The sequence below is a fragment of the Ostrea edulis genome, chromosome 6 (genome assembly GCF_947568905.1).
Source record: "Ostrea edulis chromosome 6, xbOstEdul1.1, whole genome shotgun sequence".
NCBI classification, from domain to species: Eukaryota; Metazoa; Mollusca; class Bivalvia; order Ostreida; family Ostreidae; genus Ostrea; species Ostrea edulis.
Genome location: NC_079169.1, coordinates 47991406 through 48063494, shown reverse-complemented (window position 1 = coordinate 48063494; position 72089 = coordinate 47991406). Strand labels below are relative to the sequence as shown.

The window sequence follows — 72089 nt, the reverse complement described above, 5'->3', positions numbered from 1 at the left end:
ATTTGGATAAAGTCGCAGGGTTGAGGTGTTCATTGATTTTAAGAGCAAAATATGACTGTTGTCCTTTTCTGCATGCATTGGCAATCCTATCACTGGGATCCATTTTTGCATCAAGAAGAATACCAAGATGAGTGTAAGCTTTTGAGAGTTGAATAGTATTCTGGCCAAGTCGCCATGAGGTGGAGTTAATGCCTGTATCTGAGGGAGAGAAGCGCAAAACACTAGATTTATTTGCGTTGAAGGTAAATCTCCACCGTATTGAGTAGCTGTAGGCTGTGTCTAGAAGAACTTGGAGTGACCGTGGAGACAAGGCAACACAGGAAATATCATCTGCTAAAGCTGGATTTGAAGATTTTATACTGTAGATTCCGGTATTTGTGCAATTGTTTTGCAGTTCCTGTAGAAGGTCATTAATAAACACTAAATAAAGAAAGGTTGAAAGGACACCACCTTGCCTTACTCCTTGAGAAATGGGAAACCAGTCAGAATTCGTCTGGTTCACGGCAACTGAACAGAGAGTATCCGTGTGGCAATCATCAATGAGAGTCCATAAAGGTCCTGTCACACCGAGATGACGTAATTTGAGCATGAGACCATGCCTCCAGACTGTATCGAAAGCTTTTTGCGTGTCCAGAAAGGCAACATAGACAGGACTACCATGTTCTAAGTTGTGGAATATAGTTTCTTGGAGATTGAATGAGGCTGTAATGGATCCTAGTCTTGGTTGGAAGCCTTGTTGTTGTGGGTTTGGAAATAGGATGGATGGTAGTATGTGATGGCGAATCCTTAGCATCAGTATTTTCTCAAATAATTTCATAAGACATGGAAGAAGAGCGATTGGTCGGTAGCTGTCGGGAGATTTTTTGGGCTTGTTATTTCCCTTGTAGATAGGTACTATGAGATCCTTTTTCCAAATAGTTGGGATTTTACCAATCTTGATTATTGCGTTGAAGAGGTGTGAGATACATCTGGAAAGTGAGGGTCCTCCATATATAAGATGTTCATTTTGAATACGGTCCAGTCCAGGTGCCTTCCTGCGTTTAAGTTCCTTGATAAGGTTAGAGACCTCAGTTGAGGATACTTCTCCTCCCGGAATCGTAGAATATTGTTGATAACAAGTTGATTTCTTGATCGAAGTGTACAAGTTTTCAACAAGGGTAAAGAACTCTGAGTCAAAGTTTTTGCAGTCAGTTGGGTTGTAGACCCTTTCAAAGTAATTGGCAAAACAGTTTGCAATACAATCAGGCTTGTCGAACAGTTTTCCGTCAAGTTCAATTTCTGGATATGATTTCGTTTTTTTGGGACGCTGACGTTTAACGAGTTTCCAGAATAACCTCACATCACATTCAGAGGCTTCATCAATGTCATGGAACACCGATGCCATGTATCTTTCATGTTCAGCATCTAACTCGTTTCGAAAGTCTCGTTTAGCTCGTTTGTAGTTCTTATAAGATTCGTGTACCATACCTCGAGGACGGCCTTGACTTAACCAGACATTCCGTAAGTGGCGTTCTCGGTTGTGCAGACTTTTAACTTTAGGCGTCCATTCTGGTCTTAAGTGAGGTTTAAATTTAGCTAAAGGAATAAAAAGGGATGCAGCAGTGTATAACATATGGTACAAATCAGTGCAAAAAGAATCGATGTCATCAACAGAGCTAAGATTTTTATCGAACAAAACACTTGATTCATTGTTGATATACAATTCATAATCTTGTAGTTTGCTTACATCTGCTTTGTGCCATGCTGGAAGAGAGTTATATGGTTTACATGAAACATAATTCTTTACGTTTAAGACAATATCCATAAAAACCGGAAGGTGGTCAGACGTGGAACTGAAGGTACCTTCTTCAAAAATTTGATACTTGTATACATTGCTAACAAGAGTTTTGCTACACAAAATAAAGTATAATGTGGTCTTAGTTTGTAAAAAGGTATAACTAGACCCTACAACAGGAAAATCAATCCTCGGACGACATATATCGTTTCGAGAAATAAATTCTTTGAGTGCTTTAGACTTGTATGAATTAACATGGGGCAGATCAATTTCATAAATACTGGCATTCAGATCACCTCCTATTACCACATCACCTAGAGTGCAAAAATGATTGAATAATGCATCTAACAGGTTTAATTCAGTGTTGTATGATTGAATATTACTATCTGATGGTAAATACGCTCCAAGTATATATAACGAGTGTTGATGTTGGCGTTTAACCTCAATACCAATGATGCGAGAAGAATCTATATCTGGTATTTTCGAAACTGTAAACTGCAAGTCTTTCTTATACATAATCCCCACCCCTCCTTTGCCTATAAAGCTTGAGTAAAGATTGTCAGAGTTTTGACCATGACCTGGTTCTATATGAACGTAACCTACATATTTGGAACTAATCGTGTCTAAGTATTGCACACTGGTTGGTTTAAGCTTGTGTTCACATATAATGGCAATATCACAATTGACATTGTCCAGAATATTTGATAAACTTATGGACGATGACATAATGCCACGTACATTCCATGTTAGAATATTGAGAAATGCTGACATAAAAACATTGCAGTTGATCAAATGAATATAAACAGTTGCAAACAACAAAATACATGTATATGACAATTTAATCAACATCATTGTCCTCTGGTTGCACCCGGTTATCATTTTCCGCAAATCCATTGTCCTGCTTTTCTTCACACGCGATTTTGATTTCCCACTGTCTGTTACTTAACCATCGGCGACAGGAAATACCATTAGGCCAAAATTGTGGCGATTCGATCGTTTGCACATCACGTAGTGATACGTTGATCTTCGCGTTGCGTCTTGCGCCTGGGTGTTTTTGTTTAAAAAATACACAGTGTGATACAGAGACGCCTCTGCTTTTAAGAAAATTCACCAAACCGGTCTTCGTGGACCTAGGTCCAATTCCTGCGATGTAATACCTAGCATTTCGCTTGTATGAAACGCCCTCGAATATATCATCATCAACGTTAATAGTTAATGATGTTCCATCTTTAGTAGGTTTGAGCGCATGGTGGATATCATCAGACTTACGGACGTTAGACTGATGACCGAGGTTTCCCAGTTTCTCGGTAAACCTTTGTGTGCGTTGAATTGGCTCAGATTGATCACGTACCGTTGCATTGTTTCATGGATAATCTCGTGTCGCATCGGTCCCTAACTTTCCCCCGTTAAATGTAACGGTAGATGTCTTCTGTTGGTGTTCGTCCATGTGTGACGGTCCTTTACAGTCATTTACTGGAATCTCGGGGGCTATAGAGGGGGAGTACGTTTTGTCATGTTTTTCCCCCGGTGAATCAGCTTGGCTGAAGTTGATGATGGCAGTATCATCTACAGTAGTGTTACATGGTGGTGGAGTATCAGACTCATTGACAAGTGGTTGGTTGTTTTGTTTAGAGGACAAGTTACATGGTTTTTGTCCTACAGTTTGGAATTCGCTTGCAACGCTTGCATACGATTTCACAGGGCTGCGTGTGATCGACTGTATTTGCTTTTGGATGTTTTGAGTAACTTTAGACAATCTTTTCAATTCGTCATTTGTTCTAAGGTTTTTCTTGTAGTTGTGGAATTCCTGGATGTCAAGTTCAGCTTGTTTGAGTCTTTCGTTTGCAAGTTTGAGAAATGAGTCATATTTTGTGAACCTAGAAGTGGCCTCTGCTTCCATACAATCATATTTAGATTTTAATGCCTCGTGATCTGATCGTAAAGATTTAATTTCCTTAACATAGTAGGATAACGAATTTTCTAATTCTGAGACGCGTTGCAGTAAGGTTTGCAGCACTACTTTTGTTTCTATGCGCTTAACTTTTGATGCATCCGTGGAGCAACTGTTGTTTTTGTGTTTGTCGAAAACGTGTTCAATGCCTCGTTTTTCACCATTGATAAACATATACAATGTATAACAGTCTCTTGCGTATCTTTCAGCACAAGAACTTGATTTTGTACTTTTCCTATTCATTAGATTTCCCGTTGGACAGTCGCTATTGTTTCTTGCACGTGTGCATAGTGTGTTTCTGTATCGTGAAATCATAGACTCGTCACTCGAACACAACTCTAACAGTTTGGAAATATACAAATCTTTTGGTAAATTCTGCAGATTTGCATCTAGATTTTCAGTTTCGGAGTGATTTAAAACTGTATCATTGAAGTCATTGCTATCTGGTAGTTGTGTGGCGACAAGATTCGCACTAATGCGATCTGAACGATTAGTACTCACAAGAGCGTCCGAGGTGAATAGATAAACAAAATCATCATTTTCTACAAGGTTGTCACAGTTTAACAAATCTGTTAGTAGTCCATCAGATCCAGCATTTTTACTTACAATATCTGTGACGTTTTGGTGTCCATCACTTATAGTTTCCGCTGTAAATTCATTCAAAACAATACCAGTCGTAGAAGAACAGCCACCACTATCGGCCGCCATTTTTTTTTTTTTTTTTTTTTTTTTCTGCCGAAGTTTACCGAATGTTTTCAGCTTATGATGAGCAAATCACGTGACTCACAAGCGAGCTTCACTCGGTATATGCAATGCCCATGGTTTTGATCAGGTTCAATTTAAACCAAATTTTACCAAATACTACGCTTATGAATTAAAGCTGAATCAGCCTATTTTAATTAGCCATCTCCCATGGGTTTTTTGTCAGATCATGAACAATATTAAAGTCTTGTAATGGGTTTTCGCTAGATTTAGATCACGTTAAAATACACGACAATTAATTACAATCATACATGTATACATGAATGCGGTTGAAAGATTTATATGCTAATTTACTTTAATTATATATGTTGCCTTCACTGTGACTTGCTTAACATTTGACGACTAAATTGTTCTGACCCGTGCATCTCTAGATTGTCTCTAATTTCCTTATTTCTGCTGTCAATCTTTCAAAGTCACTAATCATGTGAAAAAATGTCCTTCAAGTCTTAATTGTCACAAACATTTCAAGTTTGTAAACCTGTGGGAACAGCAATGTCTGTGAGTATAAAACCCATTTCAATACATTGGTAATTCAAATACTTTTCAATTATGCATTCATATGGCACGCCGTTTTTACATTTATTCCTCTTTAAAGATATCTCATAAATTTTATGAGAGATATCCTTAATAAGATATCTTGTTAAAGATATGAGATATCTTGCATCTTATTTCTTTATAAGATATCTTCTAAAACATAAGATATGAAATATAAGATTTTACATGTTTTATAGCATATCATATATAACATATAAGTTAAAGATATCTTATATGTTTTAGAAGATATGTCATAAACTTCATAAGATGTCTTATATGTTTTATAAGATGTATCATAAATTAATGAATTTTCATAAGATATCTCATAACTTTTATAAGATATCTTATAACTATTTTAAGATATCTTATAACTATTTTAAGATATCTTATAACTATTTTAAGATATCTTACAAAAGAAAGTTTATAAGATATCTCATATTTTATATCTTGTTTAATATGCAAGATATTTTATATAGTTTATAAGATAACTTGTATATCTTATAAATTGTAAATTACATGAGATATCTTATAAGATATATGAGATATCTTATAAACTTTCTTTTATAAGATATATTATAGAATATAGAAGATATCTTATAAAGTTTATGAAATATCTTATAAAACATATAAGATATATTATATGTTTTATAAGATATCTTGTAAAAATAAGATATAAGATATTTCATAAACTTTTATAAGATATCTTGTTTAATATATGAGATATCTTATAAACTGTATGAGATATCTTATGTAGTTAATAAGATATCTTATATATTTTATGAAATATCTTGTAAACTGTAAATTATATGAGATATCTTATAAAATTCATTAGATATCTTATTGGAAATAGAATTAAATGGTTGATTGCATCATGTTTAACGTCCCTCTCGAGAATTTTTCACTCATATGGAGACGTCACCAATACCGGTGAAGGGCTTTAAGCCTATGCTCGGCGCTCACGACCATTGAGCAGTGATCGAGGGTTCTTTAGCGTGCCACACCTACTGTGACACGGGCCATCCGTTTTTAAGGTCATCTCCGATGACCCGTGACATTCACATCTGATGCCAAGCGTTTTATTTGGCGATGGAACTGTCACTACCCGTTTTAACCGTTTTAACGATTCAGTTAGGTATGTCGCGGCAAGGATTTGAACCCCGACCTTCCGCATCAATCTATACCCAGAGTTGTAGTACCTTGCTCTCACATACATGTACTGGTTAAAGAGATATCTCCCTAGCGTAAAAAGATAACTCTCTAACTTACAGAGATATCTCCACAACCAATAGACATATCTCTCCGGCTAGTGTAAAGAGATATCTCTCTTATAAAGAGATATCTTATTTTACGAATAAATAGTAAAAGAGCTTGCCATACACCTGCTTATAAATCGTAGGTTTCGTGATACACGGATAAGACCAAATCAAGTTCAGTGTGTTAAAAAGCGAGTTACGCGTTATATAAATTCTCGAAATGTTTTTCGTTATAACGCGAATTTTTTTTTTTTTTTTTTTTTTTTTTTTTTAGCTACGAAAATGAGCTCAATGGGCTTTCGTAAGATGCTGATCAAAAGGACGTGATTTGATTTTTTTTTTTTTTTTTTTAAGATCAACAAAATATATGAAAAATTGCTCATTGCAGATATCGGAACCTCCCCTTAAATTTATTATAATGCATATCATATAGGAATATTATTTTTTGAAAATTCAGAATATTGAACTAAAAATCGCGTTAAAGCAATACAAGCTGTAACTGACAGCAAATAAATTGAAATATGAAAGAACAAATGTTTAAAGCTGTATGACCCGATGTTCATGTATTATTTTTGTACATAATTACTTTAAAGCAGATTAATTACTTTATAAAGTTATTAACTTTCCCTTAATTACATGCTTGAAAACATTTGCATGTAAAAGAAAACAGTGCTAATATTATTTAGAAAGTAAATATAGTGGCTACATATTTAAATCATCCCATAATAGACGTCTATAAATAGACCCACGCGCGTCAGGGGAATCCCAACGTGATGTATTAACTCATACGCAAATGTCTAGTTTTAAGGCTGAATGAGCGTAAAACAACGAATTACTAAGAGGTATTTGATATTTTTATTTCTATTAAACTTATGGTATGGTACTGTTATAACAAAATACACAGCTTTACACAGATAAGACCACCGATGATCTGAAAGTTTGAACTGGTCACTTGACTGTCACTTGAAATGGCAGAGTGACGCGGTTATTTGTAAACATCGATTTAAATTCAAATTATTTGGGTTAAAACAGGTGAAATTTGGGTTCATCCACCACCATCCACAACCACCCAGGCGGTTGTTTTAATTTATACTTCTTTTAATTGTGCCATATGTAAATGTTTGCAAATTTGCATATGTAATTTAACGGAATAAACCAAAATTAAAGAGCAGATAACTCTTCCTAAAGGAAAAATAACTCTTACATTTTATCGCGGTGCAGATAACGGTATTATGCCAAAAATACAGCTTTAACATATTTACTGAGTTAAAATAGCAAGGATTTGATAATCGACACATTAAAGTTAAACTAATGTTTGTTAAACCAATCACCTTGTATGTATATTATGTAAAATATGATATTTATCGCAAAAAAATAAAAAGAACATATATAAATAACTTTATCAAAGCTTTGTTTTACAAAATAGTATATATCAGATCAATCATGACATTTTCTGGTACATCTGCGTGCCGCAACCGGAAGTCACGATTTTGGACATGACTAATTGACCTGATCTGTGCTGGTATTTTCTTCTTTTTTTTTAAACAATAATTTGTCATGTTTTTAGCAAAACCATGTGTGTGACCGATCAATCAAAATATATTTTTTAAAAAGTTAGACAGCATATCGAAAGTACAATTCACTCTGTAGTGACAAGCCCTGTTTTGAGGGAGTGTTAATCTCATTACATTTTCTTGCGTAATATTTTAATAACATGTAAATATTGACATTTTTGTAATTGCATGATTTTATTTTATTTTTGTCATTAGTTGTAGAATATCATTTTAATGAGTATAATTAAGAATTCGTGAATATTGTTCACCATAGTTGAATATTTAGAACAATATGTTATCAGTTACCAACTCTCCAGTTGCTCATAATACATGTATTTCCATGCACGTGCCTTGAAATTTGATGAAATAAGTAAGTGCCAAGATCTTTAAACATATTATTTAAACTGCAAAACTATATTTGATTATATAAGCACCATGAAATTGTTGTATGGAAAGTTAAGGGTTCCAAATTCATTGAAATTTGTAATAATGTATACAATGTAAAATACCGTGGAGCCTCGGTAATCCGGACGCCATTAATCCGGAGGCTACACCTTCCGGACGATTTTTCTAGGGAACGGAATTTTTATATGTTATTTTGCATCATTAATCTGAAAATTCGTGCCCTGGATCTGGACGGTCATTTTTTACTACAAAACTTTAAAATGCATTGAAAATTGTATTGTTAATCCGGATGGTAATTTTTTTAAGGGAAGGGTCTGTGTCGGACAATTTTAGCAAGGCGTAAATTATAAAGAAAACAAGCCAAACTGTCTAATTGAAGCGATTACCGGTACCCTGTCAACACCTCCCTTTAATTAGGTGGTGTGTGAGGATGTGTCAGTTAGATAGCACATGTTGATCGAGACACTAGCTGTATTGCCAATTTTTGCACACAAGATCTGTAGTGTTGAATTTTGTAAATAAATCTGTATATGTAGCATATTATTTTATAGTCTTGATCAATGGTCTAATAGTATTTTAAAGAAATTAACATCATGCCATAATAATATTTTATTTTTGAACTGCTATACACATATCAGTAAATTGTACTGATTCGTAAATTGATATCAGCTTATTCAAATCTAAGGAGTGTAGATTATATTTCTAGATTCTGGATTTTATACTGTTGATTGGCGTGAAATATATGTAATATGTACATGCACACGAATATGTAGTAAGTTTTCACTGTGTAGAATGTCACGCATGTAGAATGTACCTGTGTATGATTGATTCTTGTTATGTTGTTGTAGAGCTTTACTGCTTTCGAATTTTTAAACTCTGAGTAGAAGTGAGAAAATTACCATTTTAAGGAAAATGACAATTAAATTTTGCATGTACCCGAAATATTGGTTTCACTCGAGTTTTATTCTGTTATTATCACATCTTGAAAATAATAGGTACGCGTGGTTAGATCAAAGCAGTAGTAGGTCTTAATATTACGAGCTTTAATGATTTTGTTCCCCCGATATTAGCTTGGATAATTTTAGAATAAGAAATATAAACTCTGGCAGATGGAATTTTGGTTAAAGAATGTTGTCAACTGACATGATAAACACGAAATTCTTAAATCAACTTTCGACGATGAAGATTGTTTTAACAGACCACCGAACCCGTTAATCGTGACAGATGGAAATGACAAACCTCCTTAAGAAGTAAAATTGTGATGAAATGTTTGAAGTGTAAATGATTTATTTATCTATAGTTACATGTAGCGCTTCATTATTTGTTTTAGTGTATATGGTACAGAGTTTTGTATATTTATTTGTAGTGCTAATATACATGTACAATATAAGCATAGGCAAATACACTGCACACGTATACATCAGGGGTCGAAATTAACTTTTTCTACCACAGGCGAATTTTAGCCTGTGGGTAAAAAATCCACAGGCTAAAATGAAAACCTACAAGCTAAAATAAAAATAATGAAGCAGTGCTCTTTTTTCATGTTTTTTAAATCAATGGTTTTCCCCATCATTACTGAGCCTAGTGGGTCAACAGGCATCGTTTGGACAAGACACTAAGTTACGTAAGTAATATGGTGCAATGATCAGGTCTCTTGATTATCGCACCTCTAATCCACAACCTATTTACCGCAGGTCTAGATCCAATCTTTCAATTTTATGCCACATCAGGGTTGTCACTAGTGATTTTTCAAAGCGAATCCCGGACTCGTGGTTTTATAAGCAGCACGATCATGAGCCCCATGAACTTTTTAAATAATAGTCTACGCGGTGAGCATTGCACAACCCGACCTCAATATGACAATAAATTAATTTAGATAGGACATTCTCATGATTCTGTTAAAAATAACTACCGGAAGACTTGGTAAAACATAGACTCCAATTTTTTAAAAGATAAATGAATAACAAAAACCTCATACTTGGAATTTAATTTAATCACCCCTATAATTAAACAGGACTCGTGGCACATGTCTCTATTTTCCATCATAATGCGATGCGCGATGTCCGACCACTAAAGCATTTGTTTGACTCTGATTTTCTTTAAAAAATCATAAAAGAAAAATCCAGATAGAAATGGTTGTTGAAATCGGTCGTTCATGTAAGCGTTTGTATGATTCAGAGTGCAAGTTTAAGAAGAGCGAATAGCGCATCACCGTATAAAACGGATACGATACGATCATAGTTTGTAAATCCCAACTCGCTAAGATTTTCGAGTGTCCACTATTTTTACTCGCTATTTTTCAAATGTACTCGCATTTTGCGAGTATTTCTCGCTAATTTCGAGCCCTGATACATGTATTTCAATCTTAGCTCTTTGAAGTGCGTGTAAATGTTAACATCATTATAATTCATTTACTAAATGCAAATGGTTAATCCAATGACAGAATGTGTTTAATACACCACCCATCAATAAAGTAAGCATATTGGTTACTTATGTAAAGATAGGAGATATGTGATTCAGTTATCCAGACGATTTTGCTGGGAACCAAAGTGTCCGGATTAACGAGGCTCCACTGTATATAACAATCATCAATCCATCAGAAACTTGTAAAACGAAATCAGTACATGCATACCCTGTATTGATATAATTTGAAATGCATGTGTGTACGTTTAATAGGGCTATGAATAATTAATGGGTTCATGTATATTCATGAGCCAAGTATGACGGTCAGATGGGTTTGACTTCCAAGCTAGATAGCCCGGGCATTTCGTAGAGCAACTGTCTAGAGATTCAGGGATGCAGGTTTGGTCTGTTGCATTTTTCCCTTCTTGTTACATTTGTTACCCTGACTGTTACCAGTCCCGGGAACTGACAGGTGAGAATGCCTGTCAGAGAATAAAGATCCTGGGTTGATGTCTAAAATTCAAGCCGGTGGCGAGATAGCTCAATTTGGTAGAGCACACCTGACTAGACATTCAGGGGTCTAACTCCTAGTATGGTACATTGCATTTTCTCTTTTCCTGTTACATTTTTGAAAATTTCTGCCAGGGGATAAAGTTTCTGGGTTGATGTCTTCAATGTATAAGGAAATTTAAGGAGGGATAAAAGACAAACTATAAGCATATTAAATTATTTGAAATAAGCCCCCTACCCACCCAATCAAAGCTAATTTTGCCCCCCCCCCCCCCCCCCACCCCCTCCAAATCTAGGATTTGTAACCAACTTGGTGGGTTAATTACTGAAAAAAAAATCCTTTTAAGTATCTAAATGTATGACAAAAATTTAGAAACTGATTGTCTCGTGTGTGTGGAGCTCCCATTTTATTAAAGGATATCTCACAAGTAAGACCATGCAGAGTCAATTATCTAGTTTTCTTTTAATTAAAGAGAGGATACAAACCAAGGTGGGGGGGGGGGGGGGGGGGGTCATGTGGTTGCTTTGAGGCCCACATTGTGTCCAAAATCAAGTGGAGCATAGATCCATATGTCCATGTTGAGTCATCAAAGTTTACTTTGCAATAATAGCAGAATTGATTTTGAGTGCAATAGGTGTGTAAAAGCAGATCGCACACAATACCCCAAAAGAAGATTGCACACTATGCCACAAAAGCAGATCGCACACAATGCCCCAAAAGCAGATTGCACACAATGCCCCTCCCCCTTTTCTACAAGAAATAGAGAAAGTTGAGTAGAAAATCATTCACAAGTAGAGTCTTAGTTATAAGGTTCTTTGCAAAATGGGCCCCCTGGCTTCTGGGTTGAACATCAAAATTTTGAATGTACAATTCTAAATTGTTATTATGATGCACTTAGTCTAGTACATATATCTTTAAAATGTGTAACCATGGCAACTCTGCCATTAAGTTTGAAAGGGAAAAAATTAATTGTTAAATGATGCATGATGCTTTTTATGTGACCATAAAGTCCATGGGCCTCTTGTTAGATATTAGAATACACATGAGTATTATAATTAATTTTCAGTTAGATGGAACACAAAAGAATGGACTAAAAATGTTTGAAAATATTGAAATCCATGCTGAGGAGTTTGAATCCAAAGAAAAATGCCAAAAGACGAGGAAAAAAATAAAAGCCGATTCAAAAGACAAACTAACTTTTCCTCCCTGCAAAGTCTGCTCTGGAATTGCTACAGGAATTCATTATGGGATCTACACATGTGAACCATGCAAGGTATAGCTTGATTAGAATACAATCTGATTAAAACCAGATCCTGAGATCCGCTCACTTAGATCGCTACACTAGGATCTGACGTAACCCAATAGGGGGTCATGTCCGCATGACCTTTCGCTTGGAATATTCATGAGAACTATCAGCCAGTCAGATTGCGCCATACAGACAATGATGGCTATTTAGGCGGTTCCTGGCAATTCGTAAACAAATTGCTGTAATCTTTCTCCCACGAAGTTTATTCCACACTGTAAAGTTGTATATTCTCGCATAACGAATTTTAAACTTTCGCAATAATGCCTAATCTATTCCGTTCATTCAAACAACAAAACGTACGATATGAAATATACCCAAATTAAATTAATTGTGAATTCAGATTTATGTATGAATAGGGACGGGTACAAATTGAATAGTTTTCAAGATGGTTTACTTAAGTAACGCGAGGAATATAACGCCAGTCGACGTAAACGGTGCATTGTGACGTCGCATCTAGCTGCGATATGTTTTCTTTCAAACCAAACAATTGCAGCCATTTTCCTTGAACTCCACGGGATTTTTTAGCGTTTGAATGAAAGAAAACCCGCAGAGAATACAGTTGTTTAAATCGCATGTTTTGACAGGTGTGCAGTCGTCTGTCAAACGCGCAGCCTTTTTTTTTTTTTTTTTTTTTTTTGCATCTCTAACGTAAATAATGACGCAAAGGTTCATGGGAGAAAAATTATTGTTGGTATAAATCGACAGGGTCAATTTGATTGGCTTAACGAAAGGACATGCGGACGTGACCCTATATGGGGTTACGTCAGATCCTAGTGTAGCGATCTAAGTGAGCGAATCTCAGGATCTGGTTTTAATCAGATTGATTAGAATAAAGAGTGCATGGTGGGGTATCAATATCAGAAAAATAGAGGTTAATAAATGTGGTGCATCTGTATATTACAGATCTTTTGAAATCAATTACATATGCACTGAGATCCTTCAATACTGATAATTTATGCATACCGTTATTGTTAAAGCATGTTTTATTCCTGAAAGTTCATTTGAGAAAGTGTTGCAGTCCATGTCTTGTATTTTCAAAAAGGAAATATATTTTTTATATTTGTATTCTACTTTCATTTCTGTCCAAATTCCCAGCCATTAGAATAGACGTACTATATTTATCAAGATTCATATGTACATTATTCACAACTGCATCGCATTCATGAGGAAATGACTATCATGACAATTTGTAGAGATATCAAAGGCAAAACAGAGGAAATGTAAGCATTCATGTAAGAAAGTGATGTTTACGGATATTTATTTCATGTAAATAAAGGTTGGTTTACAGCAATAATATCGGTATGCAATCCTGGTATTGTAAGTTCTACTGACACTTGCGTGCTTAATGTCACTTCTTTCATCAATACCCCCTTTTAAGGTTTATCAATGATTATGTAGCTACTAGGCATACACACACAGTCATGGTAGCTCGGTGGTGGAACGTTCACTTCGTAACCAGAAGAGTCATGAGTTCGAGCCCCGCTAGTGCCATGATCACGTCAAACCTAAGCCGTAAACATAAGTAGTGATTTCTCCATCAAACACTCGGCAAAGTGAGTTAGAGTGAGAGTCACAGGTATTTCAAATATGACCATGAAAATGGACGTTCCATATCATGACAGACATTGGCATGGTAGAGAACCCTCACTACTACAGCCTTGAGTGCTAAGCATAGGTCTAAATTTGTAGTACTTCACCTACAACTCACTGGTGATGTCTCATTATGAGCCAAACATTAATACTCGACTGGACGAAAAACAAACAAACAATCAATCAGAAAAATCATCTGAAATTGCAAACTACCATATTGCGGGGTCTAAAATTTGGTGATTTGCTGGCTCAAAGGTATGCTGATAATTTTAGCAGAAAAAATTTTGGCTGACAAGGAAGAGTTATCTCTCTTGCAAATACTGAAGTTGCAGTTGGGTGCATATTTGGCGAGTGAAATTTTGTCAGAAAGCTATATAACTGCTAAATTAAGCAAAATTTATCACCCTATGGAAAAAAAAACCTGCTATACGGTAATGCAAAGTTATGAAAAAGATTTCTGAAAAGAAAGTGACAATGTGGATACATGTGAATTTATTATGTTTTCAGGCCTTCTTTAGAAGAGCTGTAACAGATAAAAATAAGTATGCTTGTCTGAAGGACAACAACTGTTCTATAACTGCACAAAAGAGAGGAAATTGCTCGGCATGTCGACTCCAAAAATGCTTTGACCTGGGAATGTCAAAGGGTGGTAAGTTTGAAAGAAGTCTCTTTTTATATAGAGTATCAAATGAAAGGGAAATTATTAGACATCAGCTCAAATTTACCACATCAATCTCTATCACAAAATCACTAGATAAGTTTTTGTGGATATTGATGAGAAAAATGCATTTCCTTTTTGTAATGTGTATATTTCATCTGTCTTCAGTACAATTTGCCTATGAATTACTGTAATGTTACCTATATATATATATACATGTATTATAGAAAGTGATATCACATACATGTGCTTTTCATTGAAGTTTATTTTTATTTCATGAAAGCGGTCAGACAGGGACGTTACACAATTGAGCTGAGGACAAACACTATTTTAGAAGTTAAGAGACTAGCCAATAAGACAGCAATAGAGGTATCTATTGACAACTGCAAAGATAAATCAAACAGGGAAACTTCTTCTGACTCTTCTACCAACTGTGGGTCATGTGACAGTGAAACAAGCCAATCAGACTCTGTGAATTCAGTGTGCAACCAATCACATTCTGTCAGTGAAGAGACAGACTGTGCAGAATTGGTTGATTTGTCTCTGTCGCCCACCTCATCTGAATGCATTAGGAACTCACCAGACTGTAAGTATCTAGTTCTGATTGTGAATGTATGCCTTGCTTGCATATATTGTGTAGTAAAGGGTCTTCATGTATGTATTTTTGTCTTACAGTGTGAAGTTGTATTTTTTCACATTTAACATTTTACATAATAGGTAATCTCCCTCCAAAGAAGAAAGTTCGGCTCAGAGACTCGATGGGTATTGTTGAGAAATGTATGGTGACCCACGTGTCATCAGAGAGAGTAGCCCAGGTCAGCTGTGACTCGACAATAGAGTCTGAGACTGTGACTCTTTCAGAAAGACAAATTCAGTGCTTTATACAGACATTAGTGAAAGCTCACGATACAATTTATCCTAGCTTTAAGAAATACTTTGAAAAGGAACATCAAGAGTACCTAGGAGAAAAATTTCTTGTAAGTACCATTAGTTTTTGTACTTAACTAAAAACCATGAAAGTGTCAACAAGCTACGAGTATGTACTCAGATAATATTCACATACAGACACAGACAGACACATATGCTGAACTGTATATCATCCAATCTCATCCAATCTGGCCTGAAAGCATATTACGTTTTTCGTGATTTTGTTAATATTGCAGTTTATGAATATGAAACATTGTGATCAAATGATGTATTATAAAACTGTTATATAATAAAACATTTTATATATACACAGTCACTGGTACATATAGATAAATAATTACAAGTAGACATTAATGATTACAGGTGCTTGCTACCTGCATGTTAGTTGGGGAATAATAAGCTTTTGAAACTGTTGTAGGTTAAATAGTTGCATGTTGAAGCTGTTGTAGGTAATTTTTTATCTGTGGAAACTGTGATGTGTATAAATAAAATTATTCTAGGTAAAAAATATATGGAATTTGTTCTATATAATGTAAGAGATATGTGGAATTTGGTAGGTAAATTGATATCTACTTGACAATGTATGTAAACAGTTTTAGTAAATAATCACCTGTGAAAATTGTTGTAGGTGAATAATAATATATGGAAATTGTTACAGGCTAGCAAAAAACTACAGGAAGATGTGTTTGGAATTAAAAGTCTGCTTGATAAGGATGAGTTTGAAAAGGTGTACCGTGCCACAGGGATAGACGTGGATGGTCGGCTGGAGTTTATGAAAAAGATGTATGGTCATAGAGAGAGGTCGCTGATGAAATTCATCACTTTTGTCAAGTGTATTGATGGCTTTAATGATCTAAGCATGAATGACAAAATCAACCTTTTCAAATGTAAGTAGAACATGGGGTATATTGTTTTGTATATAGATGAATATTGCTTTAAAGACTGGAACTGAAGGAACATCATGTGCAGATCTTGAAATTTTTCAGGACGGGGGATCCACCCTTAGCCATGCATAGCTACAAATTTATCAGCCATGGAACAACCAAATTTTATATCTTTTTATGCTCGTCAAAGATGGGTCCTATTTTAGTGTGGCACAGTGCTTCTGTTTGTTTGCATGTTTGTCCATCTGTCAGCACCTTGGGTCAGATAAAAACAGAATAAGGCTTAGATAATCAAACATGGTACACATGTTCCAAATAATACGGAATATCGGAACCATTATTTCGTCTCCGATTCCGTCCCGGTTTTAATATTTAGTATGTCCAACGAGATCGCGTTTTCTGCGTGAACTTGGGCAACTTTTTCAGTAAACAAGCACATGTAACTTACTTACTATCAGATATAGTGAGTTTAGGGACAGTTTAGCGTCATATTTGAAAGTTAAGGAACAAAAGAAGAAGAAGAAAAAGCGGCACCCGTTATATTATGAAAATTCTTAACAAGAAAAGCTGTTCTGTTCATACTCCTAAATCGTAAAGGGGGGAAGGGGGGGAGGGGTATCCTTAGCACATGTATGAGTTCCATCAATTTAACCTTGCATTTACACTTACATTCACCGCTGCTATTAACTATATCAAGTTACCAGCTAATAAATCAATCTTTACATGTACTAATAACAAATGTATGTGATAATTTAACGCGATGTCAGGAAGGAGGGAGGGGGGGGGGGTCTGGAGATCTTTTGTTTTGTCTCCGCTGCCAAACTTCAGTAATTTAATCCAATATCTCATGTTTTGGTACCAGGGCATTCATTTGCAACATTCTGAAAAATAATCTTCAAACCAGGCAGATATTTTTGTATCAGAAATGAGTTGTCTTTAGCTATCACCAATTTGTATGTTCACGAGTTGCCCAAGAGACGCATAATTTTCGCAACTTCTTTTTCTGAAGAGTTCCAAAATTTTCTCGTTCCGATATCCCGTATTAGAGGAACTTGCTTCTTGTTTCTGAAGGTCAAGGCCAAATGCACATACCGGTAGGTAATTTTGTAAAACAAGCTTGGATAACCTAAGTTGATACACATTGTACCATCATAGACTGGTTGAATTATGGTGCAGGGTTTCTTAGTGTCTGTTCTTCCCTCAGCACCTTGTGGGGAAAAATAATCAGAACTGGTACACATGTTTCTCATGGTTAGAAGAATTTTAAAAACATTTTTAGGGTAATACTTTCATGAGCAATCATAAAGGAAAAAACAGTACTGATAATGTTAGGATCATGTAAATTTCATGATCACTGAGATAGAGGTTCTGACTCCAGGGTGGGGCCAGATTTGGCTTATTTATGTGTAAACTTGGTGTACATGTTCCCCATTGGTACCAAGTATATTTTGACAAGTAACAAATTAAATGCGATTTTCTGACTACCCGTTGTCTGTCATCCTTCTGTCTGTAAACTTTTCACATTTTTAGCCAAGTTGCAACGAAGTTGAACTCTGCTATTGGTTTGGTGATGCGGTTGGGCATCAACAATTGGTTTCCGGATGATAACTCGAAAAGTTTACAATCTAATCAATGAAACTTTGATATATTGTTGGGTACTAGATAAGGAAGACCCCTATTAATTTTGGAGAAAAATGGTCAAAGGTCAAGGTCACTGACCGAAAATAGAATGAAAATTTCAGAAAAATTTGATTTCCGGATGATAACTCAGAAAGTTTAAATCCAAATCAAATGATACTTTAAGATATTGTTATGTACCAGGTAAGGAAGACCCCAATTGATTTTGGAGAAAATAGGTCAAAGGTCAAGGTCACAGTGACCGAAAATAGATTTAAAATTCCAAAAAAAAATTTGGTTTCAGGAGGATAACTAGAAAATTTTTAATTTGAATCAATATGATACTTGGATATATTGTTGGATACCAGCATGGAGGAAAAGGGTCAAAGGTCAAGTCACAGTGACCGAAAATAGATTGAAAACTTCTGACAAATATGGTTTCTGGACAATAACTCGAAAAGTTTATAACTGAATCAAATGAAACTTGGTTATATTGTTGGATAGCAGTTTAGGAAGACCCCTATTGATTTTGGAGAAAAAAAGGTCAAGGTCACAGTCCTGAAAAAAGATTGAAAATTTCAGAAATATCTGCATCTGCACGATAACTCTAAAAGTTTAAATCTGAATCAATTGAAATTTGGAGGTATTGTTGGGTGGGTAAGGTATCAGGTAAGGAAGATAGGAGTATTAGAAGAGGTAATATACAACAATGAAGGATGCCCATTTCCAAACTCCTTTAAAAATGTATTCACAAGAATTTATTGCATTATATCCAACAATTAGTTCTTCACAATTATAAATATGCCACATCATTCCTGACTTTACAATGTAACAGTATCCCTTGCAACTGGACTCATGCACCCCTAGGTGCATATGTTGATTTTTTTTACTTCTTCTCCAGAACCACTGGGCCAATTGCAACCAAACTTGGCAAAAAGCATCCTTGGGTGAAGGAGATTCAAGTTTATTCAAATGAAGGGCAAACACCCTTCTGCAAGAGGAGATAATAGCAAAATTATATAGTTTATACACTGAAAATTCTTCTTCTCCAGAACCAGCAGGCCAATTTCAACAAAACTATGCAAAAAACATCCTTAGATGAAGGGAATTCAGGTTTGCTGATATATTTGGGAAATATCTTTTTAAATATCTCCTAAACTATTTAAGCTAGGGCTTTCATATTTTGTATATATATTCTTTACTGCAAGACCTTTCATATGATTTAATGGTGTGATCTTCTGACCTTGACCCTCAAATTTTACCTATTTTTGATAAAAATATTACCTATTCAATATACATGTGTTTGCGATCTCATCTGAAGGACTACCCCATTTAGTCGCCTCTTACGACAAGCAAGGGGTTCTGAAGACTTATTCTAACCCAGATCCCCACGGGATGGTACATGTAGATCTTTCATATCTTGTATATATATTTCTTATGGAAAGACCTTTCTTTTCATAGCATGTCCTCTAACCTTATGACCTTGAACTCTGAGTTTGACCTACTTTTAAGAAAACTTAACCTATTAAGTATATCAGGAACTATTCTAGGTAGGGCTTTCATATTTTGTATATAGAATTTTTATGGCAAGGCATTGTGACATAATGGTGTTTGATCTTTTGACCTTGGAGTTTGACCTACTTTAAGAAAAACCTGACCTACATATGTATTTAATGTCTACTGAACTATTTAAGGAAGGGTTTTCATATTTTGTATATAGATTCTTTATGGCAAGACTTTGTTATATTTTGGTGTTGACCTTGAACAACGGCAGGGCCAAGATGGCTCAGATGAGTGATGTTTAATAATTGAGTTATTTAGATGCTAATCCTTTCTTTCATCATTACTAATGCATAATGAATTGGATGGGTGTATTTTACAGCATGAATGTTGCTTTAGTTCACAATCCTGGGGGTGGGGGTTACCATCTAGATCCCTATCCCTGGTTCTGTACTTAATGTCATGTCTGTTCAGAACACATTGTTTGAGCATTAGTTCAGCTCTAGAAGGTAATGCCAGGGCAAATCCAAGGAATATATTACCAATTCTTGACCCAAACTTTCTGGGGTATATAAATTTCTCACTGAAAATAGTTGGATAGCCATAATGAGCAATATTCACAGTGGGCATATTTTGTGCATTTACTTTCTCATTGATGTGTATCTGTAAGATTGTTAAAGCAGAATTACATGTAACTGATCAGTGATAATTTAAGAAGATATTGATACGTGTGGGTGATTCCCACTAAAGAACATGCTTCATTCGATGTATCGGCAGAAGTAATGATAAAGACATACACACTGATAAAATGACATCTCTATTTCAGATGGAGAGCACGAGTACTGGATTCTCGGACATTATACACACTACCGCCCTGACTTACAGGCAACCATAGGAATTGAAATTCAGATGTCACTGGATACATCCGAAAAGATATTTGGACAATGTCTATCAAAAGAACTGTTGAAAATGTTCTCCATGTTAAAAGATATGGACTTGACATATCAAGAGGTCATCATCTTAAGGGGAATTGTGTTGTTCTCAAGAGGTAATCATATTACATTGTTAGTGAAACAATACAACACCTTTACATTTCAATACAAATCATGATACAGGAACTTCGATTTGATTATTTTCAATTCCATTCCATAATATCTTTCATGTATATACCCGTACAGTCAAACCTCGTTATCTCCAAGGTGATGAAAAAACATCAAGATATAAAAGGGTTCAAGATATTGAGGATAAGATACAATTAAAGAAAATTAGTGTAGTTGGGACTTCTAATTCATTTCATGGTATATTTGAGATACCAAAGTTTAAAGTGAATTTATCAATAAAGATCAATATCTTTTAAATTCTTTCATTGCTATCTGCAATCTAAACATTAACAGTGAAAGATACTGTGAATAGATTTGTTATTAAAGAAGGATTAGAGAAAACCAAAATGTTCCCATACAGGAGATCTGTATGTTGAGGAAGGGGGGGGGGGCTTTTTTTTTTCTTTTTTTTTTTTACAATGCCCCATAATTTGCTGGCTGTTTGGTGTCAATTTTGTAAACACAATGAGTGAACCTGAATTGACCAATCAGAGAACCCATACTGGAAGGAAATGTGCATTACATTTTTATGCCCCCTTGAAAAAGGGGCATATTGGTTTGCACCTCCATAGACTTAAGTATTGTCCACTCAATATCTTAAGAACCCTTTGCTTGGCAGCCATTAAACTTATTGTACCGATTTCCTTTAAGGAGTAGATGGCCCCTATTGATTTTTAAGTCACAAGGTCAAAGATTAAGGGTGAATCTATTCTAGACATAGAAAGATATTGTCTGCTCAATATGTGAGAATCCACTGCTTGACAGACATCAAACTACACTGGTTCCCCTTTTAGATGAACTAAAAGTCCCCTATTGCCTCTTTTGAATATAAATATTGGTATGATATTTTACTTTGAAGATTGTTAAATCTGATCAGTCATTTAAAAAGTTAATATTTAAACATCACCTAGACTTTTGAATATGATGACACACACACCCCCCCCCCCCCCCCCCCCCCCCCCCCACTCTTTTTTTAAACACTTGTAATACAGGCATGACAGTATTTCTTTACTACAAATAACCCGGCCAATCAGTTACAAATTTTCTATTCAGTTAGTTTTTTTTTTCAACCAAGTAATCGGTTAGCCGGCGAATCGTTGTCATCCATAGTATTTAACACATGCATATATATAAACCAAACAAACTTTGGATACATACCGTCCCACACGAACGACAACTCGTACAAGCAAGAATTACGAAAATCCGGAATTAATTTTGAGGTCAAAGGTTAAGGGTCAAACTATACCAGCCATAGGAAGATATTGTCCACTCAATATCTCAAGAACCCTTTGCTTAAAAGACTTGGTATATTGATATGTCCTAAGGAGTAAATGACCCCTATTGATTTTGAGGTCCAGGGGGTCTAACTACTCTGGACATAAGAAAATATTGTCCATTCAATATCTTGTGAACCCTTTGCATGTCAGACATCAAACTAGTTGGTACATTTGTTACCCCCTAACATAAATCAATTCACTCTGGATATAAAGAAAATACTGCTTTTACTAATTATTTTTAGAACCCTTTGCCTGATAGAGATCAAACTTTGTATTATTGTTACCTGCCTAGTAGATAACCCATATTTTTCAATGTTAGTACAGATATTATAGGATTAAACATTGTTTTTGAAGAATTTATTGATGTATAAACTCTGTACATTTTACTCAAAAACTGAATAAAAGCGTAAAGCGATTCGATCCCTATACATGCATGTACATGTATTAAAAGTTTGAAAAATTTTAATAGTTTCCCCTCTGAGTCTCTGAAGATTGCATTATTTGTTTTCAGGTACATATGAATCCATCATGTTTTTGGATTTATTGATGTGTTCAGCTTTATTTTTGTCCAATCAAAACTATTGTAGGAAATAGAATTAGAATTATTCTAAATTTAAAGTGGATCCTTTTTAATAATGCCACACAGGGACATACCTTTGTATATGTCTCTAAAGCCCTGTTTATACGGTGAGCTTTACTCATATGCAGATAATTTTCATATATGTAAATATACTTATGTAAGCATATCTCGCTGTATTAACGCACTTGCATATTTTCAAAAAAATACTCTTGTCAGCATATTTACACCTAGTCAGGGGTAGGTGCAAATCTGCTTACTCATGTGAGTAAAAGAAAATTTGAAGATGCAAGTCAATATATAGCAATGACCACTTTCTTCTTTATGCTAAGAGGTTCCTCCATGCTGTTTCCTGATAGGGATAGCTTTTTGCTAAGCCTTCTACAGATAAAAAATAAGTCTCTCTCTTCATTCTAAAATTCTTCAATCATTGCATGTTCATCATTCAACTTTTTAAGAACATCAATCTCAACCAGACGCTTGTTCGTGGTTTTCTTCGAATTTCATGCTCATTGGAGCATCCTGCTGTAATTCCAATGCTTAATATGTCATATGGAAGAATTCTCATTTTCCTGAATGAAGCCATTCTTATGGATTTCATGATTACAAATGAATAGAATAATAGATTACACACTGATTTACTCACGGTATCTACAATCACACAGGAACGCGTAGTAAATGTACTTTTGCACACAGGAGCATTTGCTCATGAGTAAATTGCTCACCATATAAACAAGGATTTCTTACTTTGCTAAAAGACTTTATAGATATCATCTAAGAATTAATTTTATGGAAATGGTTTTCTATTCAGTAGACTTGCAAATTTCCTATTTAAAACTTGATCTAACTACAATAAAAAATAGTCAGATTTACAGACCATTGATAAGAAAAGAATACTTACATGTAGCTTGTGACCAATTTCGGGCAAGTACCAGTTCTAGTAAACTTGAAAATTTCTTTATAATAATGAGGTTGTTCTAAGTGAGGAAAATTGGTAACATCTACGGCTTACGTTGAAAGATATACCGGTAGTGTTCCCATATCAACATCATGAAAAATTCATCAAAGGAATGTGAACAGGGGACATCACATGATCCTCTGAGATTAGTCAGATCCCGAAGATAAAGATAGGCACATGTTGCAACCTCTTGTTTTCTGTATAATCCGCTTAGCAAAATTTCCCATCATCCATTATTTTCATACCCCCATAATACAAACAAGCTAATCTAAGACATTTATTCCTGAATTAAAGGTGCAAGTGCCACATTTCCCATTCAGATGGCTAGATTTTGTTGTAAGCCTGTATGGTGTATATTGCAGATCGCTGTGCATTTGAAGCTGCCGGTATAGTGGAATCAGTTCAGTGGAAGTTGATCCAGTGCCTACAATACCTTGTGGAGCTCTTACATCCCGACCAACCAAGAAAATTCTCTCAGTGCCTGCAACTTCTTGTGAACTTAAGAAACCTTAGTGAGCAACATCACAAGAACAGAAAAGAGCCGTATGAAGACTACGCTCTGGACATTTTGAAGAGCTATCCTCTTATTTGTGAAGCACTAGGAGAATCCATGACATCTCTAAAGACATGACAACTGCTGTCAATCTTTTTATCTGCTTTAGGATGTGATGAGGATTTAGTGTCATCTCCAGTTTATTTTTTTTTGTGTGTGTGGGATACATTGTATTTATATCTAAAGCGGAATTTGAATATCTGCAAAGTCAATTGTTTTCTTAGAAAGATAAATCTCCATGTGCACGAAACATGACAAGTGTTATATATATATATATATATATATATATATATATATATATATATATATATATATTGATATATATATATATATATATATATATATATATATATATATATATTGATATATATATATAATATCTACTCATATATATATATTGATATATATATATATATATATATATATATAAATATATATATTGCCTGAGCATTTTAAAAAGGTTCAGGTGAGTTTTTCATATCTGCAATTGTCTGATGTCTTTTCGTTGTTAACTTTTCACATTTTCATTTTCTTCTTCAAAACCACTTGGCCAATTTCAATCAAACTTGGTACGACTCGTTCTTGGGTAACGGGGATTTTAATTTCTTTAATTGAAGGGCCATGCTCTCCTTCGAAGGGGAGATAATTAAGAAAAGGAAAAAATAGGGTGGGCTCATTTAAAAAACCTCTAGGCCAGAGTAGATTGAAGTTTTTTCAATTCATGGTCCTTGGATGTAGGTAGGGGCCACAATATTGGTAATCAAAGTTTTGCATGCAAATATATAGGGAGAATCTTTAAAAATCTTCTCAAGAAGCACTGGGCCAGAAAAGTGGAAATTTACATGAGGCCATGGGCCTCTTGTTTTGACTATCCTTGCAGCTCTTGATTTGAAAATTTATACATGAACTTTTTTAAATGGGTTACTTAGGGATTTCTTGATCTATTTTTAAAAGAGTTATGGACCTTAAACTTAGCAGATAGTTTTCAAGACTTTTTGTGACTATCCCTGCAGCTATAGATTTGAAAAAACATACATGTATATGAACATATATATAAATGATTTCTTGGGATTTCTTGACCTATTTTTAAAAGAGATATGGACCTTGAACTTGGCAAAGAGCAAGGTACATTAAGGCCCAAATTTCGCCACAAAATTAGGATAAATTTAAAATGTGGTTTCACTTGGTTTAATCATTGTGATTATGCACTAGGGCATTGACCCTGATGGTATATGTGGAAATTAGTGACGTAATATGTTCTGTGACGTCATTTTCCTTACCTCCGATTGACATGATTTACCGAAATCGCCGAAATTAGCCGTTTTTATGCCTTTGAAACCATTTTTAAGATCGAGCACATGCAACAACCACAAAGATGTTTTGTGTACAAATCAATCATGTTGAAAGTCAGTAATGAGCAAAATTTCGACTTGGTTGGTAAATGAGCAGACTATTAAATTTAACGTTTAACCATTTCCCGCGTTCATCTGTAATACAAATTTCAACGTTAATGGTGTTCATATATACAAGTTCAATGAATAAATAATATGCATATGTACGGCATATTAAATTTTATAAAAGACTCTACGTAGTTTGCATTGAAGAAGATAGTGTGTAATCAGAGAATTAGAATCTTCGACACAAATATTTCCGATTCCAATTTTACTCATTTTATGTTTGATATAAATATGCAATGATATCAACGCAATTAATGTCACACATGGCAAAGTTCAATCACATATTCTTTTTATCATAGATAGTTTATGATATGAATTATCCCTCTAAATTGGTGTGCATATACTGTGCCGGCTACAATGCGTATCTAAATACATGTCTAAATATGCCTTGCGAATCATAATATTCTAACCTACAGGTAGGCTAATTATAACTTATTGGGTATGTTGCATGTGTAATTTCAATTGCTATTCTAATATTGTATTAAGCAATATGTCAGACACGTCTAATGATTGTCCATCTGAATAAAAAACCCACTCATGATACATAATATGTATGTTATTAAGTAAGACTTTTATTATGGCTTTGATCTGGCTTTTTAAAAAAAATGCTCGTCTGCAACCGAATGCAATCTTTGTTTATAAAATAAAAAGTTTAATAATATCGAAAATGAAAATGTGATAGCTTAATCGGTACCTTCATACAATGTATCAGAGTATGATAGTGTGATAGTTCGAATGCAAAATTCGGTTATATTTTCCCCTTAAAATTGAATTAGTAGCAAGTCAAACACAGGCTTTAAATATATACACTTGAAAATCAATTCATTACAATATATTGTTCATTATTTACATGCTGCAGTACCTGTAGTTTTATGACATGCATGTTTCCTACAAAACAATTCCAACTTCATCGATCTGTCGTTTATATTTCAAAATTGTCGAACTCATTTAGGAGAAGTTACTCCATGATATATATGGTAATGAAATATTTGCATCTACCCTGCTATAAGAGTGATTGTTGGTAGTTGATAGATGAACGATGTGGTATCTAGATATCTAAATTATTATTCATTTGTAAGCTAAAAGATATAGTATATGCTTGTATTGTGTGTTCCAAGAAGACAAAACCCGGTGAACCCCGATCATTACATGTAGAAAATAGATTAAAAAAAACATTTCTTAAGAAAACATTTTAGTAGAAACAAACGACTATGACTGCATTTGCAATCAATGTCAACAGATCTACAACTCTAATAGTTTCATGCTTAAATTTTTGCAAGCATTCAGTACTACCATAAGGGGGGGGGGGGGGGATGTAAATCAAAATTCGCCTGTAAAATTTATGGAAAAACTACATTCTCAAAACAAAAGAATGTGTGGGCCAAATTCCCCTGTTGCTAAGTCGCTGTAATAATTATATGCTTATAGAATCACCTTACATTTGTCGATAACTGACGCACGTGTTCTGTGACATAGTCTTATTTAAAAATACATGATAGCTAGTCATTGGTTACTATTTTCATCGTGGAAATAGTGTTGAAGTATTAGAACACGACATTCGGTCACATTGTCGTGTGTTGAATTTTTTAAAAAAAAAATTTCAAGTTCGTTTTATATTTCTTTTCACATATATTCTTAATGAATTTCATGTTCTTTTTACTACATGTACAATCCAATGTAGCATTGGTTAGTGTGTGTTCCTTCGCTGAAAACATTTAGTGCGCTTGAAAAAAAGAACAAAGTGTACATATACACACACGAATAACTTAAGGTAACCACGCACTACATACATATATGATATTCAATTAATTTAGATTAAAACAATGCAAATTGGATGCAAATGTAAATGCAATGTTAAAATTGAATGAATATATATGGGTTGCTCTACAATTCTTAGATACAATTACAGCAATCGTCCTTCAAGTCACAGCATCCGCCGCATCGAATCATCTACAATTGATTAAAACTTTCGGTAAAAATCAATTAAACTTTTCAAATAAAAATTATAGTGCACATTTGTTTAATAAAACTTTGAGCATATGGCGACATAAATTGGATTATTTTCATATTGAGTTCATGACATAGCTTTTTTGTTCATGACGTCGCATAAAGTAACGTCAAAATGGCACAACGTTATCGTAAACTGCTGTATTTACACATGTATTATGCACAAGTAAAGCTTTTTACGAAGACATCATAACCATTTTATGGAAGTATACACCATATGAAAGAATTTTGAGGAATATCATATAATTTGGGGGCGGGGCCAAATTTGGTTGCAAACGTACCTTGTCCTTTCAGGGATTTGACAGTTTTCCAGACTTTTTTGGTTATCCCTACAGCTACTGATTTGAAAATTTATACATGAACTTATATCAATGTTAAGGTTAGATTGTTGACCTCTTTTTAAAGAGCTGTGGACCTTGAACTTAGCAAATTTCGTATATTTGACAATTTTCCAGACTCTTTTGGACTGATTATAATCCCTGTATCTGTATACACAATAACTTATTTGAATGGGTTACAGATCAAGGTTTATTTTGAGCTTTGATTTGTTGACCATTTTAGAGAAAATTATGAACCTTGATGCCACAAAGCAGGGCCCTGTTGTGATGCTTGCCATCACAATGGTATCTAGTATTATCATTGTTTGGAAAAATAAGAAGAGTTTAGAGGTTAAAAACATGAGTTACTTTTCTTTATCTATGTCTTACAATGCATGTTCAAGTCATCCTTTACACTTCATTGTAGAACATCAGTGATTACTGCAGTAACAATTACCTGTACAGAGGTGTTCCTAGGTTTGCTGTGAAAACAGCTAAATTAACAAAGGTTTCAAATTAATACATAAAACAAGAGAGTTAATCAAATTCTTTAATAAACCCCTCCCCCATTTCTTTAAGAGAAATAATACCTTTTAAGCATTATTTTGACATTATTAGCGAGAGTGATGAGGTCGCTAAAATTTATTATCGCTTTATTCCATATCAGAGGTAACACAGTGTAGCTACCTTTCCTGGAAGATTAAAGTGGCTAAAATTAGCGCTGTCTATATATATACATACATCCATAAATAGTGGCCGAATGGTTAGAGCATCACGCTCAAAATCACACGGCCTCTCACCTCTGGTCGGCGCGGGTTCGAATCCCGCTTACGCCGGTAAGTGAGAAAGTTTCCCAGTTTACTTTCGGAAGGTCGGTGGTCTCTTCTCAGGTACATTGTATCTGGGTTTATTCTTCCACCAATAAAAACTGGGCGCCACCAGATAACTTAAAAATTGTTGATGTTGAGTGTGATGGAAAACAACAACATACATACATACATATATATATATAGATAGATAATATCTATATACCCATTTTTATAGAAAAATCGCATCATTTGTGTCTCGCTAAGAATTCCACTTATAAGGTATAATAGCAAAAAAGACCTCAAAATATTCCTTTTTCACTTCAGTTCTGGAGTGTTTAGAGCGGACCTTGATGACACATTACAGTGTATATTTTAGAGCGGACCTTGATGACACATTACAGTGTATATTTTAGAGCGGACCTTGATGACACATTACAGTGTATATTTTAGAGCGGACCTTGATGGCACATTACAGTGTATATTTTAGAGCGGACCTTGATGACACAGTACAGTGTATATTTTAAAGGAAGAGGGATGTGGATTAGACCATTTTCAAAGTTGATTGAGATTTATTTTGACTACTTCCTAATACTATATATATTTTATATGAAAACATTCATTGTGTAAAACCATTATAATATTACTAATAAACACTTCATCACTTGTAATTGCATACAAATTAATATTTCTCGAATTGTCTCACGATGGGTCTACACGAGCCCATCATTAAGATGTAAATTTGGATATTTCAGTTCATTGAATAAAGAATTATAAATCAAATGTAAAATAAAATGCACTGAGGAATGAATGACTAATAATATTTGAGGAAGGGGATTCCTGATCACAAACCATTTTACATGGTCAGTTCATGCTTTAACAGTGTGTTGATCCAGTAGTACAAAGATGCACTAAATGGTCATGGTGTTCTGAAACCATTATAAATGCATAATAATTTGAAATTTAAAAATTCTGGAAAGAGTGGTTTTGGTACAGTACATATCCATTATGCTGCACATAAATGCCAATCATCACACCACACCACCCACCCACCCCCACCCACCCGGAAAAAAACCCAACTAACTATGGATATGAGCATTGGCAGCTAGCTATCGCACTGATAGTTCCTCAGATTTGTGAACCCTAAGATCACCTGTATCATCAATGATAGTTTTGAATGTGTTAATTGAGGACTCGTTTGATGTTTTTCCTGCCCATTTCACATTTGTGTCATTTTGTTCTTGTTCTCCATTAAAAATTTAGAAATCCATTCCATTGACAATGGAACACACTTGTTTTACAATCCAGTTTTGTCATTTTATTGAATCTTTTCTTACTAAATGCCAAGAGAATAACTCTATTGTACATGTATATGATTGCATTTTTGTTTGTACCTGTAAATTTTGATAATAATGATAACAAATAATAACTCTTTTTTTAATTGTTGATAGTCTCATGATTACTGTTTACATTCCAAACATTTTGATTTGTATTTAAATATTGGTAATAGAAACCAGTGTAAATGAAGATTGCATCACATACAATATCCATGTGTAGATTTATTGACCTATGGTTCACATGAGTTTGTGTCATACATGATTATAGACATGTGACATAATTAAAGCCCAGTCATATGACTACAAGGATGTATTTTTTAAGGTCACATATATTCTTATCATAATGATTATCTGTCCGGTATATACACTTCTAAGTGTCATCTGTCTGTCTGTAAACATTTCACATTTTAAACTTCTCAAGAATCACTTGACTGGCAATTTTAACCGAACTCTGACAAAAACATCCTTGGGTAAAGAAATTTTATGTGTAAACTTTTCACATTTTCAACTTCTCAAAAATCACTTGACCAATTTTAACCAAACTCTGACAAAAACATCCTTGGGTATTTTTGTGTTTGACTAAAGGCCATATCCTTACCCAAGGGAAATAATTAAGGAAAAGGATGGTATACCATTAGACCAAAAAAGCCAAAATTTGCATGAAAACTTCCTTGTATTTATAAGCAAGTGAAAACAATGAATCTAGACAGTTTTGGGCAACAGGAATATAAGCTTTTAAAACTATTTACCATGCAGTTTACATTTTGTCAAATTTGCAAGCATCCTTATGAAGTATTTATTCCATGATCAGTGGACAATGGCTTCTGATATGCAACTCTTCCTTGGTTTGATTTACTATTAAATTCTGGCATTATTCGTAGAGATTTGATTGACGGCATTGCTGATGTCATCTGCAGTTATTATTTTCTGAATGCTTCTGGACTACACGTTTCCTGCAACTAAAAAGCTATGTAAACAATGTTCAGAACACTAAATTGCTAATCAAACATCAAAATGGGAATTACGCACTTGTATTAATTTTCCACTTGCAGCCTTGTATAACACATATCTGTATGAATGGATTGATCATTGTGTTCAGAATTGCTTCTATCTGTGTGCACTCAATGCTCTTCAAATTATCTGTATAAATCCTGTGCTTGATTTTGCAAAATTGTGATGTACAGTAATGTAAATGCTTTTGCATTCAAATTTGACTAAATCATAAGTTGCTAAAACAATGAAATAGTATGATAGGACACAAAGGGTTGGGTAAGGAGAACAGGTAGCATAGATTTTTTCCATTGTCACAAACCACACCTATTGTCTCTGTTTGCACTACATCATAGCAGTGGTCATATGATTAAGAAAACACTCGACTTCATGAATATTTATGTTTATATATCAACCAATCTGGGGGCTATTACTTGACTTGTTTCTAAAAGAGTGATCTGTAAGCTTTTTTGTCTGTTATTATTCGTAAACAAATGCTACACATTTTATCTGTGGGTGCAGCAATTAAAATATCAAAATCTGTTATCGTGACTGTGATTGGTCAAGAACAGATTGTATAATTTCATAAATATTCACAAAAATCAAGGGTTTTTGTTCCTATCTTGAGTTCATAACCTCATGGCAGAGTGATGATGACTAGTAATTGCCCAGGTGAGCTATGTTGCACTTGGACCTCTTGTTATGACAATAAAACATTTTGAAGTAGGGTGAATTTGTTTATTGTCTTGTCCAAACCATGGACCCGAGAGAGAGAGAGAGGGGGGGGAGGGAGAGAGAGAATCAAACCATGGACCCGAGAGAGGGAGGGAGAGGAGAGAATCAAACCATGGACCCGAGAGAGAGGGAGGGAGAGGTAGAGAATCAAACCATGGACCCGAGAGAGAGAATCAAACCATGGACCCGAGAGAGGGAGAGAGAGAGAATCAAACCATGGACCTGAGAGAGAGGGAGGGAGAGAGAGAGAATCAAACCATGGACCTGAGAGAGAGAGAGGGAGGGAGAGGTAGAGAATCAAACCATGGACCCGAGAGAGAGGGAGAGAATCAAACCATGGACCTGAGAGAGAGGGAGAGAATCAAACCATGGACCCGAGAGAGAGGTAGAGAATCAAACCATGGACCCGAGAGAGAGAGAGAGAGAATCAAACCATGGACCTGAGAGAGAGGGAGAGAATCAAACCATGGACCCGAGAGAGAGGGAGAGAATCAAACCATGGACCCGAGAGAGAGGGAGGGAGAGAGAATCAAACCATGGACCCAAGAGAGAGGGAGGGAGAGAGAATCAAACCATGGACCCGAGAGAGAGGGAGAGAATCTAACCATGGACCTGAGAGAGAGAGAGAATCAAACCATGGACCTGAGAGAGAGGGAGGGAGAGAGAATCAAACCATGGACCCAAGAGAGAGGGAGGGAATCTAACCATGGACCCGAGAGAGAGGGAGGGAGAGAGAATCAAACCATGGACCCAAGAGAGAGGGAGGGAATCTAACCATGGACCCGAGAGAGAGGGAGAGAATCTAACCATGGACCCGAGAGAGAGGGAGAGAATCTAACCATGGACTGGAGAGAGGGAGGGAGAGAGAATCTACTTTATTGATGCTTAGCAAGGTAGAGGCAATTAAGGGGATTAAATTGGTTCTACACACAAACGAGAGTAGTGAGGTCAACAGGGTACCAGTTTATTAATTAACGTGATATTTATATATATAGTTGAGGATCCACTGTCTAGGTTGTTGGGTATGAGATTAAAACTACAAAAAAATGTAATAATTTGAACAATCTAATTAAAATTAGCTGTTTTGAATCTGTTAATGCGAGCAGATCTAACATCTAATTTTAATTAGATTGTAATTTGGATAACAATTATGAAGCCAATATGCATAAATCATCACGTTTTTCATTATAGTTAATTACCCCACATATCCAATAAACTATACAGTGATTCCTTATACTGGTGTTTATGATATAAATGAAAATATAAAATTGACATGTCCAAAACAGTGCCTAATACAAAATGAAACACACATTGCATTCCAATGTTAATTTCCATAGCTAGTCCCTGCCCACAGACATTGATCATTCATTTGCATGCAATCGAGAAATTTACAGTTGTATACTGGTACATTAGGGGGAAATTAACATGCTTAAGCTTCAGAGGGTTAGCCCAAAGGAAACAGAAATGTTAATTAATATAATATTTGTGATTGATTGTATATTGTTTAACGTCCCTCTCGAGAATTTTTCACTCATATGGAGACTTCACCACTGCCGGTGAAGGGCTGCAAAATTTAGGCCTATGCTCAGTGCTTACGGCCTTTAAGCAGGGAGGGTTCTCTATTGTGGCACACCTGCTGTCACACTGGGCCTAGGTTTTTGTGGTCTCATCCGAAGGACCGCCCCAGTTAGTCGCCTCTTACAACAAGCAAGGGGTACTGAGGACCTAGGCCTATTCTAACCCGGATCACAGTTTGTACATCATCAGTCTGTAAAAAGTTTTCATGTTTTGAATTTCTCAAGAATTACCAATATTTATATTTAAATCAAACTTGATGCAAAGTATCCTAGGGTTCTTCAGGGTTGTCTGTTTAAATTGTTCATACTAACCTCTCCAGAGGAAAAGGACCAATTTTGACACAAAGCAATTCCTTAGATGAAGTGTTCAAATGAGGAGCCATGGTTTTTTCCAAGAGGATATCTATGGAGCGCCAAATTAACATAAACTCAAATAATTGAAGATATCTTCAATTCTATTATTGCTCTCTTTAATTGAATTAATGCGCGCATTAAATCAATTATTGCTCTCATCAAATGTATTAATGTGTGCTTCCATTGAATTATTGCTCTTATCAATTGAATTAATGAGTGCATCAATTGAATTAATGAGAGCATTAATTCAATTATTGCTCTCTTCAATTCAATTGATGCGTGCATTAATTCAATTAATGAGAGCAATAATAGATTTGATATGCGCATTAATTCAATTATTGCTCTCTTCAATTCATTTCATGAGAGCATCAATTTAGTAGAAATATTGCTCGCAATAATTAATTTAGTGCTCGGTATAAATAATTTGATGATCTCTTTAATTCAATTGAAGATATCTTTAATTCATTTACAGCACTTTTGTATAAGGAATTAATGCGCGCATCAATTCTTTTAAAGAGAGCAACAATTTAATTAAAGATATCATTAATTCAATTGTGGATATGTTGAATTGAAGATATCTTTAATTATATAGTTGCTCTCTCTAAAAGAATTATTGCTCTCTTCAAATGAATTAAAGATATCATCAATTCAATTGAAGAGAGCAATAATTGAATTACTGCGCGCATTAAATCAATTGTTGCTCTCATCAAATGAATTAATGCGCGCATTAATTCAATTGTTGATATCATTAATTCATTTGAAGAGATCATTAATTCAATTTAAGCGCGCATCAATTCAGCTGAAGAATTAATGCTATCATCAATTCAATTAATGCGCACAATAATTCAGAATTGAAGATATCATTAATTATTTGAAGATATCTTTAATTAAATTGTTGCGCGCATCAAATGAATTGATGATATCTTTAAATAATTGAAGATATCTTCAATTATTTGAGTTTATGTTAATTTGGCGCTCCATAGATATTGATACTATAAACATCTTTTATTCACAATGACTTTACCTCACAATTTAGCAGTGATAAACTGATTCGTGGCAACTCATTTTCGCAACAGAGGTAATATTATATAAGCACAAGACACTGTTTCACAAATAGAGATATTTGCAAAAATGAGGTTCTTGCGAATAAAAAAAAACAAGGAACTACTGTAACAGTTCTGCACCGTGTCAAACAATGCGAAAACAGGAACTTAGTTTTTATAGTCGCAAGAATCTCATTTTCGCAAACATCTCTCTCTGTAAAGCAGTCTCTTGAGCTTATTTAAGATTACCTCCGTGTTTTTGGTTTTTTAAAATCAGGGATGTGAACTGGACCTGGATTTCATTGTTTCAAGGTTCACTCAAATCCTTACACATGTACTTGCAGAATGGAGATTTAAATTGTTAATAAAATGTTGATGGATGTCCACTTACTTTAATTAGAAGTTTAGTGAATGCGATTCATATTCCAGTTTACGGTATAGGAGCAATTTGTGAGTAATTAATTTGCAGTCTATAAAGACGCCTGTTGATATGGAAGATATATACAATAATATACCTATCTCCACTTCAGTTTTAGATGTTGCAAGTAGAAATTCATCTCATGATAGAATATTTTTAAAGCTAGTCCATTGTCAAGTAAGAGTTGTCAATATAATCCTTTAGATGCCTTACTTTTCATGACCCATTTTGGGATCACATACATGTAAATTTCAAAGGATACTCTTTCCTCAAGATTAAACTTCTTTTCTCTAGATTGATGCTTGGGTATCAATAAACGTTCATGTCACAAAAATCAAACAAAATGAATTTATTTATTTTATTAACACAAACAGAAATCGGTTACCTATGCCTTCTTGAGCATCAGGTCAAAAACAGAAACCTTCAACAAACAATGTAGAAAAAATATGTACACAACTGTTACTTACAATATGTATATACTATAGCAAAACAACATTTCAACAATGTCTTAAAATATCCCATTAAATGCCCCAACAAATCAAATTTTTCTCCACATTTTTGTAAATTAGATGCTTTATCATTTAAAAAAAATGGCACAGCAATATGAAAAACAATATATTTCCTTAACAAATAACATGAATATATTGTTTTTATTCAACATGGCAGCTTAGATACTTTGTAAATTACACATTAAACTCTTTGCAATTACAATCATGCACATCTTTCCTAAATTTTGAATGCCATTTATCGTCATTGATTTGGAAATTGAATACTGAATTATGTTGATAAATGCACAAAATATGAAATAATTAGTTAATATACCTAAAACAAAAATGAAGCTGAGATTTCTAAAACCAACAAGACTCAAATTAAAATTTGCATGCAGTGTCTGGTGAGTTTTCTTTTTTTATCACAGAAAATTTTGACTGAATCTGGTATTTTAAGTTTTTAATTCTCACAAGTTTGACTATAATGTAAGATACTTTAGAAACTATTTTGAAATTTTTTTAAAGATCATAAATACAAACTATTAAAATATATTTGAAATCAAAATTCTTAATTCATGAAAAACAAATGATGATGAAGTGAAACAAATTTTCACAATGTGACTCATCATGACAAAATATTCAATCATAAATAGCTGATTCAGCATACTGTAAATCACTAGAATTCATTAAAAAAAAACTCCCGGAAGAAGTTCTCCTTATTCATTCTAATACAATGTAGAATATACACTCTAATTCAAGGACCAGTAGTGGTCATAATGAGAAAAGTAACAATTTTCATTATTATATACAGTTACATTGTATTACGTATATGTACTACAGCAAATAAAAATAAGCAATTTACCCTTTGACTTGTAAACAAAAGTTTGTAGATTATTTACTTGTTCATCAGCTTTGAATATAAAGCTTTAACTTTTGAAAAAATAAAACAATGGTGGGTTTTTTTCCCCAGACATATCACTACACATCTTCTACACTCACCATTGATTATTGTGAGAGAAAAAATCCGTAAATTCTCGCAAGACCTCATTTTGGCAAAATCAGAACTGCAGACTTGCATGTATGAGCATGAAGAAATTTTCACAAATGAAGATATTGCACAAATTAACGTCAACAAATAACACAAAATTAAGGTCTCTTAATTGTAATAATTAAATTTTGATTAACTAACCATAAATAAAAGTCTTGCGATTAAAAGCGGATCTTTTAATACTTGTCTATGATTAAATAAATATATAAAAGTACATGTATTTGAATTTACCTTATTTTACAAGTAAACTTACTCCAAGATTTTGTTTTAAACATGATTAGCAAACTGATTGTAAAAGTCAACTGCACATACATATTGTACACCTATAAATGTAAACTATCACAAATCTCATATTTACATAATTAGTGGTCTCTTTCACACAGCTCTTATCACTCACATGTTGATTTGAAGAAGTCAATTTGAGCCTTATGATTTTCCTCATCTTTCTTGGTTTCTCGTGCATCATGAGATATACACTCGTACACCAATGGATATCGCTTCATTATTGACAAGTGCAGACTTTCCATTCTGCCATTGACTTTCCTATTAATTTCTGTAAGTTCTCTCATGGAGACCAGTCTGTCCATGTAAGCAGAAAAGCGATGTGGCTCCTCCTTATGGAATTTATGGATCAGGTATTTTAGACACTGTACAAGCTTCCACTGAATTGTCTCCACCTTCTCTGGATTTTGTAATGGCTCTCGATCTGAAAAAGAGTTGAAACATAGGTTACTTCCCTTTTATTGTGAGACCACTGAATACACTGTATAAATCTAAAAAGAACAGGCTTGGATTTATCGAAAAAATCTCAAACTAAAATGTGGGTTTTCTTTAATTTGAGCGGTCAAAATTTGAGTAAAACTTCAAGACTGAAGTCCGAGTTTCGACTTATGTTTATTTCGAAAAATCCAGGCCAGGTGACCAACTACATGTATATAACATCAACCACAGAAGAACCACTACATGTATATAACATCAACCACAGAACAACCACTACATGTATATAACATCAACCACAGAACAACCACTACATGTAATTTTCATGGGGTCAAAATGGGGTTTGAGAAATTAGCATGTTAGTGCAGACTTAATGCCTTGAGGAAAAAACTTCTGGGGGGGGGGGGTTGGGGTTCAAAAGGAAAGTTTATGCAAGGCAAGTACTGTATATCAAACACAGGTCTAGGATATATATCTATCTGATATTCATTTACTCACAACTGTATATGGGGAAAGATTTTTGTCAAGATGCACTGCCATTCAATTTTGTTTTTTTGCAACATAAATTGATGAGTAAATTTAAATTCATCCGGTATCAAATTTGCCTATTTCTGATAAGGATGAAATAGCCAAAAATTTCTCTGTATACATGCAAACAAACAACATACATGCAAACAAACAACAGAAAATGTGTACCTCTGAAAGTGAGTATTATAGCCTTCAGGACGGCAACCTCCTCATATGTTAACTTCAGTTTTTGCAAGGAGGCAGCAAACTCAATACATCGGTCTACTGCCTCAGATTCACCAAAGATCATGACGATGTCATCCCTGGTAAGCTGAGCCTTGGTGTCTGGGTAATAAATGACCTTCAGCTCTGTGTTAATGTGTACATGCTCACCCATCAACCAATACTCAAAACGCGCAGCTGCAACAGAAAGTAAATCACCTTGACTACTTGACTAGCCCACTAAAAGACTAATGTCTAAAACTGAGTACGTTAACTGTTAATCTACACATTTAACACAATTCATTATCAATTACTCAAAATTTTAGCTTCTTATAAGAGTCCAGTTATTTTTATTACATTCTGACCACCCCACCTCTTATGAGAGCTAGTTTGTCATCTGTTGGTAGGTCCTCAAATCCTGGTATGATTCTGGAAAATGAGATGTACTTGATGATACCATGTTGCATTTGTTCAATTGCTTTCTTTATCATTTCCATTCTCCCATCAACATCTATACCAGTAGCCAGGTAGAAGCTGTTGAATTCATCTGGTGACAACATTTGCTTCAAGCCGAAGAACTCGTTCTTCATATTGTACTTCTCCTAAATACCAAACGTGAATAGTTCATAATAATTTTCTATTGAAATATCTGTAAACAAAAGAGCATCTCTAGACTTTGAAATGAACCTCGACTTACGGAATATTCATTATGCAGCTTCTTAATGTAATCCTTATCAAAGGAGTTGATGTATTCCGGATAGATTTGATCCTGACTCCATACAAGAGTCCAGATCATCTGCTCCATTTCATCCACACTCATCTCAAACTCTGTCTGACTGGACCTCTGTTTTTTCGCTGTATGAACTTCAACATTCTCTGTTGCTACAAAGAAATCTGGATCGATTGTAGAGAGCCATGGATCTTCATCAGCTCTAACTTCTGTAAGCGTAGAACGTCGTTTTCCAGCTATTCTGGCACTTCTCCGTGTAGATGATGGAACTGTACAAAAGTGCAAGTATTCAAATAAAGTATTCAAGTATTTGCTACTTCATTTCATTTACACAACTTTCCAAATTCAATATTTTTATACCTGGTGAAATGTTTGTCTCTTCTACCACTGGAGACTGGTCTTCAAGTGTAAGAGTCATATCTTCCAAAAAGTCTATGGAAGTCTCTGGTTGATCTAATAAAGTATCTGCAAAATCCTCAAGCTTAATCTGCATTGACTGTGACTCTGATTGCATATATGGGACAGATAAATCTTCAAATAGTGATGTCATGTCAGAGTCTGCAAAACTGTCCAACTGTGGTGACAATGTCATGAAGTCTGCTGGAGATGAAATAAAATCTGCACTGGTGTCTGTTGATTGTGAAGAAATACTTTGAATGGACATGTTGCTAGCCAATTCTGGTGATAAAGCAGAGTTGTCTTCCCCTTGTTGTGAGAGAGAGGCTGCTGTCTCTGAGATGAGATTGTCCAGATCATCAATGTTTGGGATAGGAGAATCATTATTGTGAGGGATTGCTTGTATCACTGGACTTACTGGTCTGCTCACATTTTCTGCTTTCTGCTTTAATTGCTTCACTTCAAGAATGGTTCTAGTTCGAATGGCCACAGTGTATCTTCCATGTCTCATAGCTATCAAACAATACACAGGCATTTAAATTCTTGATATCATGATATCAAAAACAGTCTTCATTTATAGAGAATATTGATTATGTGTTACTTGAATCTCATCTATTTTCTGTCCAAACATGTCTTAACAAAGCCCTTGGACCTTAATTCCTATGTTGAAATACAATTTTTAATATTTACAAGGCCACTTGGACTCAATAGAAATTTAGGTCAAACTCCAAAGTGCCATTAATTAAATCCCAGTATTTTTCCTACATGAAAGGTAAAGCTTTCACCAGTTGACTCAGAGCCGGCCAAGAGTCCCTGTATTTATATACTCCTCTTTAATAGTTTGCATTTCAATTCAAAATTAGAATTTATTTATTTTACAGTCCCTCTGCACACAAAAAATCCAGTTTAAGATGGAATTTAAGGAAACTATATCTGTATACATAACACTTACCATCTCGTGACATTCCAAAATGAAGGCATTTCTGAAGTCGGCAGTATGAGCAATTTCCTCTTTTTCTGTCAATGATTTTACATTTTTTATCTTTTGCACATTGGTACTTATCTTTTTCCATCACTGCTCGCCGGAAAAATGCCTGAAATAACAAAAATGCAGAACACTTCTAAAATACTTACTAGAAATTTGCAGCTCTTTATTTTTATCAAACAGGGCATTCAATAATAGTTGGACAATATTAGTGATATATGCTCTATGTTGTGTGATTTGTTTTCGCATATCATTACATGTAACAACTAATACACTGCGTAACACAAATATGGACTGATTTGACTCCTAACTAACCTGTAGTACCTTTCATCTTTGATATGAAAAATCAAAGCAAAGCCAGAGTTTTTAATATACCCATAAGCCCCTTGAACCAAGCTATAAAGGCTAGTGGACATGTTCATCTCAGAAACAACTCTGACCTTGCATGCTTCACAGGTATTGACTCCATAGTGAATCCCTGAGGCTTCCCCGTCACAGATCCTGCAGGGAGGTAACTCAAGTGGTTTGTACATTTTGTGTAGATGGTATGATGAATTCTCTGAAAGAAAGTCAAAGGATCCCAATAAAATGTGTACTATTATTCACACTTTCTGTAAATGTCAGTGACAACCAACTGGGAAATGTCCTATCATGCATGGTTTCTTGTATACACATAGCATTCTATCAGGTCAAATCAACAGAATTATGCTCGGATTTGCACTGAAATGAGATGCAAATAAAATTCATCTATTTCTACCTAATAGCAGAGTTGGCGAAAGACACTGGACTACCAGAAATTTATAAAACTTAGAACCTCATTAGACAAATTGTCCACTAAATACAATGGTGGAGACAAAAAATAAAAATAAAAGATCATATCTGCATTATTAACTTTTATGCATACAAAACTGAGAAAAATAACTTGCTATGTTTACTTTATTCATAAGTGTATTAAATTATCATAGACAATAAAAAAAACTTGCTTTCATAAAAATCGTGAGTCTGCTCCATAATTTCAATCAGGCATCGTAAGCTCGGTCACTCCTTATTTGTACTTTTACTCTTGCATAACATTCTTGATTCTTTCGATTATGTGGTCGAACAAATGGTTCAGACCACAAAAAAAATATGGAAGTGGAAAAGGATGTAAATCAAAATAGCAAAACTTATAAGAAAGTTTAATCCTAGCTGTGTGGTTAAAAAATTGAGAAAGTCTTAAGTTTTAAAATAATGTAATGGTTTGTACACTTTGCAATGACTCTGTTAACACCAGAGATTAAGAGTGATGTTTGTTTTATACAAGATGAGGGGTGATATAATGGTGATCACATTGTTTCACACGTGGTTCTCCCAACCATGTTAATGGGTTCATGAATACATAACTAAGTACTTACGTACCTACGGTTACTTATCTGGCTTGGAAATGTGTAAATTTTATATGCCAGAACTGATATGAAGTCTTCTACTTAAGTACAATGTATAAATCCAAACTTTAATCAGCTAATCATTAATCATATTTTGACTGCATCTATTTTTGACAATAGTGTAGCTAGCATTCACAATCAAGTAAATTAATCCATTTTAGTCATATTCTGAGCACTCCATTCATATTCAGCACTCATCTGTAAACTTTCAGTCACGACACAATTTTTGATAAGAATGAAATAAAGCTTTAAATATCCTGGCATAGCATAGCACCATTAAGATGTGTAGATAATTTCTTTTGAAAAAATTCCGTCCAAAAAAAAGGGTTTCAAAAGGACAAGTTGTCTCATATTTTGAGAACTTAAGTAGTTAGTACTGAATAACTCATAAACAAGAGCTCAGTTATGGTGCTGAGTGAATGACAATTTTTCACATTTCAATTGAGATAAGGACTTATTAAGATTACTTCTGAGTAATTTAAATAAAACAATATAAAAATGTAAAAATTTAATACATACAATTCTATTCAACACAGATTTTATGAAATACCTAAGTTTTAAAAGAGTCAGATCCTTATATCTTTGGCTAGGGTTAGACGTCCTCTAAAGCATGACAAGAATTATCATTCTGCACGTCAACCACCAACTTCAAAGCAAAGCCTGATCTTGTTACGGTCTAAATGCTGCCCTCAATGAACACATTTCCATGACAGGTATAATGAATACTGTTTCAGTATATACTCTCTCTTGGAAAAATGTAAATATAGCTAAACAAACAAATCTCACAAATAAGAATGATATACACCATTTATCAAATAATGTAAAAAAAAAAAAACAGATCCATGTAAAAATCAGGAGGTGCAATTAATGTCTACATTGACCTTTAACAAAGTTATGTCCCTTTATTCTTCCAGAAAATCTGCAATCATGTGGATTTTTTTTTTTCAATATTATCATTATGTGAAACAAGCTAATTCAAGGAATTTATGTCCCCCACTTATGGACAAAGTAAGTGGGTGGAATACCTTTAAAAAATGCAGATGTAGTGAGAGCAATTTCACATGAACCCCCCACCCCCATACAAATTCACAAAAAGTAGACACATCTTTTCATTAAAACCAGTTATCTAATATGTTTATAAATGCATTTAAGAAAGAATTACGATTCACAAATTTTACTGTTGTTTAATGTCAATTATCATGATTTTAAATGAAAGATTTTTAAAAATTAAAATAATTCTCACGCTGATTTAACTAACAATTACTTTTAAAAAGACAACAACGTCCAGTTTGTTGGTTTTTGTGAACTGTTTCACCACTTTCATAACGAATTTCTGCTTTATAGGTTTTCATTAACTTATTCATCAATTTCATTACAATGACGATTGGCACGCTGTAAACTTTTAACTTTTTGTTTAACTTTGGAAAAAAAATCGGAGAGGGCTACATTATTGCAGCTAGTTTAAACCTAATTATTGTTCTTTTGAAAATACAAACCCTTGTTGATCTTTCAAGTAAACGCTTTGACACCATACCAATTGTAAGGAAGAGAGTGGGGGGGGGGGCTAGTTTTACAGAATAAAAACTATATAATATTTATATGAATTGTGACCTTGACCTTCCACCTTTTGATCTCTAAACTTTCTTATATATCATAGAGAATCATTACCTTGAATGTGACAGTGTCATTGCAAAAGGTCAAGGAGAAAACTCAAGTTTAATCATCTGAAAACCATTCTATATAATGTATTTCTTAGGGGTATTTTTCAAGTCATGGGGAGTTGTTGATAAAATGTCATGGCAAAAGCATAAGGACTTTCAAAGATATAATGTCACAGACAGAATGACTGACAGACCCAAATTAATGTCCCCTGCTTTTCACTAAAGCATGTTTTCATGTATTTTTAAAAACATAAAATTTAACTAAAGCCAATTCAAAGTATATGGTAGTTTTGTTTTTTTAAAATGACTAACTTGTGAGGACCGTGTTCCCTACCTTGCTTCAACTGGTTCATGTTCTTTGAATAAAAATATTTTTCAGTTTTGATATTAAACATAAAAAGTATAACTCATTTATGTTGACAGCCAGAATTTTTACCATCTGAATGCAAGCTAGGATAAGAACAATATTTTAACCTGAACTCTGTGTTACGTAAACAAAGACTCCAGTCTTTTTTACAAACAAACCAGTGAAATGTTAATTTTGTAATTTAAAAGCATCTTAATAATTTTCCGCATTCACAATTTTATCTTTTAAATGACACATTTTACCTAATGTATATTAACCTTATTATTTTGTCAAACCTTTTAAACACATTACCCGAGACAATAGATTTTGATCATTAAAAGCGAAAACAAAAATTTGGGGGGAAATCATTATTAAATCGGTCCCTTTAACAACTGTATTTTACCTTATGGACCAATAGGGAAGGGGTTTCTAGCTCTAACTTAATTATAACACACACCTTGTTTTAGTTTAAAAGATATGTACCCTAGTTTAGTCCTAAACTCTTGATAATAATGTAGGTCAAACAGGGTCACAAGGGGATATACTTTTCCGCTACAAACTTTCAAGGCCTATATAAGTACAAGGGGATATTGATAACAGAGTGATGTCACAGGATAAATGCACTGAAAATCTAAGTAGTAACGGTGGCATTTCTAACTAGACAAATAAAACACCATCAAACCATTAAAAGCGTCCTTTATACATGTTATAAGGAAGATGATTTCAGTATTCTGATTCATTTCCTTTAAAATGTTGAGTTTAACATACATAATATCTATATGTGTTTTTCTTACACTTCAACACCAAATTGAATATAAAAATACTCAATATCGATAGTAAAATCACATGCACATATGATTGGTGAATAAACATATTTCATATAAAGTATTAGACTTAAATTGTAAATTACCAATCAAAATCACAAATGTAATTCAAATTGCAACATAATATAAAATTATTATTAATATATAAATAATTAGATATCCACCCTGTAGACTCACTGCACAAAGTTAATCATACATTATAATTATCAGGTAGGATCGGAGTGACAGACTGATTCTACAACATCTATAACTTTATATCTTATGTAAGTATAGATCTACATATACATAAACTGATAGTGTATACAAGTACATATTTGTGCACAGTGAATGGAAAATTGCAAGAAAAAGACTGTGACAACTCTAATTATCAATATCAAATTAAGGATATTCACGTTAACCGGCATTCCAAAATAAAAAGGTTACCTGCTAAAGCCTTTTCTTGGCGATTTTCTGCTGAATACTAGACCTATCACGCTATTCAGCTATTTTTTTCCCCGACATGCGCGGTGAGAACCGGCCTGCATTCACGTGTACTAATACATTGAGGTACTGAAAGGGGTTATCGTACTGCTTTTGAAATTTCACGTGGCGTGTTACCGATAAAATTTCTGATATATATAATTATGTTTTCGTAAATTTGAAATTAAAAGTATAAATAATTTGGCTACGAGAAATTATCAAACTTACACTGTATCAATTTAAAAGTCGGTCAATGGAATAAATGAGTATTTCATAATACACTTGACGTCACTGACCCAGTTATAATTTGCAAACTCATTGCCCAGGATATAAACAAATCATGAATATTCATGAACGTAAAGCCAAGCTTTCGTACACTTTATACAGTTTACAGGTGCACCTAAAGTGTTCAGATATACTTTAAATTAGTCTCTGATAATCTATTATTTAAACATAATCTAATAAGCACATTTTGATGAGTTATAACTTTTCGCGGCGGTACCTATACGTATATCATATTATAATTATAATATGTATATATCTATTGCTGAATATTAATAAGAACATGCGTGTGTTCGCTAAATTATGGGTGGGTTTTTTTCTTTCTCTCTCTCTAAATTATGCTTGTTGCCTTTTTTTTTCAATGCGTGTACTGAGTGATAGGTCACAAACCAGAACAAAATTCCAGACAAGTACCTTGACCTTGCTTAAGATCGATATATTTTTGTGGTGTTATGAGGCCGCCATGGGAAAATATAACCTCCACGTGGTTAATATGTAATGTCTAATTTTAGACTGGCTTACGTAACATTTCATTCATGAATTTGAACACATATATTTGCTTAATTACAATCTGTGACTCAGTCCAGGCACGTACATGAAATGTATATAGTAGCATCGTTTATCAAAGGGGGGGGGGCTTAATAATGATTGATTGATTGATTTTTTTTATATGACTGCTTCATGTATAATTTAAAGATATAAGAAAGAAATATTACCCTTTGAACATCTACAATTCAGACGATGATATATCAAAGGAAAACCATTGTAAAGTACTATGCAACCCTGTCAATTAATGTAGATCATGCTAAATTTTTACATGAATGTTTTGAATTGCGCACCAAAAGGAGAGTGCTATAACTACATTTAATTTATGTAATATGCAATACTAAATTGCATACATAGTCTAATATCACAGGTACATATCAAATATATACTTGTATTTACATACCATATGTAAATGAACTGTTAGTAATTAGTTTATTGTCATTATATATCTCATATTGTGTAACATGATTGTATGCCAATTAACATGCTTGGTGAATCAATAAATAATTTAATTTAATTGATTGATTTTATATGGTTTAACGTCCCTCTCGAGAATATTTCACTCATATGGAGACGTCAAAATTGCCGGTGAAGGGCTGCAAAATTTAGGCCTATGCTCGGTGCTTACGGTCTTTGAGCAGGGAGGGATCTTAAAATATCGCGCCACATCTGGTGTGACACGGGACCTCGGTTTTTGCGGTCTCATCTGAAGGACCGCCCCATTTAGTCGCCTCTTACGACAAGCAAGGGGTACTGAGGACCTATTCTAACCCGGGTCCCCACGGGATACATGATATTTAATTAATTAATACATATGTATGTTGGGTAGTTCTGCCCAAACCTCTAAATCAATAAAGTCGCGGGAGGGGGGATATATGATCTCGATCATGATTCAATTCATTACAATCGATTATGAAAAGGTGCCCCTGTTTTAAAATATTATGATTGCCACGTGACTGCTTATCAATTGATTGACTGAATTTATCTTGTTTAACGTCTCACTCGAGAATTTTTTACTTTTAAAATGGAGACGTCACCAAGACCGGTGTTCAGGCCTATGCTCGGCGCTTACATCCATTGAGCAGTGGGGATTGTTTAGCGTGCCATACCTATACTATGACAAGGGACATCCGTTTTTAAGGTCATCTCCGAGAGCCCATGGCATTCACACCTGATGCCGAGCGTTTGGCGATGGAACTGTCACTACCTGACCTAGGTCTGTCGCGGACGGGATTTGAACCCGGCCTTCCGCATTTGGGGCGAACGCTCTAACCACTAGACCACAGCGGCGGTGACTGCTTATCGATCCAAAATGGCTTAAATCGATCCAAAATGTACAATTTAATATTTACGTGTATAACTATACATGCAACATGCATTACGCTTTAAAAAAAGAAGGGGGGTAATAAAAATCATCTGGTGATTCTCCCCCTCCCCGTATAACCCTCATATCTTCTAAAATTGATTAGTCGATCTCCCATGAGCAAAACACTTTAAAATTTTAAAAATATGTTTCTTCGATCTGACAATTTCATATTTTATCTGAAAAGGAAACATCTGCGCTGTAAGACATTTCTTAGTAAAATAAATAAATAAATATTAAAAGAAATAGGAAATTAAAATACAGAAGGAGTGTTTTCTGTGCGATCATAAACTCTCTGGGAATGGTAATAAAACAAAAGAGAGGACATGGGACACAGCGCTCATGGTCCTGCTGTTCTTCAGAAGAGGTTTCTTAAAAAAAAAAATCCTTACCCTCATCAATCCCACGACAAATTCTGACCTTACATTATGACCCTAACCTATCTCCATATGACTTAATTGAACCTGATAATCCACTAAACATGGTTCAACATACCGATATAACTAACATGGCCTTGTTGTCCCGGAGAATATTTTTACAATGATTTGAAAATCACCCCTATATTCAATTAATTCATATATTATTTAAAATTCGATACCTGATTTTAGCCCAACCTAACCTCAAGGGTCATGACAAAAAACTAAATATCAGAATATAATTTAGTGGGGGTTCATTTTCTATACGTATTAATTTTGATCCCATATCTAAGCTACGGAAGCTTGTTGAGGCCAATATTTAGAAAGAATTGTTTTTATTGCGTTTAGACGCAAAAATAATATTAAGTACTAAGCCAACTCTTGTCAAATTTCAACCTGCACTACATCGGTATGCTTACATATTTAAATTTATCCAATCTGTGGTTGTTGATCAGAAAATTTTCAAAGATTATATATACGATCCCATATAAAACTTTATATCCCTATTGAGTTCCTATCATAACCCCCACTCCCGCCCGGGTCACGATTTCAAGAAAATTGAAATTGCAGCACCTGAGGATGCTTGCTGTTAATCTTGAGAAGATTTCTATACAAAATTTCCTCATATATTGCCATATAAAAATTTCATCCCCTATTACGGTCCTTCCTGGCGGGGGGGCATGAACTGAAATCTACACTACCTGAAACGCTTGTGGATTTATAATGATGTGACTAATCATGACCGTGCTGATCTTACAACTTACAAGACAGATTTTCCCCTATGAATTCCCATATAAAAATTTGTGTTGTGTCCTCACCTTACCCCAAGGGGAACATTATTTGGGGGGGGGAGGCTTGAATCTACACTACCTGAGGATGCTTGTATATCAATAATGATCAATCATGGCCCTGCTCTTGAGAAGATTTTTACAGATTTTTTCTATCCTCGCGTAAACCTTTTACTCCATGTTGTAGCCCGACCCTACCCTGAAGGTCATTGTCCGAACGAACTTGAGAATCCGCACTACATCTGTTGATGTTGATGATATGACTTTCTAATAAGATTTTAAAGTTCCTCCCTGTATATTCCCATAAAAACTGTTCCTCAAATGCTGCCAAACCCTACCCCCCTGGAGCCATGATTTGAATAATTTTGAATCTCCGCTCATTAGAGCGACATGAACACGACTTGAATTGAAATTTTTTAAATCTTATTTTCTCATTTTAGCTCACCTGAGTTGAAAGCTCATGTGAGCTTTTCTGATCACTCGAAGTCCGTCGTCCGTCTGTCTGTAAACTTTTCCCATTTTCGACTTCTTCTTCAGAACCACTAAATCAATTTCAAAGAAACTTGACACAATGTTTCCATGGGTGAAGGGGATTCGAGTTTGTTCAATTGAAGGACCATGCCCCTTTAAAGGGGAGATAATCACCCAAAAAATGCAAAAATGGGATGGGGTCTTTTAAAAATCTACTTCTCAAGAAGCACTGGGCCAGAAAAGCTTGAATTTACATAAAAACTTTCTGACATAGTGGAGATTCAAGTTTGTTAACATCATACCCCCGGGGGTAGAGTGGGGCCACGGTAGGGGATCGAAGTTTTACATGCGAATATATAGGGAAAATATTTCTAATGAAGAACTACCAGACCATAGGAGTGGAATTTTAAGTAGGAGCTTCCTTCCTGATACATGTGTCGAGTAGATTAAAATTTGTTCAGAGCATGGCCCCCGAGGGTAGAGTGGAGCCACATTAGGAGATCAAAGTTTCACAAGCTGATATATATTAGAAAATCTTCTTCTCCAGAACCACTGAGCCAATTTCAATCAAACTTAATACAAATCATCCTTAGGTGAAAGGAATTCAAGTTTGTTGAAATGAAGAGCCATGCCTTTTCAAAGGGGAGATAATTACAAAAACGGTGGGGGTCATTTAAAAATCTTCTCAAGGAGCACTAGGCCAGAAAACCTGAAATTTACAAAGTGGAGATTCGAGTTTGTAAAAATCATGACCCTTGGGGTTAGGGTGGAGCCATAATAGGGGATCAATTTTTTTTTTTTACATGCAAATGGAACCAAACTTGGTACAAAGCATCCTTAGATGAAACTTGTTAATATGAAAGGCCATACCCGTCTACAAGGGCATATGATGATTAATGAATTTGCAGTCAAATTTTTAGTCGTTACATTTGAAACGATTTTTTTATGAACTAAGCTGCTTGTATAATGATAGTTTTGCTCAAGCTTGTTTATTGCTAGGAACTGCTGCTGCTCAGGTCTTGTTAATGTTTAATTAAGGTATTTCTAATGGTCAGCAAAAAATGAATATCAGTTGTCAAGGTGCATGGGAGATACATCACTCATAAATTATTAACAAGGCTCGAGCCGTGTGTTTGTTTACATATAGATTGCTTAATAGAAAATAGCATGTTCATAACAAAATCAGATGTAACATACATTAGAAACCGATTAATTGTGTTCAGCAATAACTTGTAAACGGAAAAAATCTGCTTTGATTGAAACTTTTACAAGTATATCTAACCTATGTAAACAAAAACATGCCAAGAAATCCCGTCCGGTCTGAATTCGTTGGCTTCAATAGGGCCATATTACATGCTGATTAATAGTAGCCGTCGCTTATCTCTTAATTGCGGTCACTGATTTATAACGGTTTTTCTATACCGGAGATTTTGCTAAGAATTTCTTGGCATGACATGACGCGAGCCTTAGTGAGCTCTGTATCTGATCTCTCATGTAACTCAACAACTGACTTACAAATTTCTACTGACCATTAGAAATAACTTAGTTAAGCAAATGGAAAAATAAAATAATTTGATTTTTTTTAAAGCTCAAATCGCGCCCATGCCCCTTTAAAGATTTGGCTTTTCTGGTCAAGTGGTTCGTCAGAAGATTTTTAAGAGATGCTACCATATTTTATTTATTTCTTAAATATCTCCCATTTGAAAAGGGTGTGACCCTTCATTTGAACAGTGATTCCTTTAACCCGATTTTTTTTCTTTCTTTTTTCTTTTGGCAAGTTTGGTTGAAATCTAAAATGTGTCAATTTTACGGAGGACGAACAGGTGATCAGAAAAGCTCACTCTTAATTCTTCTAGCTCAGGTGAGCTTATATATCTAATTAATGCAAGGTGAAGATAACGAACAGTGATCAATCTCATAACTCCTACAAGCAATACAAAATAGATAATTGGGCAAACACGGACCCCTGGACACACCAGAGGTGGGATCAGGTGCCTTGGAGGAGCAAGCATCCCCTGTTGACCACAGCCGCCGTGAGCCCTGTATCCTGATCAGGCAAACGGAGTTATCCGCAGTCAAAATCAGTGTGCCAAGAACGGCTTAATAATCGGTATGAAATGCATTATAAAAACATATAAATAAAAATGGATAGTGTTAAACTATCCATTTAGTCGGGCGAAAATTGAAAGAATATTTGATTTAAAGGTCAGTATTTTTTCGATGGTGGAAACCAGACTAATTGTGAGCATAATATACGTCGTCGTTGTCAGCCTCCTTCCGCCTCGAGAGATGATGGCTGCACCAGGTTGATTCAGGTCTGGTCGATGCATCTCCTCGTGTGACTGTGAAGGCCGATGCGGGAGTGACAGTCTTTACCGCAAAGGCTACAGGTGTTGGTCGCCGCCGCCTGGTCTGTGGAGCTGGACTTGCGGGTGGTTCTCTTCCTCAGGCAGGCGGTGCGGTTCTGCTCATTTTGTTTGGTGTCGTTCTGCACAGTGGCTCTCCAGGAGTCCCGAGGGATCCTGTGAGGCTTTCCCACAACAGGTTGTCGATTCCAGCATTCTTCATGTCCCTTTTTCAGGTGTCTTTGAAGCGCAGTCTGGAGCGGCCTTGGATTCTGTCCTGTCATCTGACCCCCAAGTACGCGTCTTAGACAGCGTTTCGCTGGAGTAGAGGAGTATGGACAATATACCGGTTCTGTATACCTGCATCTTAGTGTTCACCGTGAGGTAGTTGTTGGCCTATACCCTCTAGTGTAGCTTGGACATCAATGCGGCGGCTTTGGCGATCCTGGAGTTGATCTCTGGCTCAAGAGAGGGTTGCGCTGATAGTGGAATCTATCGTAAGTACTGAAATCTATCGACTGCGTTGAGCTCCTGACATCCTATATGGATGCTCGGGGGAGTCAGTTCTCTGTCCCATCAGTTCAGTCTTTTATGCTGATCGTGAGGCCTAATTCATCGCTCGCGATAGCGAAGCGGTCAATCAGCCTCTGGAGTGCTTCTTCAGTGTGCGTTGCCAAGGCAGCATAGTCGGCAAAGAGAGCCTCCCTGATGGTGACATGTCTGATTTTGGTATTGGCTCGTAGCCTGGCCAGGTTGTACAGTCTGTTGTTGGACCGCGTGTGCAGGTAGACTCCATCCTCGTACTCCTTGAAGGCAAGGGCCAGGAGCATCGAGAAAAAGATCCCAAAAAGGGTTGGGGCGAGTACACATCCCTGCTTGACTCTGCTGTTGATGGGGAACGGGTCTGATGTTGAGGCGTTGTAGCTCACTGTGCTGAGCATGTCGGTGTGGAAGGACACAATGATGGAGTGCAGCTTCGGGGGACAGCCGATCTTCTTCAGGAGTAAGAACAGGCCATTTCTGCTGACGAGCTCAAACGCCTCCCTAAAATATATGAAGGCAAGGAAAAGCGGCTCATTTCTCTTTTGGCACCTCTCCTGCAGCTGTCTCATAGAGAAAATCATGTCAATGGTGGATTTCCCTGCCCTGAATCCACACTGAGATTCGTGATAAACTCGCGCCGCCAGGATCTGCAATCAGGCCATAATGACTCTTGCAAAGACTTTGCAGACAATGCTCAACAGGGAAATGCCCCGGTAGTTGATGCAGTCGCTACGGTCGCCTTTTGGTTTTGTAGAGAGTCACTATATTGGCGCCACGCATGTCTCACGCTACGGAACCCCTTTTCCAGGCAGAGCAGTTCGTGCAAGTCCTCCAGCAGTTATTTCCCTCCCCTGATCACCTTTGGGGGTATGCCATACTCACCAGGGACTTCACCAGTGGCGAGACAGACGATGGTCTTTCCAACTTCCTCTATTGTTGACTCCTCGTCCAGTTCATCTAGAACAGGCAGTTGACTGATGGCATCGAGCGTTGTGTCGATCACGACGTTCTGCATGGAGTAGAGCTCAAGGTTGTGCTCTACTCACCGCTCCATCTGTTTCTTCTTGTCGATGATGTTTTCATCTGATTTGGTCGTCAGCGGGACACTCTTGATGGGGACCGTGGATTGTTTGATGCCTGTATGCATGCCGCCTTTGTTTCCCTGGTCTGCGTCTGCCTGTATCCTCTGGCTGAGCTTGAGGCAGTGGTCATTAGCGCAACGTCGAGCTGTCTGCTGGTATTTGTTACGGGCGGCTCTGAGTGCATTTGTTATGGCCTGGCACGGGTTAATCTCATATGCTAGGTGAGCAGCAAGCTTGAACTCTACTGCAGGCTCCACCTCTTCCCAGTTCTCCTCAAACAAGTCCTCGTTCTAATGCTCCTTCTTTCAAAGGGTCCCTAACCCGGACTGGAGAGGACTGCAGTGATGTCGTATCCTCGTTTTTTTTCCCAGTGACGTTCTTAAAGTTTTACGTAATCTCTGGGAAAAGAAACTACACGAGGCTCTGCTAGTGTTGATTCGTGGGAAGCTCGTGGTGTGGTGTATTTTGCGCGGGATGAAGTGGATCTTTGAGCAGACGAGGGTGTGGTCCGTATCACAGTGAGCACTGCGCATGCTTCTGGTGTTCTTCACATTGTTCAGGTTCAACCTCCTGGTCAAAATCATGTAGACCTGATGCCAATGCTTGGATCTTGGATGGCGCCATGACACTTTGTGTCTACCTTTGTGCTGGAAGAAGGTGTTCGTCATAGCCAGGTTGTAATAGGAGCACAGCTCAAGAAGTCTCTGACCATTATTCATCTTCCCAATCATATGATGTCCGATGACTGAATGCCAGGCTTCAAAGTCTGCACCAATTCTTGCGGTGAAGTCTCAAATGATGAAGAGTGCTTCTTTGTTGGGTATGGTACGGACGATAGAGTCAAGGATATCATAGAACTGGTCCTTCTCTTCTACAGTGGAGCTCAAAGTTGGGGCGTAGGTGAACACAAAATTGACAACACACGCACCTGTAGCCATCCTCAGGGTCAGCTCTCTGTCCCCCTGTTGGGGAGGGGGGGGCTCTATATTGGACAGCAGGGAGGTCTTCACTGCAAAGCTCACACTGTGAATCCTGGGTTCATCTGCCTTCTTCCCCTGCCAGAAGAACGGGTACTTTCGTTTTCGTTCACACAGGGATTCGTCATCTGCCAGTCTGGTTTCTTGTAGCACAGCTATGTCGATGCAGAAACGGTGGTACTCTGTCAATGACGACGGTCTACCGTACGTCATCCATGACCTGTATGTATACTCGTGGTATCAATGGCTGGTGTGATGTGTCTAGCGTGTTGGCAAAGTGTCTATGTGCTTGTCACCTCTTGCTTTCAGACTCCAACGCTGGTTAGCACCGCTGCTTGCAGCAACACGAATGGGCAAGCCGAACGCGCAAGTCTTGCCCTGCCAGAACATACCCTTTCATCAGCAAGCCCTATGTAGTGCCTCTCCGTGGCGACTCACGTCAACTGGCTACACTACATATCCAGTCTAGACTACAAGGAACTCGTCGGAGGTTTGGCCCCTAGACGTGCGGCATGTATGACCCACTGGCGTGTGGATACGTCCTGGTGCCCACAATCCAGACCCCCCAGCTATGGGTCAAATACATGTAGCTCCACTGCCTTGTGGATGACTCGGGAGAGTCCAAGGCTAGGGGAGTTAACCCCAACAGAAAATCAGGAGTGGGGCCCCTTAGGTGATTGATTAAGCACTGTGACACCTTCTGGGAACTCCTGCAGCGGCGCTGACACCGACTGTATCCGCTCGCCTATCTGTCAGAAACGACGAGAGGGGATCCTGGCGACTGGGCACTCCAGGATCTCCATATCATCTGCCGAGGCCTGCACCTTTAGAGGTCACCCCAGCTGTGCTGTCCCAGCGTAGGCACAACACGGGGAGCAGCAGTTACCAATGATAAGTCCAGGCTCGCTTGGCGTAGAGGCGGGCGTTAGGGGTTGCTCCCGACAGTGGGAGGATTTTTCAGATTCCATTGGGTACTATATAGTAGTCACCGCCAGCCTTACCCGGGCAGTCCACGGGCAGTTAGGTACACCCCACCATAAATTGCTTGCTTCATTGGGTGCATGGAGCTTAGACAAAAATCGACAGGCAGGCTGTAAACTCAGTACCAGGCAATCAACAAAGACATAACAAGAAGACTCGCTGGTGACCTATTGTATAATATACAGGTACTATATATAATGGTGATTTCTGAAATTTTTTAGCAAATTATTAAACAATGCATTGGTCTTTAAAATGTAAACAGAAAACGGCGATTTTTATGAAGGGTTGACGTTTATGATGAATGTGCGCAAGTGCGCGGGGACGATATTATAAACATCACAGGGGAAGATAATTTGTTTACAATGTGTATAGTCGTATTAAAGATAGTTTTATGTCACATGTAAACATGAAATTTAACTCCCCCTTAACACATCCATTGCTGGAAGTGGTTCTCCCTATCCCGTCTAAATGGGGTTTTTAGTCGTTGAACGTCTTTAGCCTACAAGTGGTCCACGCGTTCGCGTCGCCATAATTGTATACTATCCAATTTCAGCTTGCGATATCACGTATCATTATAAACTACCTGTAGATGCTTGCATAACGGATTTTAAAATTCTTGATACTAATCTGAAAATCTATCGACTTTTTTTTTTTTTAATCGTATAAGGCGCGTAGCCCCCGATAGCTCCTGGGTTTTACCCATGAAATCGCCTATTTTTTTGTGTATAGAAACAGGGTTTCTTGTCTATTTCCAAACCCAACAGAATTCACAAAATTATTATAGGGGGCCTATACATGTATGTAAATGTATTAGACCGATTAGGATATTTTTTGTTATCAGTAAAATTGACCATACATACCAGTCGAAAACAACGAAAAAGATTCGTAAAAGAATGTAAAGCCAGTCCTAGTACACACGGTGAGCTGGCTTTATAAAACGCTTTAGAAAATAATTTGTGAATATGGGCATATGCACACGCACCCACACATCGATTTCTTCTACAGCTGGCAGACAATTTCCTAATAAGATTCAACTTATCTTTTTAAAAGAGCAAAGATTTTTGGTCAATATTTGATATACAATGAAGAACGACACCGAACAGATCTATACATGTGAATAAAGAATATGTACAAACACTAATGGTGAGAGATTTACAGAACCCCCAGAGCCGATCAACTAATCCACACAACGCTGTATGTCAATATAGAAAATTAAATGGTGTTCAACACGTTGGAACTTTTCCGTTGAACCTACAATGCTCTCAGGAATGACCGAGTCACGCCATGATACCATGGTTTAGTGTGTATACTCCGCAAATCAATGAAAAACACCCCCTACCCTGAAGATAGATCAACAAAAAAGGCACGTACACAGCGAAGTAATTAGCGTACGTGTTTCCTGTAAATTAGTAACAAATTACATTGAATTTTCTATGTAGTTTTGGTGTTATTTACCTATCACAAAGTAAATATTTTCTGAAAGGATAGACTGTGAACTTTCAAAGTTATTGCTGGCAACAAAAACTGATCCTGAAAAATATAAAATATTATTTTAAGCTTCTTCTACTATAGATTTGAAATAAATGGTGATAATAGATCAGAGCAATCTTATTAAATATGGAGAATGTTTTGGGGACACTTTTAATAGTACAAGATACGCTAGAGATGGCACAGTTGCCATGGATATAGTGGTCAGTTTGTTTGGTGTTTGTGTTCTCATACTTCTGTTGATTTACTGTGAACTTGAGTCAACTACTATTCAGTAATAATATCACAAAAATAAGTTCAGTTTGATTTTTGTCGAAAGGTCAGGGTCAAAAACCATTTATTACGATGGGGCAAATTGACAGTCATGGTAAAATGCCAATACATTACAGAAGTCTTAATGAGAACAGATGGATCAAATTGTGTAAAGTTCTCAATAAAGCTGAACACTTCCTCTGTTATTGTAAACTAGTGATAGCAATAATCGACCTATATTCCAGAAGTGAACATTATTTTTATTAACTGTAATACAAACAACTGTATCAACTTTTGATTTTATTCCTTAAATTCAAAACATATAACATTAAGCATAAATTTTAAGTAAGAAGAAGTCTTCTTTCTAATTTCTTGATTTATTTTCCCTATTGGAGATGCGTATCTGTTATATATAAGGGGTTATTGTTTTCGTACTTGTTGGGTTGTACCTGCACGACTGTGGCACTTGGGAAAATACACACACACACACACCCCTTCCATGAAAGTTACAGTTCTGCAGCTAGCAATCACTGGTTTTTTCAGTAATCAATATATTTGTTCGCAAGAGTGCGAAAACCTGTCTTAACATATCACAAGCTTGATAAAAATTTGCTTGATATAACAAAATATCAATCTAATTAAAATCAGATCTTCTCTAAGCGTTACACTTGAGTGTAACGGTTAGAGAAGATCTGATTTTAATAATATTTATACAATGTGTATATACATGTATTCCACTGTACCCCCCCCCCATTAATTTAAAAACTACAGTGCAAAAGGGCACTTAAAAATTAGAAAGTTGGCTTGTTAGTATAGAGAATCTTTTACCCGATCTTCGAAATTCTAATTCGGGGTGTGGACCGTGGTTTTTTTTCCGGGGTGGATGGGTTTGAAATCTTCAACCAAGGCTGACTAACAACACCCCCTCCCAGCTTCATTCTCTTAAATCGCTAGGGAGAGGGGGCAGTCTTCTACTATGGCAGACTGACTCACTATACTTTTTCATTCTTATCTTTCAAGCTTACATTCTTCCCATCATTTATTACTACATGTGTACTATTAAAAATAGTAAAAAAAATCGTTGTCAAAAAGTGTGTGTGGTGGTGGTGTGGTGGTGGTGGGGGGGGGGGGGGGGTGCCTACGTGCCTCGCAAACTTATTCCAAAATAAAATCTAGAACATTCTTATCCCCGCCATCTATCAGAGATAACAGGTACTTAATGCTATAAGCCCTTGGGATCTGAAAATTCCACGTGTATGGAGTAAGCAGTAGATTTCAACGTTAAAAGATTTTATTAAGAAAATGTAAATACGATCATTAAATGACAATGTGTAAACATCTAGAGTGTCCAAAAAAAACCCACCCCAACAACAACCCGTTAATTCATTTTGTCGGCACATCGTTCCCTATCATTGATCTATTAGCATAATATATGTCTTTCTATCTATGTCAAATGAGTTGGGAATACAAGAAAAGAGGTGGACATTTTTGTTTGTTAATACCAGGACTTTCTAAAGAAAGTTCGGGTATATTGTTATTTTACCCTGGTCCGTCCGTCTGTCACACTTTCTTCCATCTCAGACTCCTCTTTTATCTCAAACAGTAACCCTGCAATTAATCTTTTGGAATATAATAGGCAGTGTCCTGTAAATGTGCAATAGAATTTTGGAACTTTCAATTTGTGGTGGGGGTGGATATTTAAAAAAAACCCGGCCTTTTTAAAAGAATTTTTTAAATATATATATATATATATATATATATATATATATATATATATATATATATATATATATACATGTATATATATTAAAAGAAATAGAATAAACAGTACACAAAGTTATATATATATATATACAAAAACCTGCTTCAAGAATTTCTCTTGCATTTTACACAGTATAGCCAAATAACCTTTGGGAAGATGATCGGTGGTGTCCTATAGAGATACAGTAACCTGGTTTCGGAATGTTCATTTTCATCTTGGGGGCCAAATAGGAGTTGAAAAACGACTTTTTTCTACAAAAATCTGGTTCCCATAACTCCTCTTACTACGTATTTTTGGAAGATGATTGATGGTGTCCTAAAGATGTGCAATAAGGTTTCAGAATTGTTATTTTCACCCTGCGGCCCAAAAGGGGTTTTAAAAACGATGTTTTTTCAACAATAGGAGTACCGCAAACGGTACAAACACCTGTTGGAACTTCATTGCAATATCTGTATCCATGATGAGAAAAAGTCCAGAAACCTATTTGACGTTTAGCCTTGAAGTAGGTCACGGTGCATTGAACTAATTATGTGTGTGTGTTCTTTATTTTTTTAGACTGAGAGAGAGAGGGAGAGAGAGAGAGAGAGAGAGAGAGAGAGAGGTTGTAACAAAATTTCAGGGCAATACCTCGTTCTGTATTCATTACACAAAAAAAATGTTTGACCTACTTTCACTCCTAAAGTAGGTCATGGTGCCCCAATCCAGCTGAAATTATATTCCTTGGAGAGGAAGCTTTTGACTAAATATCAGGGCAATATCTGTATCCGTAACGAAAACAAGGTTTTTCTACTAAGTGATACCACAACCTGGGCCAGAAGAGCTGAGATTTACCTGAAAGTTTCCTGATATAGTGCAAATTCATGTTTGTTCAAATCATGGCCCCTGGGGGATAGGTTGGGGCCACGATAGGGGATCAAAGTTTCACATGGGAATAAATAGGGAAAATCTTCTCAAGAACCACTAGGCCAGAAGAGCTGAGATTTACCTGAAAGTTTCCTGATATAGTGCAAATTCATGTTTGTTCAAATCATGGCCCCTGGGTGTTAGGTTGGGGCCACGATAGGGGATCAAAGTTTCACATGGGAATAAATAGGGAAAATCTTCTCAAGAACCACTAGGCCAGAAGAGCTGAGATTTACCTGAAAGTTTCCTGATATAGTGCAAATTCATGTTTGTTCAAATCATGGCCCCTGGGGGTTAGGTTGGGGCCACGATAGGGGATCAAAGTTTCACATGGGAATTAATAGGGAAAATCTTTAAAAATCTTCTTCTCAAGAACCACTGGGGCAGAGGAGCTGAGATTTATATGAAAGCTAAGCCTGACACAGTGCGGATTCAAGATTGTTCAAATCATGGCCCCCGGGGGTAGGTTGGGACCACAATAAGGGATCAAAGTTTTACATGGGAATAAATAGAGAAAACCTTTAAAAATCTTCTTCTCAAGAACCACTGGGCCAGAAGAGCTGAGATTTACATGAAAGCTTCCTGACACAGTGCAGATTCAAGTTTGTTCAAATCATGGCCCCTGGAGATAGGATGGGGCCACAGTATCATCATCAGATGTCATGAAATTGCAACACATTTTAAGTGCCTATCATCTTTTAAAATTAAATCATCAAAAGCCAAGTAACTAGATTTATTGTGCTCTCTTTTTAAGGATGGATTGTCATTCAGACAGATTAGAAGATATGCATTAAATGTGCATATATATTATTTACTACACAAGTAGGTCATGGGTCTATATTACTCTTTCTTGCTTACAGATACAACATTTGTTAACTATAATGGGGTCTGGGGAACATGAATTATAGGGAACTATACTTTCAGTGGAATAAACAGTGTATATTAAGATATCACCTATGCCCTCATTTGAGAAATTTAAGTGTTTATATTTACCAGCATAGGAGATACTGTCTACTGGGTTATGTTCACCTTTCTACACTTGCAGACAGTTTCACTCTGTTTTAAATTCGCCCAGACATAGTTGTGTTAAAAGAGAGATAATATGAGAAAACAGTTTCGCCCACTCTTAAATTCGCCAAGTGACGAGGGCGAAAGGGATGAACATAAAACGGGGGCGAATATTTCCCATATATTTGATTATAATATCGCCTTTTTAAACATTTAAAAAAAAAAAATATTGAGGATTGATTATTTATAGTCTATAGAAAATATAACTTTTTCACTATCAAATACAATACCAATTTTTTTTTTATTGTAACCAGTGAATAAAATCCCCACATAAGATATATTTCTACCATGCACAAAATTTAATTAATTGAAGATTTTGCAAAAATATATACTTACATTTCCAATGTTTTTACCTTCAATATCTTTTATACCAATTGAAATGAGAGCATTTCATCATAAAAGTATGCTGGCGTAAAGTGCTGCAGTTCATGCTCTCATGTATTTTCAATAATAAAACTTATTGTCTGAATGACACAACATGAGGATGGAGTTATCTTAAAAATGTCTGTCTGAAGAAATAGCAAAATATACGCTCCATGATCACTTACTAAAACATCGATAAATTTTGTGAAATTGATGACGAGGAACAACTCCCCTCTATTAATTCTAAAGCAGACTTTGGTTTTGATAGAAATTAAACACACACAATTTCAGTCTTTGCATGTTTTATAGTGCAGATTTGTAATGTTGTTAAATATGATTAAGAAATACATTTCATGAGGGTATGAACTGTGACGCCTCACACCAATATGCTTCATGAAGTGAGTTAACACTTAATGAAAAATATGCCAGCATGAAGTGCAGCAGTTCATACCTTCCAGTCTATACGAAAGTTTTTAGGACCACACAGGACATTCGGTCCTGTGTAATCAATGAACACACCGGACCGAACCAAATTTTGTCAGACCGAAAAACCTAATGTAAAAAAGAGAAACACGTGAAAATGCAAAACCAAGGAAATCTTATTTATTATATGAGTAATACTATACCAGGGATCCCTCCCGCATAATACTTTAGACGGTCCATGCGGTTTAATCACATTCATTTACGTATTTGGATTTGTGTGATATTTTTTACTTATAACAAACATTTAATTGACCCCGCGTCAAAATAATAAAGCTTAAAACCGAATACTGAGACATCAGACATTCCGGTCCGGTATAAAAAATGACACATCGGACCTGAGGCACTGCACATCGGTCAGGTCCGACGGTCCGATGTCTTTCGCATAGACCGACCTTCATGTATTTTCAAAAATGAAATTTACTTCTTATATTTTACTTTTATTTCTGTCAGAATTTCCAGCTACTACATGTGTATTTATCCAGATTCATCCGTGCTTTGTTCCAAACTACAATGCATTCATGAGGAAATGGCAATCATAACACTTTGATAATAAAATATTAAAGGCAAAAATAATGGAAATGTAAATATTGTAAACTGAACACAAAAGACGATAAAATCCATGTAAATTTGATTTTAATACAAGATATAAAATGCAAACTAGGTTTCAAGAGTTATCTGCTCTGTAAAATTATACAGAAATACACTTTCCCTTGAACTGTCTTAAAATCATAATAAATCCATTTCACCTTTTTTTGTTTATACATGTAATTTGAAAACATGCTTATAAAAATATATACATATTCTCCAAATTCAGTTTGTGTGTGCTTGACATAATGAACTTAGAACAATAAAAAAAATAAAGATAATTTCCAATCAAATACTTTGTAGTTTTGGTTCCTGATCCCACACTTATAAAGTATTTTACATGTACACGGTTCTACACCTGATCAACACTCACCCAGAACTGGCCACAGTATCAGTACAGATATTACAGACGACAAACACAGTCTCTAAAGCATTGTCAGGATGACATGGCATTAAATACGAGTCATTCAGATTGATACAACAGTGCTGTCTTGTCTAACAATCAGACAGACACACGTGAAATGAATGAAGAGTACAACACCAGATCCTCTGAACGATTTCCATTCTCCAACCATCAAGTATTCACGTGTTCAGTAAAACTTTCTTTGGCTTGGAAAGACTGTCTCTTTTCCTAATTCTGCGCACAGCTTCTCGTAGATGTTTTGGCTGTATTGGACCAGTCTCCTTCCACTTCTCCATGATGTCCAGTGCTACAAATAATTTATACCATATAAACATGTACTGTATATTTGAAATTTTATATAATATTATTACATGACCTTCATGCAATCATTAAACCATATACATGTACTTAGATATACATGTACATCTATTTAAAAATGAGCATCAATAAATGAAAAATTCCCTTGCGAAAAAGTATAGTCACACTCATTTATCACAGAATTAAATCATCATAGATGATATCATGACCCAAATAAATATATCCATTCAGAAGCTTTGAACATAAACCCCTGGCCCTGAAAATAAACTATTGTTTAAAAACCCACTGTGGGAAACAAGTATGCAAGTTTGATAACTCAAATCTGTAGATTTATCTGAAACTTGCTCACATGTATTTCAAGGAATTCCATAAATAACCTTGACCTTTGACCCTAAAAATTGATAGAGTTTGTGAAATCACCATGAGGAGGAATAAGTATGCAAACTTTTATGACTCCCAGTTCTACTACTTCATTTGAATCCTGCACAAAGGAGGAATTCCCTTCAGTGGGAACAAGTACACAAATTCTGATGACTCCCTACAATTTTCTGAAAATTTTGTCCACATGGTAACTCAATCACTCACTCACAAAATAACATACAACATACCTACATGTAAATTGTAACACACACACACATACAAACATGAATGGTAGCCTTGTTGTGAGGGGATGAAAATAATTCAGATAACAATATACAAAATAATTAAATAGTTATCAAACAAATGAAGAGGACAAGTTATGCCTTCATTTTTCTGTGTATTTATTTTCTTGAAAACGAAACACATTTTATTTGCAACTACATTTGTTTTCATGTTCAATGCAATAGTAGTTCAGATATAAATGATTGGTTTGTGACAATAAAAGCTACAAAAGAGAGAAATGTGCAAATTTCACTGACTTTTTGCGCATACATATATATGAATTTGATCTAGTAGAGTACATGTCCTTTTTACTAATAAAGGTTTATGAAAATATCTATTCCACATCTCATCAAATGGAGTCTGTCTAGGGCCTATTGGATTTTTGTCAGACCACCCCCTCCCCCTATCATATCAAGATATCCATGAGCCTTATAGCTCACCTGTGCAGTTGCATTAAATCAAACGCTGAACATGAAAATGGAAACATATCGATGTTACATACGTACCTTATAATTCTTGTGAAAAAGATTTTCAAAGAATTTTACAATTCATTCCCATGAAAAAAGGACTAAGACCATGTTTAGCTATATCAGCCCTGTGGTGTGTTTAAAAATAAAGTAGAATAAATTGAAATAAAATTGTTATTATTTGATAAATTAAATCTTTATACCATCGCGACGTGCCAAGATTTCCCCACCAAAACGTCAGCTTGTGGAATTCTATACGAGACAAAACCGGTATCGGTCTGGTTTTCTGAAGAGATTACCACTTTTTTCAAATTTAGTCATAGAATTCATGTAAAACATGACCTTCAATCCACAAAGTGACTGCAACCTATCAAAATCTATCAATACAAATAAATTTTGCACGAGAGATTTTTCGGATCAAAAGGTGTGCTGTTGGTGAATATCAACTTTGAATTAAATCAAGATCAATCCAGAATTATTTATTTTTGTGAGTTGTGGGTATTTCATTAAATATTTTGCTTTGAAAAATTAAAACAAAGCACTTATGTGAAGTCAATATCGTTTTCATGCAGAATACACCCCTATATGGTGTTTTAATTACAAGTTTGTGCAGGAATTTTAAAAGCACATAATTGAGGTCCTGCTATGGCCCAGGGGTCATGTTGAGAATATAGATAACTTACTTCTACACCACAGTACAATAGGATATTTGCATATCAAAATTGACATGAAGTATCCTTGTGGTTCTTGAGAAGAGGAGATCCTCTCTCCCTCTCTCTGTAAAACTGTATACTCCTAATGTAGCCCTGCCTACCCAGATGGTCACGGCCTGAACAAATTTAAATCTCCCCTATATGAGAATACGTAAAAGGGGTCAATTCTTCAGTGTTGGGCCCGTAAACATTCCACGTGAATTTTTCATCATAAAGGAATTGCAAATACTCCATCTAAAGGCTGATGGGACCTGATAAAAGTGTTTAACAACCATGTCGACATCCCCCCTTCCCAAACACACACAGTTATGTCTTAAGAGAAGCAAAATATCTTTAATATCATGCTTACCTTCTTCCACGACTTCACCAACAAAAACTTTTGCTATGCCAGCCATAGCAATAACCACGTTATGGGACACGCTGGTCCTAGTTATGGACTGCATCAACTGTAAAAGACCAATTAAAGGGAGGTAAATCTACCATCAATACCATTGTAATAGATCTGCTGTTTGACAGTTCAGGATCCTGTTTAAATCCTGGATCTGCTGCCTAAATATATTGTGTGTTGACTCAAAGCTTATCTTTCCCAAAAATCTAACGGAAATTTGGAATTAACTTTTTTTGAATTATTTTGCTGATAGACAAAACAAAACAGACACACAAAAGTGAATATGGAAAATACATGTACTAGTGATGTCAATTTTACATTCATTCATACATCACCTACACAAAGGCATTAGTCCAGTTGAAGTTAATTATTTGTTGCTTTTTAAAATTCATATAACATAGTAACCAATAACGCATTACTTCTAAATGCATACACATTCCTTCTAAAACAATTTACTGAGAACTGCTGCTGTAATCATTATAATTATTACATTAAACTCTAATCCATGTGCCTTTCAAGCTCTATCAAATCGAAACATATTCTTTAACAATGAACCATATTTTCTCCAAAATTTCAGAATCTTGACAGTGTTTTTCATACATAAGAATTATCATAAAATTTTGACAGTTTTCCCTCACAAAAATCGTCAAAAATACCCATAATAGTGTGAAAATTTCCCAATGAAATTAATTGATTAAAGCTTTTAAAATTATTTCAAATTTATAACACAAATTTTGCAACAAATAACTGTAAATATGACCTACTATTGCATCAACAGCATCTTAATGAGAGAGAAGTATTACATAGTAACAAGATGTCATTTATTCAAGTGTTTTTAGAACCCTGTATAATGTCAATTTCATGATGTATGTGCCATATCACATAATTCTAAGTATCATACGAAACTCAAAAACGCTATAATAGTTACAAATAGTTAATAGTTATATAATCTTTTATTCATGGAATCCAGCATTATAAAATTCCCAATAATCCACAAATATTGATGATTTTATCCAAATCAATAGAAGATAATGTAGCTTTTAAAACTGGTGTGAAAAAACACATGCTTGATAGATCACTGTCCATCACATGGACATCTTGATCACTCCAGGGTGAAGGAACTGATCAGCATCATAAAATCAACTGATGCGTGTCCCCCTGTATTGAAACATGCTGGGCATAGTAATTATCTAATCTTCCAAATTGATTATTCGTGGACAGGTAGTGCTCCAAATATAAATGGATACAGTTGTGATAACGAAAGTCAGAGACACTGAACAAATTACACTACACTGTCAATTGTTTTTATTGAGAAAAATAATTTGGTCTACAATATCTTCCTTCACTTGAACATCCATAATTAATGGTTATAGCAACAGATGATTTTTTTTTCAACTTTGAAAAAAAATTCCTGTTGAATCAGTGGACATACAACTTGAGAGATGTTGTTTTTCTTTCTGATGATATATAGTCCTATCACCCTAGATTTGGATTAATAACAACATATTTGTATTAACAGTCACTATAGGCCCAACTTTCACAAATTTGGATTGCCTGATTGATATTGTTTAATGTCCCTCTCAAGAATTTTTTACTCATATGGAGACCTCACCATTACCAGTGAAGGACTGCAAACTTTTGGCCTATGCTCGGCGCTTATGGCCTTTGAGCTATTCTTACCCAGATCCCCATGGGAAGAAGAAAAAATTCCCCAAAACTTTAGGTGTAATCCTGGAAACCAGACACACAAAGAATCACAACCAAAACATAATTTTCATAAATGTTGCATAATCAAGGGAGTCTCTCAATATAAATGGTTATTCTTACTCTTTTGATTGCTGCCCTTGGAAAGGCTGCTCGACGGAACATTTCATATCTGTTCAGCTGCTCCTCTGTAAAGTTTGACACCAACACTCTGGAGGAAATAGAAATTATAACTATACTAAGTCAATAAGTATATTCAACTTTGAATTTCAGTTTACATATACAGCAGTTAAAATACATATTACAACTGTTCTAAACCATAACATAATGTAATAGCGCATTGTGGAATTTTTGCAGGAACATTTACTGGCATTATAAAACCATTTTGAAAACACCTAGCAGGGCTGCAACGGGTACCCGAAATAACCGAAAAGTGCGGGTTGTATTTGTCAGGTTCAGTTCCATTTTTTCATATATCAGTTTGGGTCTGGTTTTTACTATAAATTCATTATTAGAAATCTTTTAAAACAAAATGGTATCAAAATCCTCAAATGTGGCTGTATTTTGATTAACTGTTAAATGATGGCACTGTGGACAAAATAATGACAGTATGTAAGACATGTCAGACACATTGAAAATATACCACAGGATCAACATTGTCAAGGACAAAACATTGAAAGCATGGAATGGAAATGAGTAGAAATGACAATGCTGTTTCTAGTACCATGGATGTTGAGTCTAAACCAGAGTCCACACCCGTGAGTAATTATTGTAACAAAATACATTAAAGGTTTCTGATTTTAATTTGTATATTAGATTTTTAAAATAGTTATATATACCCAAACTGAAACACTCAAACCCAAATTAAAAGATTCTGAACTGACCCGACCCGTAACAGCCATAACACGTAGATGTTTCTTAAAAATAGTCAATTCATAACTCAATGTTTTGATACTACTCATCAATGATAGTATCACAAGTACACATTACTTTAGGAGTACTGTAAAGCAAATAAATTTACATTTGACAATACACATAACTGTATGCCTTATTTTCAACTTTACTGCGTATTTGGTAAAAAAAAAAAAAAAAAATTAAAAAATTTACATGTATATATATATATATATGTTTATGTAGATATATGCATGAGAACATGCTATGACAAAATTGTTTTGTCAGTGAAAAATGAACAGTCCTCAAGTTGATACTTTTTGTGACATGAAGACAATGGTTCAATAGCTGTGAATATATCAGATGCATATTTCCTTAAGGTGAATAGAAAGTGTACAACTTTTTAGGTACGAGGGTCATTAAAAAAATACATGGACTTTTGCCATAACTTTTTTTTCTGAACGTCATATTGCATCTAAAATTGGTAGACAAAATCAGACATTAAATGATTTTAATTATATTGAAGAAAATTCAATATGTTCTAGTAGAGAATGATTACGTAAGTTTTGACTTAATATGTTATGGCCTTCAATGGAAATTGATTACAGAAGACAGGTAGTTCTCTTTTGTGAAGGTTAAAAACATGATGCCAAATTTGATCAAATAAAATGAAACATCCCAGGTCGATAAAATAAATGATTTCAAATCTCATTATGTGTTGAATTTTATTTTCCCCCAAAAATATATATACGAGAGAGACATTGTCTGCATATTTTTTGAATGACCCTCGTAAATCCACCCACTAGTATCTGAGACAATGCAAAGACATTTACAAACAGATGGATAAGGTGATTCCAATGTACCCCCATCCCCCTAATCTCAGTGAGATTTGTCGAGGCTAGATATTTGGACCGACGCCTCTTCCGAATCTCAGACCAGTGTCACATAAAGTGATTCAGGAAATCTTGGCTATTATCTTGCCTGAACTTCGGCCGCTTGTTGCGATCAAAATGGGTGAAACTGAAGTTCTTGTTCTCTTCAACTTTTCGCCTTATAATTCCCTGCCACAATGAGACATGCATTTCTTACCTTTACATAGGGTAAATCCCACAGTAAATAAAGTTGGCTATTTTTGAAGCCATTGCAAATGGCCACCATTTCATATTTACCTTCTCAACGCTGGAAAGTTCCGATAGTTTAGGACACCCTCAAATAGATTGGTTAAAAATTACAGTTTTCTTTTTATTGCTTTTAATTTTTAATGCTTTGTATAAAGTAACTGTCAGTCAGCAAGCTTGTTATCTCCACTTGTAGTACAAACTATCATGGAATACACTATTGGAACTCTTCCGTATTGAGAAGGTAAATATGAAATGGTGGCCATTTGCAATGGCTTAAAAAAAAAATCCAACTTTATTTATTGTGGGATTTACACTATGTAAAGGTAAGAAATGCATGTTTCATTGTAATAGGGAGTTAATAGGATGTCTAAGACAAAAAGTTGAAGAGCACAAGAAATTCACTTTCCCCCATTTTAATCACAGCAAGCGGTTGAAGTTCAGACAAGATTTTCCGAATCATTTTGTGTGACACTGGTCTGAGATTCAGACCAAATATCCAGTCTCGATGAATCTCGCCGAGATTACCCTCCCCCAACACATACATTTTGTATGATGGAAGGATGTTGTGTTAGAGAGAATGAGAAAAAGACTGCAGTGAAAAATAGGTTCTTTGTGGTATTTATGGGGTTCTATGGGGTAAAAAGATGCATCATTCATATGGGCGGATCAAAAATAAACAGGCCATGTTATCAGGTCTAGATCAAGCTATACAATAGATAGAATGTTCTATTGTAAAAGTGATAATGTCCTACTGCCCGGTTTAACAACAGAATGCATCCCCAATACCCACAATGCAGCAAAATAAGAATTGCACTCAGTACATATTTCAGTAAAAATCATGTCACATATCATCAATATACAACCAAAAAAGTTACCATCACAACTGACTCGACATCAATTCCATTTTAATTAGTGTAGAAAGAGAATTAAAACCTAAGAGTTTGAATTTCGCTGTATACAGTTTCCATTTTACCGTAACTTGTCATTGCATAAGTGAACAGATTCCGCAAATGGAGATATGGCTTTCTATGGAAAATGTACTACGATTTTTACTACGCCGTTACTTTACAGGAAAATTAACTTATAGCTTCCAACAAACGTTGTAAATTAAGAAATATAAGTTAAGTCAACATTGCAGTGTCAAATCAAATTAAAATGAAAGCTTAAAATTCTTCTTTTGATGAAAATCGCATTCATTAGGTCTGAATGAAGAAAATTAACCAGATTGCACTGGCAAACACATATCTTTTCCCTTTAGCACTGTAGAGATTATTTCTGCCTGTTTGTCTTTCAATTCTACACGGTAATTCTGCGTCCACTGCACATCATAATAACTTCTTTTTTTTTTTATCTTCAAACTCTTCATAAAAGGTACATTTCACTGTTTTCAATATATGGTAGTGGGCGGTTCTTCTTTGAGCATTCGTTTTCGAAAACAGCAGGGTGCTCCGATAACAGTTTCTAGTTTAATGGCAATCAATTTAAATCGAGAAAAGTGTCAAAGTGTCCAGTTTACAATATTATTTTCGTTCGTATTTTTAGTGGTCCTTAACACTAATTACTAATTATCAGCGAGGTTGGTTGCATTCAATTTTAGCTTAAAATTTAGGCGTTTATTCTATATTGATTTTAAAATCGTTTTGAAGCGATTCTGCAATTTCCTGCTACATTACGGGTATATGGGCATATAGGAGGCATTCTAACTGTGGTGAATACTGAGGGGCTTGTCCCAAGACACAGTTAGATTCTTCTAACTAGCTATACACCTTATTCAAGAGATTGCACCATCAATGGGTTTTAGAAAATCATTCACAATGAAGAAGTTTACGGACACTAACTGCATTTTCAATCTTTCCTCTTCTTGTTTTTCCCTTTTGTGTTTGTATGCTTTTATGTCTGCCTCGCTAGGTTCGAATTTCCTTTTTCTTTCTGAAGAGTCTTGTTTACCACTCGGTGACACACTCGACGTGGACGGTTCAGGGGTTTTTTCACGCTCTGTTGAATCTTTCTTGGAATTTTTATCTGGGGTCCTCTCTGTCTCCACGCGTAATTGTTTATGGACGTTTGAATTTCCAGACATCGAGGATGTTGACGCCATGATTCCTCGTTCAGTGTCATGGAACATCTTGTAAAGCGTGTTGTGGTTTTCTTTTCTAAAAAGCGCTGAAGAGACTATTTTCAATGGGGAAAAATATAAAAAAAATTATATAATGAAAAATATGTATATTTTGAGTCCATTTTTATATAAAAACTCCAATAACATCGTAAAACAAATATTCTCGATCGACGTCAACTTCTTCTTTCGTTTTTCGACGGAAAGTTCGTTGCGTAAGAATATAGAATTAACCAGATGTAAACAAAGAATACTTCGATGTACTAATTATCATATGATATTGAGAAAAGCAATTTGTATTCTTGTTTGATAGTAATTATAACTTTTATAAACCATTACAGAGGAGAGAGACGAGCAGACAGAAATTTCATGCAGAACTATTTTATGACCTTATCATTTTCTTGGTGCGCATTGATACATTTCCGGCTGGACACTAAGAATTTTTTCACCTGCTGAAAGGGAGACTTGAGACTGTTGATGTTCCAATACCTTAGGCTTATGTCCTGTCTATGTAACCGCTGCAATTTGGAGATTCAAGAATAAACTCCTAAAGGCCCGGGTGAGTTATTTTTGTCATCTGTGTTTGATGTCTCTGATGTCTAATGTTCATGAGGGCAAAAGGATCGAATTTGGAAATATCATCAATATTATAAGCAACATTTATTTTTGTTCACCTAGCTTGTTTCTGTTACTCGTTTACAGATATTTAGAGCCATCGATATGCCATTTATTGTTTGGTACGAAAGTATTAAAACTTTAAAGTGTGACTGTCATAGACAGATTAATTTAGTTGGGTCTCTAATTATATGTTCATTTAAAAGTCCTTTTAACATTTGTCAGAATTGGCGTAGTTGTTGTGATATTTTTATCTCGTAGTGTTTAATTAGAAATAGTGTAAGATAGAGTTAATGAATTACAGAAAAGCAAGATTTCCTCATGACAACATGACCTTTTAATCAATTGTATTTATAATCAGGGCATTATGTACCAAGAGAATTTTTAAAAGGTGTATATTCTTACCATATCCAGTACATAGAATAATCTGAATGTCCTCTCATTTTACCTGATGATCTGTGTCTGTCCAAGTCAACATGATCCGACTCTTCAGATCAAGTTGTTGTACATATGTATACAGTACAACAAAGTATTTCCATACAGTTGTTTATTACATGTATATACCCATCAGTAATCTGTGTTTTGATACTGAGTGTGATCTGAAACTGATGACATCACAATGCATCAATGCAACATTTTTTGTGGAAAATAGCAGCAAACAAAACTGTGTACATCAGGAGGTATATAATAAATTTATCTTTACAGTAATTTGATCCAAAGAGTTGGATCACGTCTCGACTCACTGGCGCGGATCAGCAGATCAAACTCGACCTAGAGCGTCTCGTTTGATCTGATGATCCATGCATGTCAACTTGACTTGTTCTTTTTCTTTCTTTTTTTTCCAAATGCATTTGTATGGAGAACCATTTGATGGTGATAAATAAAGGATAATTGAGAATGATTGGACACTGTGTGTGACTTTTTATGGCACTGGCAGCATCTCTGCATCAAACTAAAATGACAGCTCATCTCAATACAGCATGAATTAGGATATTTAGATATAATTTCTGTGTTGTTCATTTCAAAATAATATTCAGAATGTCAGAACAGATACATAGATACTTTTAAAAACATG

General features: G+C 35.4%; 3 protein-coding genes and 1 long non-coding RNA gene across 8 annotated transcripts; 2 read left to right on the top strand and 2 right to left on the bottom strand.

Moving 5' to 3' along the window:
* The first annotated feature begins 7736 nt into the window (after window positions 1–7736).
* On the top strand, window positions 7737–31734 carry LOC125646848 (retinoic acid receptor RXR-gamma-B-like). 2 transcript variants are annotated; one of them, XM_048873406.2, is made up of 8 exons: window positions 7737–7796; window positions 12213–12419; window positions 14550–14691; window positions 14984–15286; window positions 15418–15677; window positions 16286–16514; window positions 20455–20676; window positions 23903–31734. In XM_048873406.2, the coding sequence occupies exons 2-8, from the start codon at window positions 12243–12245 to the stop codon at window positions 24169–24171; spliced, it is 1602 nt and encodes a 533-aa protein (XP_048729363.2). In that variant the 5' UTR covers window positions 7737–7796; window positions 12213–12242; the 3' UTR covers window positions 24172–31734. The 2 variants fall into 2 exon arrangements, with proteins under 2 accessions (XP_048729363.2, XP_048729361.2); XM_048873404.2 differs by lacking the exon at window positions 7737–7796 and adding an exon at window positions 10090–11230.
* A 3744-nt stretch (window positions 31735–35478) lies between these two features.
* LOC125646523 (uncharacterized) lies at window positions 35479–45108 on the bottom strand. Of its 3 annotated transcripts, none has more exons than XM_056139810.1 (8): window positions 42202–45108; window positions 40668–40786; window positions 40195–40336; window positions 39207–39755; window positions 38814–39115; window positions 38490–38718; window positions 38084–38314; window positions 35479–37376 (listed from the first exon to the last, which is right to left on the bottom strand). In XM_056139810.1, the coding sequence occupies exons 2-8, from the start codon at window positions 40758–40760 to the stop codon at window positions 37060–37062; spliced, it is 1863 nt and encodes a 620-aa protein (XP_055995785.1). In that variant the 5' UTR covers window positions 40761–40786; window positions 42202–45108; the 3' UTR covers window positions 35479–37059. The 3 variants fall into 3 exon arrangements, with proteins under 3 accessions (XP_055995785.1, XP_048728822.2, XP_048728825.2); XM_048872865.2 differs by having other exon boundaries at window positions 44906–45108; XM_048872868.2 differs by lacking the exon at window positions 42202–45108 and having other exon boundaries at window positions 40543–40681.
* Window positions 45109–61669: 16561 nt separating this feature from the next.
* Window positions 61670–70651, bottom strand: LOC125646698 (transcription initiation factor TFIID subunit 11-like). Of its 2 annotated transcripts, XM_048873208.2 has the most exons (4): window positions 70125–70651; window positions 66398–66485; window positions 64532–64628; window positions 61670–62349 (listed from the first exon to the last, which is right to left on the bottom strand). In XM_048873208.2, the coding sequence occupies exons 1-4, from the start codon at window positions 70409–70411 to the stop codon at window positions 62222–62224; spliced, it is 600 nt and encodes a 199-aa protein (XP_048729165.1). In that variant the 5' UTR covers window positions 70412–70651; the 3' UTR covers window positions 61670–62221. The 2 variants fall into 2 exon arrangements, with proteins under 2 accessions (XP_048729165.1, XP_055995784.1); XM_056139809.1 differs by having other exon boundaries at window positions 61670–64628; window positions 70125–70619.
* On the top strand, window positions 70483–71322 carry LOC130046819 (uncharacterized). Its single transcript, XR_008795829.1, has 2 exons — window positions 70483–70614; window positions 70741–71322. It is a non-coding gene; the product is annotated as an uncharacterized LOC130046819 (long non-coding RNA).
* Window positions 71323–72089: the final 767 nt, after the last annotated feature.

What these genes read in the sequence shown, in the direction of transcription:
- LOC125646848 (XM_048873404.2), top strand. An exon ending in CAAAATCAACCTTTTCAAAT is followed by an intron (nt 16,515 to 20,454) that starts GTAAGTAGAACA and finishes TCTCTATTTCAG; the next exon opens with ATGGAGAGCACGAGTACTGG. An exon ending in AATTGTGTTGTTCTCAAGAG is followed by an intron (nt 20,677 to 23,902) that starts GTAATCATATTA and finishes TGTATATTGCAG; the next exon opens with ATCGCTGTGCATTTGAAGCT.
- LOC125646523 (XM_056139810.1), bottom strand. Translation starts at nt 40,760, where the DNA reads ATGTACAAACCACTTGAGTTACCTCCCTGCAGGATCTGTGACGGGGAA. An exon ending in TTTTGGAATGTCACGAGATG is followed by an intron (nt 39,756 to 40,194) that starts GTAAGTGTTATG and finishes ATTGTTTGATAG; the next exon opens with CTATGAGACATGGAAGATAC. An exon ending in TATAATACTCACTTTCAGAG is followed by an intron (nt 37,377 to 38,083) that starts GTACACATTTTC and finishes ACTCTTTTTCAG; the next exon opens with ATCGAGAGCCATTACAAAAT.
- LOC125646698 (XM_056139809.1), bottom strand. Translation starts at nt 70,411, where the DNA reads ATGTTCCATGACACTGAACGAGGAATCATGGCGTCAACATCCTCGATG. An exon ending in GAGGAAAGATTGAAAATGCA is followed by an intron (nt 66,486 to 70,124) that starts GTTAGTGTCCGT and finishes TATTTCCTCCAG; the next exon opens with AGTGTTGGTGTCAAACTTTA. An exon ending in CAAGGGCAGCAATCAAAAGA is followed by an intron (nt 64,629 to 66,397) that starts GTAAGAATAACC and finishes GGTCTTTTACAG; the next exon opens with TTGATGCAGTCCATAACTAG.